The sequence below is a fragment of the Melospiza melodia genome, chromosome Z (genome assembly GCF_035770615.1).
Source record: "Melospiza melodia melodia isolate bMelMel2 chromosome Z, bMelMel2.pri, whole genome shotgun sequence".
In the NCBI taxonomy this organism is placed as follows: domain Eukaryota; kingdom Metazoa; phylum Chordata; class Aves; order Passeriformes; family Passerellidae; genus Melospiza; species Melospiza melodia.
In genome coordinates this window covers 61,353,017-61,425,105 of record NC_086226.1, presented here as the reverse complement: position 1 = coordinate 61,425,105, position 72,089 = coordinate 61,353,017, and the positions used below count along the sequence as shown (strand labels likewise).

Below are 72,089 nucleotides of genomic sequence, written 5' to 3'. Positions count from 1 at the left end.
CAGTTTACCTAGGGTTTCCACAATCCCAAATTGCATCCCAGAGTAAAAAAACCTGCACATGGTACCTATGTCTGGGAGGCAGTGTTAGGCAGAGTGCTATACGTCTGCAGCACTTACACAGTCTGAAATGTGAAAGCAGGCATTTGCAAACCCACTGGTTTTTTTATTCTTCATAAGAGGAAAAGAAAAAATACATGATCATTTCAAACAGTTTAATATTTTTAGACAATCAAGTTGTTCTTTCAAGGTTCACTTGGAATTCTACTCCTATACATTATAGCAGCTTTTTCCTGACACTTCTGTTAAAATCCAAAGACAGCTCCTATCCAAGAATAATTTCAGAGTTACAGACATTTTCTCTACACAGTAGAGCAATGAATCAAAGTATTTAAATTCAGACTGCTGTAATATTTCACAGTCCTGCCAGAGACAGAAGCACAGTAGCCAAACTGTAAACAGCTCTGTCTCCATGCAGTCCTGTTAAACATCATTCAAGCACTTACATCTCTCTAACACTGGAACCCATAGAACAAACCACAGATGTAAACCTAAGTTGTGCATAAGCATTTTCAGGACTGAAATTTGATGATTTAACTTTAGAAGTGCATGTATTTTAGGTGAGCTCTTGAGCATCATGGGGAAGCAATTCTTTGAATGTATTTTTCTTTCAAAGGAAAATAAAGGTCACTTTATTTTTCCTTTTTACTCCCCTTTCTTAAGTTACCGAGCAAAGAAGGTATAGCAACACCAGACTATTTGGAAATCTAGGCCAGGAAAATCTATTGGACAGCTTAGTTGCTTTTTGAATTCTACTTCTTCCTATTATTATTATTATTATTATTATTATTATTATTATTATTATTATTATTACTATTTACTCTGGGCAAGTAGCCAAATGGGGATCTTAACAAGTTAATTTTCAACAGATAGCTCATGGAATATTTTTATCCTGGAAATGAAAACTCTTATTATTGATCAATTTTACTTCACTGTAACATAATTTACTAAAAAAATATGACAGAAATCTTTGCCTGAAAATTTTAATTATAGTCTTTTTTCTGAGAAGATGTTTTTTATATCACCTACCTGAAGTTTTGCTGCTGCACATAGGAAGGACCACCCCAGTGTGCCTTACCCATGGATAGAAACAAATCTCTGTGTAACAGAATATGGCTTGATTGAACTCTATTTACCTGCAGCTAAGTAGTATATATCTTCCTACAAGTCATCTTCAATCTCTGGGTTAATATCTGCATGGAAAAAACCCAGCATTATTCTTCCTCTCATCTGTGCCTTCAAAGACTGTAGCCTCTTACTACTTTCAGCACTGTTCATCTCTGCAGCAAGTAACTTCCCTATTCCAGTCTCAGGTTTTGTCTGAATCACACATTTACTTACCTCCAGATGTTTGCAGTGTCATGAGCACCATGTCAAATTTGAGTTCTGCACTACAGACCAGCCAGAAATTATTTAGGTTTTGCCCACTCTTCAATGTTTAATCAGTTGCATTATCAGTCACACCCACATCATTATGACTCAAAAGTGTCTCCCACTCAGAACCAAAACTCCTTTAGAAGGAACCCAGGAAAACAAACATGATCCAAACAAATCTGAACAAGTATCTCTCTGCATGTATTAGGGAAATCCATGAAGAAAAGGTATGTCACACTTCCATGTGAAAGCTGACCAAAATATCTTCTTGCAAAACCTCCAGCATGGAGCCACAGCATATGTTAGGAATCCTTTTCATCTCAACAAAATAGGCTGATTTTGCAGGTAATGTTTTCAGCTGACATTTTTCCCACTCGAGATGTAAAAAAAGCTACATTATTTTGCTACAGTAGCTGTCAACATCAGAACATTTTCTCATTTTTGCTTTGAATTCTCCTGAAATTTTGACTGTTTTTAACTAGATAAAGTACAGGTCCTTTTAAAACTATATGCTGGTGTTTATCATTCTCTAAATAGACCTTATAATGGAATTTTGCAGTACTATAGTGAGAATGACATAAGAGCTTGACAGGTCAGTATAATTAGTTTATGTGGATCAGCTTAAATTGGATTTCCACATTGCCATTGTTAGTCCAGTAACACTCATGGGAGAAGATACTTTGTACTAGACTCAATTCAGGCTAACCAGCATCCTGAGCACTGTGGCTGCATTCAAACATCTTAAAGAAAGGCGTTAACATTAAATTAAGAGTGAAGGCTCTGTAGCTACTTCCAAAGTGGCATGATTAGAGGACCACCTTTCTTTTGTGGTTTTTCTCAAATCCCTTTAAGCCCCATGAATGGAACACAGTACAAAAGCACCCCAGGCAGATATCTACCCATGCCAGTTTCATCGTGGTCCCATGTGTTGGAATCCATAAGGTTAGAGGATTTTTAAGAAATGGTTAAAAGAAGTATGTAGGCCTTAGATTGGAGTTTTGTTAGCATTGCAGAAAAGTTTCCCAGGCAAGCAGAAAAGTTTCCCAAGCAGTAGACGTGACAAATAACAATAGGCCTCTGTAGAATTTGCTTTAGGATGGCAACAAGGTTATTTAATGTATATCTTTAGAGGTTAGCATGAATAGAACTTTGTTCTTTGTCTCTTATGAACTAGTCTTTGTTTTAGCTACGATTACCTATGTTTTATAAGATTGGATAGAATGCTTGTCAATATGTGTTTTCTGTGTCTGATTGGCTGAATTCTAGTCTGAGATGATTTTATGTATTTCTGTACCAGCCCTGCTGGGGGAGACATTTTTTTGGTGTGGATCAGTGAGCTGTCATGTCTCCATTTTGTATTTTGAGACTGATGTGCTGGAAATAAAAGCAAAAATCTCTTCACTGGTCTGGTTACAATGTTATCTATATTTGGATATTTTGCCGCGGCCTAGTCTTTTTTAAGACATGGGTTCCTGACATAATTGGACTTATACCTGTCCCGTCCACCGCACCATGCTCACATGGCCCTGCTGTTTGGAGGGCTTTAGGGCTATGAATTAGTGCATCTGCTCTGTTTATCCCCCTTGAGGAGCTGACATGATGGAAGAGCACAGCCCTGGTGCGCTCTGGAGGTATGTCTCTGCCAAGGGACCACCCCTCATGTCAAGAAGCATGGAACAGATTAAGTGACCACATTTTCACCCTCAAATACTCTTTGTAGGAGCTGGGATCATAGAATCACAAAATTATATGGATTGGAAGGGTCCTTAAAGATCATATAGTTTCACACCCCTGCCAGGGCCAGGGCCAGCTTCCATCCAGTGGCAAAACGGTTTGACCAAAGCACAGACTAACCTGTCATGAAAAGCAGATTGCTAGCATCAGGTCTATGTGGAAACAGGTGGAAAGGAGTGCATTTTTTGGAGAGCATAAAAGGAAATGATTAAACAACACAGCTCTTGAATGTAAGAGGAGATGCAGGAAAGAAATGTTCATTGGCATAATGAAGGAGAACACTTTTGTCCTCAAGAGCTCTACAAATGAAGGAAACAGCGTGGACCTAGATTCATCATGAGCAGGACAACAGACATAATAATTTTGTTGCTTAATAGCTTTAAAAGTTCAATTTAATCTTGTTTTCTCATGATTTCCTGCTCATGATCCTACTATCAGTCAGGTACACCTCTGACTCAGTAAAATAATTGCCATTGCAGAGATATTTAAGAAACATCATTCTTTCCCTTCAGTCTCAGACTGATTGTTAAAATTGCCTCTAAACAAAATGTAAATGTACCCTGCAGTCTTGGCCAGGAGATTTGGTCTGTTTAGTAAAATACAGATTCTTATCACTCTGTTTAAGAGTGGATAAGCTGCATTGTCTCTGCAAAAATCGCAGTTCCTGCTAGGAGCTAGGATTTGTTCCCCTCCCTGTGGACAGTGACGGACACTGCACCTATTATTTTTGCAGGGCAGAAATGTGCCTTTTGGTGAATAACAAACCCAAAAAGAATCCCATCTGTTCTTTTTTTTTGAATCCATCACTCTATTAATAGCGCTAAAGGAAACATTTTCCTGGTGGTTACGAAAAGAGGTTTTAAGCTTTACAGGGAACACAAAATAGCTCCATTTCATTTTCCAGTGAACAGAAAGCATTTCAAATTCTAAGTTCACTGGGATTGTCAGTCATGTCTTTTCTTTCTTGAGTCTGCATGCATTAACATGGACAGCAGTATCTTCCTGTTATTCCCCTCTTCCTTGTCTCCCTGTGTGCCAAGGGTTGACAGGAGCCAGAAAACAGGGCTCAAGAATGAAACCTGGTCCTTTGATGCCAGCAAGGCTCTGAAAATACAAAAGAAGACCCTGATACAAGTGTCTTAATCTGTGTAGCATGTGTATTGCCAAGGGAACAGTCAAGTCTCGTGGGAATAACTATGAACAAGAACAGAGTCTGGCCTAATTTATGTCAATCTGTGCATGAATGCTTTGCTCCAAGAATAACAAGAGCAAAACAGCAAATCTTTCAAGCAGTTACATCAATTCCTGCAATAATCTGAAGATCAGAATGCTGTGGTTACGACATAAGAGCCCAACAGCAAACTGCTAGACCCACCTCCCATTAAGAAACAGGCTGTCTTGACAACTACACATCTCTCTGGGGCAAGGCAAAGAGAGGCAGCACACAAGGTGTAGTTGACCTTCACCCGTCAACTACAACTACCCCCTTGGAAACATTGGGGCACACTAGTGTCACAGATAGAAGACTCATCCTGCAAATGCAGGATGAAGACATTGGTGCTCTCTGCTGCTGCAGTGTATGAATGTATGAGCTCAGTTCCAAGAAAATCCTTATCACCATGAAAATCCTCAGCCACATCTCTTGCTGCAGCCCACTGCAATTCAGCAGATTTTCCTTGTGCTAGGTGAAGGACATACACTGGTTTACAATAGCTCAAGCCTGACAAGATTTAAGTATGTTTTTTAAGGATGCATTTCAGCTGATATGTTCTTAGGCCTGGCTGACTGTTTCACTGCATAAATGTTTATGTGAGCAGAAGATTGGGAACTGGAATACTAGGGTGGAAGTTTCCCTTTGAGCACCAATATGAGCATACACCATTTTAAAGTGACAGAAAACCACTGTGGTGTTTTTTTGGTTTTTTTTTTAGCGAAAGCAACACATAGAAAAGAAGACATCCTCGTACTATATATAACCTTGAAAATCAGATCATGTCCCTGAGGTTCCTAAATGAAAACTAAGTTCTTCAGAAAACCACTTCCCTTTTTTTCCCATTCTCTTCCCTTTAGTAAGCATAACAACAAAACAAAGTAAGATCAAAGCTGAGTCATTGGCAGTTGGGCAATATTACAACAGAACACAAAACTAAGTAATACAAGTTCCAGCCTTGTTGCCTCTGTGACTGTGATCCTTGTTTGTGGCTTAAGAATCTGGATGCCAGATTTCTGAGGGTTTTAAAGATAAACAGTGAAGAGCAGCGAGGAAGTAAACATGCAATAAGGAAAAGCTGTTATGAGTGAAACCTTACTGGGTGAATTAGCATAACTAAGAAAATTTGTCTCTACCCCTCCTGAAAATACATTTATATAGATATACAATTATTCTCTGCTGCTGCCTGTCAAAAAATGTCAGGACTGAACGTCAAAAAATGACAGGAAATGCCTCTCAAAAAAGGCAGCTGGGATGTGGCTTCCTAAGGGAAAGAAATTTTAACGTAAATCTTTCTTTCTTCTTTGGGTGATTGCAGAGTATCTTTTTTCTTGTAAGATGCTAACATGACTTTGCTAGCTCATTCCCCCAAATCCTTAAGCAAAAATTTGAGTTTATGATTCCAAGATTCCTTACTCAACAGTGCCTGTGAGCAGTTGTTGCTGGCAATGAGGCCATGAAGTGCTTTTTGGATAGAGATGGATTAATGGACTGAGACTTCAAAGGTGAGTACAGATAAAACAGTTCCTACATTTAGCAAGTCTTTTAAATAAATTCTCACAGTTTTCCCTTTGGGTGCCATCCATCTTTTAGGTGCAGGAGAAAGTGATCACATGTACTTGTTGAGATTCTTATTCTTCAAGTCCCCCAGACCTCAGCTTTGCTCTTTGTTTGAGTACCCGTCTAGTTCAGCCTTTCCAGAAAGCTTTATCTGCCAATGAATCTCAGTGCAGACCTCTGCAGTTCCTGACCCATCAGAATCAAACTGCTCCCAATCCACTTACCACTATATTGTTACCTTTTGTTTCTTGATAGAAGTGTTTGATACAGTCAGAAAATACTAAAAAGTGGCAAAACGCTCTATCTTCTGGAATATAGAGAAAAAGGAGTTTATCTGTAAATGCATCTGCGAGCTATTCTTTCCTTTTCATTGCTAGCACACATTTTGTATAAAACCTACAGGTCTATGCTTTGTCACATGGATACAAGCACACTGGGCTTTTCAGGTTTTGTGGGGGTTATTTTTTGGACTGCACAGTGTGACTATTGTGTTTAATGCACAGCCTCTGGATTCTTCATAGCAAGTGGAAAATACCAGGTTTCCATCCACCTTAAAATATTTCCAAACCCTGAGAGAAGAGAGCTTGAGATCATCAGATAGTAACATCCTTGTATGAAGGCTTGACCATCCCAACTGCTGATGACAGAAATCTGCAAATCAGAGACAGCCTTAGACATCATTACATATATTTTCTTTCTCTATTTTTCTTTTTCTTTACTAAGTCCAGAGGGCTTTTTGAACCAGTCTGAAAACTGGCTCGACTGTGGGGAAGCTTCCTGTTATTTTCAAGAGATTTTTTTCCCCCATGATGAAACAGACGTGTCCGAAGATGCTCTTCCCATTTCCAGTATTTTTGTATCTGTTCAACTGAGTTATCCTGAGCTGCCCTTCTGTCCTTCTGTACACATATGGGGAAATAATTACATTTTCAGCACCTTCAGTTGTCAAAATTTGTTTAGGTTTTCTTTAATTCTGCTATGAGAAGCTGACTTTGTTTGAATTCCACCAGACTTATTTTGAGATCAACAACCACTTGTATATGGATTTCCTCTCCAGTGCTCATTTCTTTTTCTTGAACAAAACAATTCTAAGACTGGAATATAAAGCACATAAGAAGAGTCAAACGGGATCGCACCAAAGGCTGGTGTCTTGTCCTGATTCCCACCCATGTGCAAAGCCACATACTTCAGAATCTGTGCAAGGTCAGAACAGACCTGCAATTATACTGCTCTAGAATATTATCACAGTTGTAAAGTTTTGTTGCTCTGGGAACATCATAAGCCACAAGCATTTCTCTGTGAATTAACCACCCTCCAGGTGGAACAGGATGAATTGTTTTCCGTGTCCTGTCTGCTTCTGAATCCAGGTAAAATTAAGCCTGCAAAGTTTTTGGAGGAAGGAGGGCCACAGCTCACCCCTACATATTATTACTTGTCCTTTCCTTTGTTATGAACGTGTTACCCCTTGGTCTAATTTGGGTTTCCTTAATTCTTGTAGTGTGAGAAACATTAATTTCCTTTTTTACTTTCCCTGTTCCTCTCAGGATAGACCTCAGTTGTATTCCTGTCAGTAACCTCTCTGCTTAAACAATCCTGCTTTGCACCACAGCATCAAAATCCCAGTGTTAATGCATGTACAAATAACCACAGGGCCCTAATACCTGTTGGAGATTCTAAAAGCTGCAATAGCACAAATATTACAGATGGAAAAACTGACAAAAATAAAAAGGAAATCTGACTAAATAAAATGGAACGCTGTTCAAAAATAATATTACAAATAACTGAAGGAAGCAAAAAATATGGAGAGCATGCCTTTCTACAACTTTCCCTTCAATGCAAGGCAAAGATCACTCAGTTTCCATTTGCATTTCAAAGATCTATAATCAGAAAAAATGTGTGGGGATGGCTACAGATCAGAGAAGACATTGATGTTTTTCTGCTTTACCAAAACATCTGGTCATTGTGACAGAAAATCACCTATGTACAGCTAAGCTTCAGTAGAAAAGCTGACACTGTTCTAGGCTGAATGCATCAGCCTTAAGTGTCCCACTTTTCTCACATAGTGCACTATGTGGGATTTGAAGCACCTTGGAAACAGCAAAAAGTGAATCTCATTAATCATAAAATCCTCTTATGACTGGACTGACAGCTACTGTGAGAAATGTCAGCTTCACGCGACACAGACACAGAGAAGAAGCTTGTAATGGAAAATCTGCCTCATCTGTAGCTAGAACATCGTGAATTAGAGGCAGTAATTGGCCTTACAGGCAGAGAATAATGCCATCATTATTCTTAGTACTTGTCACTTTAAATCATGGTATTAGATGATGGCTCTTAGATGTTCACAGCTAAAAATTTCTGGCTTCAGTCCCTGTGAAGAAGTTATCCCCTGTCTATTTGAAGAGGAAACTGCAAACAGCCACCTCTATATAGGATCTCTATCTGGAGTGCAATTTCACTGTGAGAAACTGGCATGCTCTAACTTTGGCTGAGCATACTATGAAATCAACATGAAACCCTGTGCATTATGAGGTTTTGATCTTTTAAAGGATGATAACCTTAATTTTCCAGTTGGATTTTTACACACTGAGAATAGGCCCTATTACCTGGAAGAACAGAAAATCTGTTATCCAGTCGTACAGTTTTCTTTGTACAGGACCAAGACTTCAAATAATTCAAATTCTTAACCTGACAAAAGGAAAAGTGAAGAAGTGCTTAAATTAAACTTTGTTAGCATCTCCAGTATTTCTACTGTGTGAAACCTTCTACTCTGTGGCACCTGAGCTGCTCCAAACTCTGTAAACTGGAAAAGCTCGTATTATATTTTTTTATTTCATTAGAACATACACTAGTGATACAGGAACTGTTGAGTGAACTCACAAGGCCTGTTTACAGCAGCATTCATATTAAATGAGCATACATTTCTTCTTGCATAGGAATCTACTTTCTGATTTGGTGCAGCAAAGACTTCTGCATAGATACAAAACACCAGAAAATGTCTACTTTAGGCAGATGTATGCAGCAAATGGCAGGACCTCTAGAGTAAACATAACTCACTTCTGCAGAAAGTGGCTTAAACTCCTGATATTAACTAAGAATTTAGCTACAGAAATCAATCTAATGTTGGCCTCTCGTACAATACTGGACACCGAGCTGATATCATCCTCGATTTTAAGCTAACTTCTAAACTCTCTGGGCATGTGTCTCAAATTAGTGTATTTTTTCTTTGTTTTTCTCTGATGCCCCTCATTAAATTGGGTCTGGACAAACTAAACAAATACAATTGTTCATCCTGAAAAGAGTCCAGATCCACACAGATACAGCCAGGATGCATTTAAATTTGCCTGAAAAAAAATTATTCGCAATTAAAAATATAATTGGACCAGGATAGTGGAAAGTTAATTTAGAATAAATTTAGGTGGTCAGGACTAGGATATCACTTACCAAAAGTTTCCTGTGATGCTTGGATAAATCTTGTTTGTCCAGTGGGTGCAAACTTTTTATCTCTATTCTCCTTACCATCTTTTGTTTGGCCTGGCCCAAAGCACTTCAGTTCTGGGTTGCTGTTGTTTTTTTTTCTTTAACCATTTCCTGCCCTGTTAGTTTTCAAGTACTTTGGAAATAGATGTCATCTCTTATTAAGAGGACTGCGTCTGCCATCTTCCTTAGAATCTAAAGCCAGTGAACTGAATCATCATGGTTTTCCTGGAATTGCCAAGTACAGAGGATATAGATAATTCCTTGAACTACTTGCAGGAAACTTGCTATGTGAATTTTCAAACCAAGATGATGAGAAACATATTACTACTCTCTAGTCTCATCAGACTAGCCATAATAAATTAAGATAATATAGAAAACTATCTTCCACTACTATCTTCTGATAGCATCATTTTTTTCTGATAGGAAATAATACCTGTTTATTACCAAATGGGCTATTACCTGACAATCTTTGCTCATTTAGTTCAGATGAAGTTTTCCTATGTCCTGAACAAGGCCAAACAGCACCTATTTTCAAATTAAGTGATCTTCTTTCAGTAGTGAAGCAGCTGAAATCCATGCAAATCTGTACATAAAGAACTGAGAATATAACAGAAAAGTGGAAGAGAGGATTTAATAACAGTCAGCATCACAGTTACCAAATAATGACTTCCTTTAAAATCTAATTGTGTTCCATGAATAATAGGGAATCAAAAATGGGTTTGTGTAACTTCCTTGCTTTTGTACTTTAATGGTTTTCCTTATAGATAAATATAAGGACTCCCCATCTGATGAAATGTAATTAACTGCAAGGAAAATATGGTTTTTTTTCAAATTCCAGAGAGTTGCCACTTAAGAGAAAATGAAGAAGACTTCTGGCTAGCTTCATTCTTATAATGAATTTCATTAAAATCAAAGCAAGATAGAGCTGCGCTGCACTGTGCTAGAGACCTCATCTCCAAGGCGGGCTCTGGCCTAGCCAACAACAAATACAGTTAAGAGGTTTTTGCTGGAATAAAGAGAAAATGTCACTGGCCAGGCAGGCTTGTTAAAGCAACGTAAGAGGGGACAGTGGCAGGACAGGCAGCACTGTGGTGCTTTCAGTCTGCTCCGCTGTGTGACTTCTCTTAAGCACTTACAAAACAGCAACTTAAATGCACACACACACTATTCCCATAGCGATGATTGGTGTATACTCCAGAAAAGAGACAAAAAGGTATTAATGAAGTCATTTTTTTTATTGTGTTTCCTTTTATCTGAACAGTGTCTACTGTGGGTCAGACACTATCTAAATTAGGCCTGCAAACATATAATATTTCTTTCACTTTGGGAGAATTTGTGGTATGATAAGAAGGTGAGAGTTGGAGCACCCAGTTACTGTAGGCTCCTTTGGAAGCCAAGATTGTCAAACCTGAATTCCTGAGATAGCATTACTATCTATATAGTTAAAAGAAGAGTAATTTGTCACATTTCTGAAAGTCTTGCCTTTTGAGATTGCATAGCTGCAAAATGGAAAAATAAATCTATTTCCCAGATGACAAGGCATTCTCCAAATTCCTTACTGAATGCATTTCCAGCAATGAAAGTGTATTTTACAGCTGAAGTATAAACATTGTTTCAAATAGAGGAGACAAAGTTGGAAGGTTTGGGCCCTGAAAGTACAGTCTATAGTGTAAGGAACCAAGGAAATGCCAAAACCCAGTCGACCTCAGCATCTTAAAGAAACAGTCCACCTGGAAAAAAATTACTCTTCAGGATCTAGTGTGAGAGGTGAGGAAGCTGAAATACAGACTCACAGCATGAGTTAAATGTAGCCATGGACAGAGGCATAGTTCCAGTTCAACATCAGAGAATTTTCCTTCTATAAGCTTTTGCGTGTTTTTCTCACCTGAAAATGTTCCAACTAGGGGGACAGGTAACATAAGTAAAAGAGATGCCTTTTATAATGGCTGCCTTCACATTATGCTGCTTTGCTGGTGATTTTTTAAAAGGCTGAGGATATTCTGCTATAATGTCCTTGTCAGAAAAACTATGGGAAATCCAATCCTGGACAGAACAGGGGTTTGTGGAAAAAAGAGCTCTTTGCTAGCTCTTTGCTATTCTTGAAAGAACATGCCCATTACTGTCACTGAAAATAGTTTACCCTTCTTTTCATCTTCCTCTGTGGGCTCCCATCTCCTTGTAAAGCTAAATATAAGCTGCCTAGCTTTGCTCTTGCACTCCTCTCAAAGCCTGCTCATGCCCTACTATTTACCTCATGAAGTACCTTGGGAGCTGTGGCAGCTTCTCAGTACCCTTCAAAATTTCATTGTAGGAGTATTTCTAAGGGTTGTTAAGACTGAGACTAGTCAGATGAGGACATTCATCCCATCTGCAATTATTAACATCTACATAACTACCACACTGTTCTCAGATCTCCCTTTTGCTGCAGTTCTTCCCAAGTCAAGCTGCTGGGATAACACAGCAATACTTGCCACACTAATGAAGTTGTCCCCTTCTTTTATGTCATCTTCTGACTTGTCTGTCTATCCCTTGTGCTTAACACTCAAACTGGATGTCCTCTGGAGCATGATGCTTTATTTTGTCTGCCCATAGACAGCTACGCAGCCACAACATAGGCAAGGTTCTTAACCACAACATCCAGCAGCTTCTTAATAGCAGGTCTGAATTTCAGTCGTGGTTGGTGGTTGATCTGATTCTCTTCGATCTTGAGATCAAATGGGATGTGGAAACGTGTGAAAGGGGTCTTGAAAAAGCATATGTGTGTGTGCGCACACACACATACACACACACAAACAAACATATCTATATATTGATGACATGCTAAAGGCAGATAGCTAATAACCCTAAATATGCAGTGGATGTTTCCTGTCTTACTTTCCCATAACCCAGCACATATACCCCTGTGAGACTCTGGGTAAATATTTCTGATCCAACTCTCCCCTTCTGTGACAGTGTTCACAGGGGTCTTATGTTGAGGGAAGAGACTAGGATCTGACTCCATGTTTCAGAAGGCTTGATTTATTTTATTATATATATTACATTAAAACTATACTAAAAGAATAGAAGAAAAGGTTGCATCAGAAGGCTAGCTAAGAATAGAAAGGAATGATAACAAAGGTTTGTGGCTCAGGCTCTGTGTCCAGGCCAGCTGGGCTGCGATTGGCCATTAATTAGAAACAACCACATGAGACCAATCACAGATCCTCCTGTTGCATTCCACAGCAGCAGATAATAATTGTTTACATTTTGTTCCTGAGGCCTCTCAGCTTCTCAGGAGGAAAAATCCTAAGGAAAGGATTTTTCATGAAAATATGTCTGCAACACCCTTCCCTTATCCTTTTCTTGAGCTTGGCTAGTGCTCTGAACCACTATGCCCAGGGGCTGCCAGAGCACAAGTCTGCCTGCAGCTGGAGAGGGGTGAGCAGGCACAGCTGGCCAGGGGCAGCACACCCTGCTTTCTCCTCCCTTGCCCAACAGCAGAGATGCATCCTGCTGTTTGCAAGGAGAGACATGGCAGCAGGTAGGGAATTGTCCTTTCCTGTGCCCCACAAACAGGGTAGGGAGGATATTCTGCAGGCTATGGGCTTCCGTTGGTTTTGCAGTTCTGTTTGTGATCAGTGTGGAGACAGCCACAGGCAGGGATTGATGGTGAGGCAAAAGGACCATTTTGCTCTGGGTGCACTAGCTCTGAGAACCAAAGTAATAGCCACAAGGGGAGACACCATCCCTTAAGTCAGCTGCAACTTCTAAAGTAACTGGAGCATGGTCAGCAAGTCAGAGAGGGCTGTAGGAAATTTTTACAAATCTCCAGGACCTATGGAAAGTTCATATGACCAGGAATAAGGAGGCCAAATCTATGAGTTGCAAGTGTTTTGTGACATGAATGAGAGAGAGAAGACCTCGATGGTGGCCAAGCCTCCCCGCTGTTGGAAGTCAGGCAAGGCAGGCTTGACCCAGGCTTTCAGCCCCAGCCACACTGGATTTTTTATTGTTGTTGTAAGTGTCCTTTCTACTCTGGAGACAAGAGGGCAAGGAAGAATAAGATGTATATGACACTTGGATGATTTGAAAACCCTTGAGAAGAACTGAAGAACAAAAATTAAATTTTTCTAATTTGGACAAAACATTCAGCAATCTAACATTGTCTCTTAGCAGTCTGTGGAAGTCAATCAAGATCTTCACAGTTCTCATAAAAGTTGAAGCCACTTAATATGGGCTCAGAATTGTTTTGGTTTGTGGGTTGACTTGCAGTTATTTGCCTTTTTTCTGTTTCTGATTTTCTATGTGTATGGTGTGCTCAGCCTACTCTGCTGAGGCAGACATAGTCTTACATCTGTGGCAAAGATCTTTTCACTAGAAAATGTTCTAGTTAACCTTTCTCATGGTATGAGGCTAAACTCTGTAGGCTCCATTGTGTTCTGAAAAGCTACTTCAAATTATTGTGGCTATTTTCCAATTTCTGGCTTTTCTCCAGAAGCATGATTGAGTTTTGATTTTTAAGACTTCTGAATTCCTCTCAAAGGCATGCTCTGATATTAAAAAAAAAGTATAAAAACTGTAATAATTGCCAGTAAGGGAAGTGCTTGAATTAGCACAGAAAGTCAAACTGGTGTTTTTAACATATAAGTCATTCTGCAGTCAAGAGCAGACTTCCAGCTTTGTCTTTGTTAATTTTGATAGAGGTTATACCTGAGGGTGTAATTAATAGAGTAGAGTTCCACAAGTGCAATCAGAATTCCTGCTGTAGTTAGAGAACACTTGGGTTTTCATTAGCTGTAATACAAATGCAGAACAAAAAAGAGAGAGATTCTGTTATAGAAAATATTGATGACTATGCAAAGTCTGCATTTAAAAGATCAAAGACACAAATTTATGAATAATTTGGGGGATTTATTTTCGTGCAACTATTCCTTGAATTAGAGATAAATTATAAGCAGTCTGCATTTTTCCTGATTTGCCTTACTAAACAAGCAACAGTTATTTTCTGGACTCATAGATATTGCTTATTTAATAATGCATAGTTAAACAGACATTTCTTAACACTGTCAAGACAGTGCTGCAGTAATAGAAAGTTTATTAGTAATATATTGGTATTGTAAATACAGAGTATGTTTTCATTACCAGAGTAAATTCCTTCGGGTGTACAGCAGCATATGATGAGTTCAGCATTAGAAAAATTTGTAGGAAAAATATTTTGGGGTCTTTACCATCCTTCACAAAGCTGGTTATGATTCTACATTACGTTTGCCTAGTGTCTTGGTTTACAGAGCAACAGAGCTGGTGGAGTGGTTAGACCAATACCGGAGGCCCATGGTTTGGCCTTCTGCAGTTGCTAGGTAGTTGTTAGGGATGTAACACTGCCTAGATACAGTGCAGATGCCATTTCAAGTGGAATCTGTGCATTCATGAAAGAGGAAGTTAAGCAATGAAAGATCTGAAGGACAGAAAGATGGTATGTGAGCTCAAAATTTGGAGATGCAAAGCAAGCAGAACGCATTGGACTTCTGTGTGGTAATATTAGGGCGTATCACTGTGCCCTAAACATGGCAAGAATGATTACAGGCTAGCTGGAAACCTACCCAGTAGCCTATGCCACTAGTAGAAGCAAAATGGCAAAGCTAACAAAAAAAAAAAAACTGACAGACTTAGGACACGTGAAATAATTTAGTTGAATGGTAGGTCTCATTTAAGAAACCAAGCAGTGAAGCTATGGATAACAAAAACCTGAACTTCAGCTGGTGTAACAAATTGTTTCTTATTTCCAAGTCTTAAAGCAACATCTTTAAACACCAACAATGTTATATTGGATTAGAATTTTCTAGGATGTAACAAAAACCCTGTTCATAAAGAAAAACATAACATAATCAAGCAGTTCCAACTTAAAAGTTTAAAACAAAGGGAAAACCTGTAAAGTGCTACTTGATGTAAGCAGTAAAAAGTCGAAGAACTTGTGAGTTTAAGAAGAAAGAAATAGGAGCACTTTATTGCTGTAGTCCAGCATGCAATGACCTGTGTGTTGTTGCAGAGAATGTTTTTTGTGATGGAAGTAACTTCCCAAAGTGTATCATTAGACAAGTGAGGTTTTGGAGCTAGCCTGTAGAGCTGACACTGCTGGAGTGGTTAGACCATTATCAGAATATTTACTCCATGACTCACTACATTCATTATTGAGCACTATGTAGGAGAGGTCCATGGGCCAAGAAAATGCCAACACCTGGAAGATGTCCTCCTGTTCCACCTCCACCCAAGAGGGAGGAAGGTGACTGCTTTGGGGGCCTCTGCCTACGGAGGACCTGCAGGGACAGCTGGGACCAGTCATGGCCAGAGCCACCACATTCAGCTCCTCTTGCCTGCTGAGAGCTCTGCTCCTTCCTGTGCACAGGAAAGGTGAGGCACAGGTAACTGCTTTTACCTGATTTGAAGTGTTCTTTGCAGCGTTAGCTGCTGTTTCACAGAGGCAGTAAACACACAATCTGTTCTTCCAGTAATGGAGTAGTAATGACATTGTGCACTTCATCCATCCTATCCGTGACACTGCATTTGAAACATCTTATACAGGAGCAGCACCTCACCACAGATAAAACTCTGCTACTGCATAGAACTACATCAAGTGTAGGACACTGCTCAATGTTATCATTTACAAGGCACTTCCCATAAAATTTATAATTTCTGGACTTTTTTCCTTGGGTGGTTTTTTCAGGTTGGTTGGTTGGTTGGGGTTTTTTTGTTGGTTTTTTTTTGGTTTTTTGAGTTTTTTACATTTTGGATTTACATGGCCTCAGCTCAATCTGAGAGGCATGCAGAACAGTCAAGTGAGGTGTATATTTACAACCTTATCTTTTAACTCCAGTTTTGAAGGCAAAGGTTGTTCAAGTGATTTATCCAGGGTCACAGAGACAGTCTATGAAACTGATGCTTAATCTCCCGAAACATTGGGCTGATTCCTAGGTTGCCTCTGAATCTTCTTTTTTTCACTTGCTTCCTGTTCCACCTTCTTGCAAAGAAATGTTTCATGAAGCTATCACATAAACAAAACAGTCTAGTTGGGGCAGGATCTGTCACTGCTCTAACATCTTAACTTGCAGATTATTCATCTCAACTCAACTTTCAAAGCCAAAACAAATGACAGACATTAAACCTACACTGACCTTTTGGACCTTTGTGTTTAACAGAGCAACTAGCATGCAGACAGACTGTTGTGGCTCTCGTATGTATTATTGTTTCTGTTGCCTTGAAAAGATATGTGCGTGTTCTTTCACAAATATTTGGAAAGGTCATTTAGACAATGCACACCTCTGCATCTTCTGTTCATAAGCTGTCCTTAACTTCCTCAGACCACTTTCCTCTACAAATAATTGCATATTTAATAATATGGGAAGGTAATTTAAATATATCTCTAGGTATTTTTATATGCATGTCTGACAGATATACCAAAATCTAGTATTGTCTCTCCATCCTCATGTGTAAAATGACATCAACAATCTTCATGTACATTTTTGAAGGAATCCCATTCCCTTGGAATGAAAAATTCAAGCAAATACAAAGTGGCATTATGGTTAAACCCATCTATGGAGAAGGCTAAAGCGCAACATGCTTTAATTGCAGCAGGAAGTTTCAGACAACTCCAAGTGGAAGCTGCATGCCTATCTCCTCTGGTCTCTTTTGAAGAGCCCAGCCTAAAAGGTTCTATCTGAACCAATCTGCTGTAATGCAAAACCCTTCCAAGAATATTTTCTCTTTTCCCAGCTAGGCATTTATTTTCTTCTTTCCCTGTGCAAGTTTACTGATCGCTTCTCCCTTCACATGTGTTTGATTTGGAAATCAGACAACTTAATTCCTTGGCTTTTCCCATTGAGATTACTGGACAGATATTACTGAGACAAGAAACCTTAATTCTTCACAGCTGGTCCTCCCAGTGCTCCTGCTGTGGAGTCCCAGATAAAAAGTAGCAAATGAAGTTACATCTCATTTATAAATTGTACAGCCTTTCCACAATGCTGAATACTTCTTAAGAATGAAAGCATCCTGCAATATTCAGAGAATAAGAAACAAAATATTTCCCAAAATGAAGTTCCTCAAAATCAATAGTAATGAAAAAATTGTGAGTAATGAGACCTGGAGACAAAATTACTTCATACAAATAAATTCTGTTCAGGTGACTGCTCTTCTGTTTGACTTTGACCACAACTTAATGGCTTTTCTGTGTCTTGATTTTCTTTTCTCTCTCATGTTTAGCTGCTGAGCCCTGCAGTGGAGGGATGCACAGTATTTAAGCACAATGGGGTCAGGATCACTCTCTGACATTCTCACAGTTTTTGCAATAATAGTGTTATCTGCTTTTCTAGTGGCAGACTTGTGTAAACTGTGGCTTTATTAAACTTGAAGCTTTAGGGTTTTGCTGCCTGTTGCCATTGATAATCCTCAGAAGGACCTGCTGGCTTTTTTCTGTGTAGCTGACACTGTTTCATTTTTATTGCATGTGGAATTCATAATTGGATTTATCCGACTGTCAGCCTGTATCTGTAAAGAAAATGGAATCTGGACTCTAGCAGAAGATACATGTGTACATTATTGTTTCACTCCTCTAGAGGGAACTCTTACTTTAAATCTCTTCATGCATTTATCTGTAAATGCAGTGGGCTGACCAAGATGAGGGAAGACCTACAACCTCTTTTGCCAGAATGAAACTTGGGAGAAACCATCAGTGGTTGTCTTCAGGTACAATGATATTCAGTTTTGCCAGAGCTCCTTTCTTAGCATGGCCTGGCACTTCCATCTCCAAGAAACATGCAGGACAGTCTTAAGGAGGGCCCAGAGAGCTGGGTTTGGATCTTTTCCAGTCCTGACACTGCATGTGCTACATCAGTTCTTCAGGCTGACAGGAGAAACTTGAATTCTGGCTTCAGACAACAGAAAACTTTGTCCTGAGGGTTTAATGTAAGAGTTTGCCTGGGGGAGTGGGGAGAGGACTGAGGAGAAGTGCAGAGTACAGCAACTCTTCTGCAAACACTTCTAACCCACACTATCCATTTGTGAAGCTGCCCTGTTAGCTGCAAAGGCTGAGGCCCATTTTCAGACCTGAGTAGGTTTCAAGATCCATGGCTGGCAAATAAAAAGAAGAGGATTTCTCTGTGGGAGGAATGACTTCTGCATTCAGAGGAGTGTGGAGAGTAGTCTTGTGGATATCATGAGGTCTCTGTTTTGGGCTGAGCTGCTCACATTGGATGAGTGCAATCCTGTCATAGGATCTCAGAAGAGTGACTGGATAACAGGGCAGGCTTCCTCCCACTACCTGCTCCAATTCTGCGCCTTCCCCAAAGACCAGTGTCAATCTGCCAGCTTCTCTGATTACCCTTATATGGAAAAGTAATAAATCACCACTTCTGTTCACATTGCCTTGGTGCAGTGCCAGCCTTCCTACACTCCCCAGATGTCTTTATAGGGAATAAGCTGTGACAGAGTGCAGATGCAAACCCATCAGTGCAACATTGACTAGCTTACTTCTAGGAAAAGGGACAGCCATGGATAAGAAGAACTACGTTCTGACTCAGCATCCTCAACAGCTGGATATTATAAGAAACAAGATGGAGAAAAGTGAATAGCTAAGTCTGTTGGCACTTCATACATTGTCTGCATTTTGCAGAATTCTCCAGTCCACTAACTTAGCCCTCTGGTGTGAACTGTTTCCAAAATTCTCTAGGAAATAAAGTACAAGCCTGCTCATAACTTCAGTTATGGGCAGTTTGCAGCACCCCCTCCCCACTGGATAGATCAGTTGTGCTGGGCCCAGAAAGGAGAATAACAATAAAACCACAGCATTTTGTTCTTTTCAAATATTTAGGTAAGAAAAGTTTTGCTATAGGTAGGAATTTCTAATTTACCAGCATTGGTTCATTAGGGAATGGCATCAAAACAAGTTTGCCAGGCAAGAAAAATATGACAGATCAGAGAAAAATTGCCCATGTTCCCTGTTGTTAGCTAGCCGTGAGGACTGTGATTCATGCCAATACTGCCAAGAGGTCTAGATATGTGATAAATTCAATTGTAACAAAAAAAGTAATCTGGAACAGGAACTAATCTGATTCCATGAATGCTTCAGCTGAATAAAGTGAGTGATCAAGGAGTGGGTAGGGTAAGGATTATTCTAAGCCTTATATATAAACCATATAAACCATGCCTAACATCTCAAATTTTCTTCCTTCTGATTCCCAACTTCTGTCTCATTTGTTTCTTCTGTATGGGTCCCCTGAAGATCTTGTGCATGTACCAGAGGGTGCTCAGTTCTCTCTTAGTGCTGAAACCAGCATTCTTCTACTCTGCTTCATTGCTCTGAGATAATTCATGACAGATAAATAAATGCCAGAGGAGTATGCTGTTCTCAGGGAGCAAAAATGGATTAACAGAACAAAGGTGTACCAGAAATTTGACAGTCCAGGGGAAAAGTTGCTTTGTCTACTTCCCTTCTTGTGCTTTAAACTGGTTCTGTTCATACTGCCTTTACAAACAAGGATAAGACATGAACCCCAAACCAGTCCCTAGCTGGTGTCGATTCAGTATTTTCTACATGGAATAGTTTCATTCATAACATATATTGAGACCTTATCCTCAGGGCTTCTCAAGCAATTGTTTCATTATTTCTACTGTATTTGTTCTGGGACAGCCATTCCTTTCTATGTGCCAAGAAGGCCCTTTTTGCAGATCATCATGACAATGCCATACTGTCAGGTAAGTACGCTTGTGGGGGAGCAAGAGGCGTTTGAGCATGCAAGTCTGCTGAGGCAAAGCTGAAGGACTCTCTGGTATGTGCAGTACAATGCAGTGTAGTACACACAATTTAGAACAAACTGTGCTCTCAAAAGCTTATTTTGAGAGAGAAGTACAGAAGCTCCGTCAAATGTATGACATGTTCAGTGAGGGCTTGAGCCCAGAAGTGAAATGGGAGAGAGCAGAGCAGTCGAGTATATGCAAGCTGCTAAACCGGCACTAGCATACATTTGCTTCTCTATGTCAGAGGGCAGCTGGCTTGTCTTTTTGCAATTGCAATTTCTCTGGAAAGCCTTGCACAAGCAGGTGACACAGTGAAGTACATGTTTTGCAGCAGCATACAGAGCAGTCATACATGCCACTTCTGGTTTGGTGCAATTAACTAGTCCTGGCCGTGCTTGCATGGATGTGCTTTCCTGAAGTTTACAGCCTGCCTCTAGTCATGGTCCTTTAATGAGGACTTCTGATAGTAAACATGGCTGGCTGCTGTCCTTGCCTAATCGGGAGAGAAACAGAGGGGGGAAAGTCCTGTCATTTTTCTGTTTGGACAACCCCACAATGCAATTGCAGATTGGAAGAAATTCATGTTCTTCAGGACTTTTGTTCTTCTGACACAACATCTTATCCATCATCAGAGCACCTTCCTTCTCTAGCACAGGGGACAAAGAAACCAGAAAAACAGAATAATCTGCAAAACCTAAGGAAATAGAAATATGCTGGATTACAAATCCCAGGTTATCATGAGGCCTGCTTCTAGGCTGCTGTACAGGATATTATCCCTACACCTTTGCGGGGCCCAGCAGCTCTGCCTGCTGGAATTAGAGGGGAAGAGGCCATCTCTCCCATGATAGCACCTGTTGCTTGGCACTAGGAGAAGTCTAAATGTACAGCCTTTGGGACGTAATGACTGGTCTTCCAGAAAAACAGTGCCATTACCTCAGGAGCAATATTCCTTCAGCATGGAACAAATGAGAAAATTTTTCATGGGCTGAGAAACCATTAAGCCAAAACCCACCACGTGTGAAGACTAAACTGCCAATTAGCCTCTGTCAGTCTCATCACTGTCTTGAAATCTGAGCTCCTTGAAATCCTTGTTTACCCAGAAAGATCCTTGGGCTGTGTCTACACTGTAAGACAGAGTGGCTCTCACAGGGAATCTCAGTACACTGAATTGCACTGTAGGACCAAGAGAGAGAAAACCAGTTAAGATTCATTAAAAAGCCTTAGCTTAAAATCTAACTCGCTCAACATGTTAACAAATGAACATTCAAGGACTGTGTACCTTGGCCTTCAGTATAAACAGTTTAGCAATAGATGGTATCATTTAACATACTTTGTACCTGCATACAGTTGATGTATACCCTTAGATACAAAAAATTTACTTCACAGTTTATCCAGAACTCTTCAATTTTTCAAACTGAAATCTTCACTGTCATTACTGAAATTTTTTAATTTCTATTTGAGCAAAAAGTATTTAACTTGTTAGAACAGAAAAATCAAAGTTGTTTTGTATCTACCCTCTAGCAAATCTCAGGTTTTCAACAAAGAAAAGAAAAAAGTATCAAAGGGTTCACCTACTGCCCTCTTCTAAGCCCGATGAGCAGAGAAAATTTACACACTTACAATTGATTTTAACCAACTCCTTAGGGTAAACCTAAGGACCAAGACATTAAATAAACCTTGTTTATGTGTACTGGAATTGCTCTAATTTGAAAGGTGAATAATATGTAAATAGGACTATTGGCTAGAATATGTGAGAATGTCTAGACCAGGCTAGAATTTTACCAGCTGATAATCCTTCTCTGACAGTGATTAGATTAAGCACCTGCAGAAGAAAGCAAATGTAGCAAGGATTCTAGAAGATGATTTCCCAGCCCCCAGTCATATGATGCTCAGCTATTTCCAGTACTACAGGCAGTGTTGCTGTGCATGACGGGCCTAGACAGGCTTTTCTCCAGAAGTGATATCTGATCATTTCTGAGCCACATAATCTTGTGTCAAGGTTTCCCACCTTTAAACTGCATTTTTTGTGAAATACATCCCTTATTTTGTCTTCAGATTTTGGTTATATCACAGATACATTGCTGTCACCATCTGGACTGTAGCTGTGAGGAGGGAAAGTTTCCACAGCTATCCTCAGCACACCAGGCTACATTCCAGACTGCTCCTTGGTGAACCTGCTATGTTTGTTGGCCACATGGCATGGATATTTTGTATTATAGAGAGTAGGATCAGAAAAATATGTCCATTTTTCCTGAGAGTGTGCTGAAATGTTTTCCAGGCAGGAGCTGCTCACATAGCAGCAGCATGGCTGGGAATGACATTGTGAAAAGGCACATATAAGGAACTTGCAGATCCTTTTCTTTACCCCCTAGGAGTGCAGTCCTGTGACAGTCTTGAGATCCGAGGTCTCACTGCAGAGCTGTTGACCTGAAACAGTGGAGCAAGGACCAGGAAGAAATAGGAAGACCCCCTGTTTAACAGTGAGATAACCAAAGAACCTGCTCAAGTGTTAAGCCTAAATTTCATTCAGAAATTACCTCAGGCACTGTAGATGTGCTATTCTGCTCTCCTCAACACTGCAGGGTTCAGACTTTCAGACCCTGGTTGATGGCTTTAGGAAATTATGGAGTCAGCCGGAGTGAGAAAAATGGGAAAGACAGGTCTGTCAAACAAGAGTGTTCCCTGCTCTGTCCCCTTCTCTTCTCTTTCCTAGGACTTGCTCTTGAAAATAAGAGCATTGTACCTTCATACAGTGATCCCTGCTTTTGACACACTTGGATCTGAGGTGACTGCAAAATTCTTTTCTCCTCTTAATTACATTTGAAGAGTGAGACAAGAAAGAGGCTAATGAATTAATGTTTACGAGCACTGAGAAAGCTGCTTAGAATTTCTGAACTATCCATGGTCTGTGTAGGTGAGTTATTTAATCTACCCCACTATCTCTGTTCTGCATTCCTTAAATATACTCTATTGAGAATAAAACTTATTAATGATTGTTGGACATGAAAGATTCAGGAGGGTGTGAGCCCACAAGAACCTAGATAACAAAGTGAAGGGGAAAAAATGGAAATAATATACCAGTCCAAACCCATCTTAACTGGCAGTATCTTAGAAAAAAAGGTAGTTTTAAAGCTCTGTCAAAAGTTTTTCTCTCAGCCTGCCTGTGTCCATGGCCAAGAAAATCCTTTCAGAAATGTTACTCCTGAAGTCAAGTGCTCAAAACAGCCTAGCATCTTCCTTCAGCACCAAACCTTGTGTTACGTCCTGCACAAGGAGCTGTCACATGCAAATAGGCATCCTGGCCCTGCAGCAGGAGTTTGTCCAAAAGTTACCTTTCTCCATCGTTTAATTCCCTTCTCATGTTAGTCTCATGGTGGGCTGCTTTACAGTGGCCATCAGGCAGCAGCTGGAAAAAGGGAAAAGCTAAGCAGGAAAAGAAGTTTAGACAAGTCATTATGCAAATATATATAAATATGTATATGTACATTCTTAAGGATTACATGTATATGTTGATGTTTTAGATGGGGTAGTACTGCAGGCTGCTGATCTCAGAGACTTGAAGTCTTGTTTTCCCCTGGAAGCAAAGAAAGGTTTAATTTCCATGTGGGAAGAGATTGTCATAGGTGCTTTGACAGGTATTTGTACATTTTACTCTTTACTCCTCTCTGTTTTTCCCCATGTGCCTCATCCTGGGAAAGCTTCAGCGGAAAAGAAACAGATAGCCTGAAGATGAAAGTGGGTTGGACTGAGATCACAAAGGAGAGAGAGGTCAGGAAGGCACTGGAAAGAGCTAAGCATTTATTTGTATGCTAGGCACAGGGGACAAGATATATTTGGGAAGGTGGGTAACATGACAGGGACACAGTGAGTAACTCCTCTCCACCCACACATGCCATTTGCATACCATTTTTGCCTAGCCTATATTGCTTTCAAGTTGCTGTCTCTTCCAAAGCCATAGGTTGCCCAGTCTGCCTGCTGATGCTTGCTGCTCCATGCCTATCCACACCAGAAGGGGAAGGGAATATCTGCAGAGGCTGTGGTTCCCCCAGGGTTGGCAGGTACCACTGCCACTGTTAAAAAGAGCAACTGGCACTTTAGCTACTTTTATACCTCTCAGACAGCTCTAGATCTGTTCTTTGAGAATTTCCCCTCCTTCTAGCTCTCACCAGCTTATCTTCTCACCATGGGGCCTCTGAAAGAGACAAACAAGTCTCCCAGAAACTGATAATGTGTAAGGGCCATTTTCAACATATGGTCAGAGGGAGACATGAAGCCTACCCACAGCTTTGTAGAAATACCCCAGGCTCAGAGCCTCTTTTCTTCCTGTGGGAAATGTACAAAGGAGGTCTTCTAGGGAGCTGTAATCAAGGACTGATCTCTCCAGAAGTAAAGACTTCAAAACCTGTCCACCTGATTCTGCCACTTACCAAGAGAGCAGAAATTACTCAAAATATCTGAAGCAACCCACTAGCAGCTCTGTACAGCTTGAAGAGCTGTACAGAGCTGTCAGGAAATGGATGTACCTGTGTGTGTACATTACCATACATGCACTGTATAATAATTGAGCAGAGATGTGATGAGAAGTCCAGCAAAGAAGACTGACAATCCATTCTTCTCATGTCAGCAGGACCTTACACATCCATAGGGATGTTACAATGCCAGGCTACTGGCCCACCTCCAAGGCTGTCTATGCATATCCCTGGGAGCATTCTTGGTGATGCTGTAAAAGGACATTCTCACCCCCAGTTTTATTCTGAGGCATTTTTCAGTCGAAGATAAATGCCCTCTGATCCTAGAAACACTGCCTGTCAATTGAAATTCGTGAAAAATGAAAACAAGAAAAGGATCAGGTTCCTGAGTTTACTGTTATGTTGTTCATGCTTTTAAAGAAAATGAGGTTTTCCTCATGCTTCCTGAGGGGGAAGAGGAAGATCTGGGGTTAGCAGCAGTCCAATACAATATGTCTGGTAAGGGATTGGTAAGAAGTTGAGGAACTCTGACGTAGGTGTTCTGTGACTGAGTAAGAAGGACGCTGCCTCTGCTTGGCAAGGTTGGGAGGGTGAGTATGCATGGTATCCCTGTACTGCACAGCAGTGACTCGCTTATCTTCAGCATTCAGTCTTCAGGGTACTGACTTACTAGGAAAGCTTTCTTAGCCACCCCCCACCCCTCTTCCTCTCTCTTTCCCTCACTGTTTTTCAACAAATGTGAAAGGTGCTGATAAATACTGCAAGTGAATGATACAGTATTTACTTGTTTACGCTCCCCTTCATTCGTGAATTTGTCTCAGCATTGTTAAAGAGCAAGGATCATTCTTTTTCACACAACCATGCCTGAAGCCCTAATACTGATCAGGGTCATCTTCTCCTCTCCGTTAACTCTTGTTGCTTCAGCTGCTCAGAGTTTTACACTGGACTTTCATTTATTTATGGAAGATTTATTCTGAGATTTGTACTCTATGGTTAATTCAGCAGAGGTAGCAGGGACACAGCCATGTCTCTAGTCAGCGTCCATATACTAAAGAGCCTGGCTACTCTGCTTTCCTATGCTTCACACCTCTCTACCTGATGACAGTAATATTGGCAGGTTTTCTTCTACAGGAGGAGATGGCATGGAATTGAAGTTACAAAATCAATGAAAATGCTTAGGTAAAGACAACAGAAATATTGTTAACAGGAATTTCCTTGTGATGTGTTTCACTGTGTCAATCCTTAACAGAAATATGTGGTTACCCTTGGTCCTGGATCCAAGCTATTCCCTTCTAAGTTTTGCATCCACTAAATGTTTTCTGAGATAGCTACTGTGAGTTTGCAGTCATCTTTCCTTGAGGCAGAGAGCTGTACAATGTTTTCCCCAAAGCAGCCCCTGAAATCCCTGTGTTGAGTGCTATATCCGTGATTTAGGTGCTCCCACATGTCAAGATCACTTGCTTTTGACTGGCTGAAGATGTGAAGGTTGGGTACAGCCTTGGCTTCAGTGACACAGTGGAATTTAGGATCCTGCATGGTAGAAGCAAAGCAGCAATCAGGACTAAATTTCTGGAGAGCTTAACTTTGGCCTCTTCAAGAACCTGTTTGGAGGGATCACATCAGCTACAGATCTAGAGGAGAATGGGGCCAAGAGAACTGGGCGATGTTCAAGCAACACTTCCTCCAACCTCATGGTGAATGCCCATGAGCAAGAAATCAAGCAAAGGAGGCAGGAGACCTGCATGGATGAGGAGAGAGCTTCCAGCAAATTTCAAATGGAAGAAAGAAATTTATAGGATGTGGAGAAAGGGACAGGCCATGTGGAAGGACTGTAGGTACATCTTCAGAGTACACAAGGATGTGACAAGGAAGGCCAAGGCCTGCTTGGATTTGAATCAGGCAAGGAATATCAAGGACAACAGGAAGGGTTTCTTAAGTATATCAACTGCAAAAGGAAGGATAGAGAAAATGTGGGTGCTGCTGCTGGATCATATGGGTGTCCAGGTGTTGGAAGACACAGAGAAGGCCGAATTACTGAATGCCTTCTTTGCTTCAGTGTTTACTGCTGAGAACAACCCTCAGGAATCCCAGACCTCAGAGGTAAGAGGAAAAGGTTGGAGAATGGAAGACTTGTTTGTAGAGGGTTGGGTTAGAGATCAGCTAGGCAGATTAAACACCCATCTGCAGACCTGATGGGATGCACCCAAGTCTGCTGTGGGAGCTAGCAGATATTGCTAATTCAGTCTCCATTATCTTTGAAAAATCATGGACTGGGAAAGATGCCTAATAACTGGAGGAAAGCCAGTATTACTCCCATCTTCAAAAGGGCAAGAAGAAGGACCTGGGAAGCTACAAGTCAGTCAGCCTCACCTCTCTCCCTGGAAAGGTGATGGAACGATCATTCTGGAGGTCATCACCAAGCATGTAAAAGAAATGTAGTTCGTCCTTACTCAGGTTGTTTATCAACAACTTGGATGAAGGGATAGAATGAACCCTAAGCCAGTTTGCAGATGATGCAGAACTGGGGGGAGTGGCTGGCACACCTGAAGGCTTTGCTGCCACTCAGAGGGACCCTCATGGGCTGGGGAGCTGGGCACAGAGAAACCTAATGGGGTTCAACAGGGGCAAGTTTAGAGTCCTGCACTGGGGAGGAACAGCCCCAGGCACCAGCACAGGCTGGGGGTGACCTGCTGGAGGGCAGCTCTGTGCAGAAGGAGCTGGGGCTCCTGGTGGGCAACAAGCTGTCCATGAGCCAGCAGTGCCCTTGCAGCCAGGGGGGCCAGTGGGATCCTGGGGACATCAGGAAGAGTGTGGCCAGCAGGTCAGGGGAGGTGATTGTGCCCCTCTTCTCCACTCTAGTGAGGCACATCTGGAGGGCTGTGTCCAGTTCTGGGCTCCTCAGTGCAAGAAAGACAAGGAGCTACTGGAGAGGGCCCTGTGGAGAGCTGCCAAGATGATTTGGGGCCTGGAGCATCTCTCTTATCAGGAGAGACTGAAAGAGCTGGGCCTGTTATGTCTAGAGAAGACAGAGAGGGGATCTCAGCAGTACATGTAAATATCTCCAAGGTGGTTGCCCAGAGGATGGGGCTAGTCTTCTTTCAGTGGTGCCTTGGCAGGGGGCTTGGACTCAATAATCTCCAGAGGTCCTTTCCAACCCTAACTATTCTTTGATTCAGTGACATATATTAACCACGAGATTGGAGTAAGGGATCTTAACTCTCTCTGCTTTCATGTGATGGCCCCTCGCTGCTTGCTTTTATCTTTCAAAGTTAAAATGCATAGAAAGTCTCAACAGGACTTGCATCATATAAAAGAAAGTGTTCAGGAAAAGTATTGTTGGAGTTGTACTCAGCTCAAATGCATCACTCTCCAAGCTTGACCTGTAGGGAGCTGACAGCTAATCCTCTTCTCCTACAGCCAAATAGGTTTTAATATAGTTCTGTGGATTTATTAATCAAATTCCCATTCCATATCTTCAAGCATTTCTTCCACAAACAGTTAAGTTTATTTCCACTCACCATTAATTTATGTAATGTAAGAAAGTCTAGTCTGGTGAAATGGTAGGAAACTTGAATTCAATACAATGTTTATTCTGTGGACTGTCCTTCCTGCCATCCAATACAGAGTATGCTACTTAATTGAATGAGAAAAGAGTGTTATTCTTCAAGGATTTAATGTTCTTTGTCCCATCTCTAGAAAAATAAAATACAGAATTCAAATACATCTATGTAAAATATATATTTTGGGATTTTTTTCTGACTAGCAGTAGGCAAGCTTGTAAAACTGAATCCTCCCAGCAAAACTTTGTAGAGAGAATTGTGTTAGTGCTTAACAGCCCTGTGTGTACATCAGCAATGAATACTATAGAAAACAGGATGTGGAATAAAGATGATTATTTTTACAGGATACAGATCCAAATCCTCAAGATGTTATTGTGGCACAGAGGAAAGTCCAAACAGGAGATTTCTACTATTTCTTTAAATGGACATACACTGCAGTTGAGAGGACAATTGCACAGCTAGGTCCATGTATGCTCATCAACTATGGAGCACTTTTGTTATCTTGATACAGTACCTTTTTCTCCCCATCTGTGGGGGCTATTAGAACACATGGTGGGGTTAAATGAAACCCAATAGAATAGGCAAAAAAAAAAAGGTTGTAGGATCCTTAGAGAAGCAGCTGATGCAGGCTGGTCTCTATGTGGGTGGAGGCAGGGCAGCCTTGCAGAGCAGCACAGATTCACCCGAGTACTCTGCAGTCATGGGACAGGGAGTACAGGGGTGTTGGTAGGAGGAAGGATGCCGAGTTCTGCAAACTTTGCCAAAAGAGAAATGAAAGGAGAAATGGAAAACAGGATTCAGCAGCAAGCTAGGATAAGTTTGGAGAGAAGGTCATAGAGACTTAGTCATACCTACACAAAGATGTCCAAGCATCTGGTCTAAGCTTGGTAAGAAAATACAAGTTTTCCTCCCTGGTTATGTAAAAGATACTTGTCAGAACTCTTTGCCAACTTAGCTACACTTTGTCTGGAAGAAAATGCTCCCATGTAACTGCACTTATCCCTACCCCTAAGATGCCCAAGGAATCCTTGAAGGCAATAGGAGTATTACCTTGACAGGAAAAGGGGTGCCTTCATAGGGATCCTGTCAGAAAATTACTAAAAACAGAATGATGGTCAGGGACTAGTCAGTCAGAGGAGGCACCACTGAATAACTAAAATGTCTCACAGAGGGTTGTTATAACACTGACAAGAAGACCCAAATAAACCTAATATAGAAGTTCTGCCCTATTTCCCTCCCTGCTGCCTCCCATGCAAATTCAAAATTATGTTCTCAAATTCAGGGGTGAAAGAGGGACATGATACCCAATTTTGAACATTACTGAGTGCTTCAGCCTTTCATGAAAATATATCCAGCCACAAAAATGCAATTTTTTTTAGTTTTACACAAAGTATGCAAGTAAAATTATGGTCAAAAGAATGTTCCCCAGCATTTCCCTGATTTCTCCCCAGGGTCCTTAAATTCGCTGATGTTAAAAGAAAAACAAAGAGCTACTAAAAGGCACACCTAGCTCTATAAATAAAAAAAGGAGGGAAGAATGAAAGCATTTTTTGTATTTTGTACCAGCCATTGTGTAGGCATTTGCTTGCTCCATCACTGCTCTATGCTCAGGACATTAAAAGAAGACTGATACTAGAAGGAGTCTCTCTACTGCATTGAGTCTGACCTGAATTTCCTTTCTAAGGCCTGGGAAATAAAATCAGAGAGATTAAGATCTACTTTTTACCCTTGTACTGGAAAACTTCACTAGCAAAGGGCAAATTTTTTTCCAAGATAAACAAAAAATTTGGCTTAATTTTGTGTCTGGGTTATAAATACATTAGAAAGGGGGAAAATTAGTCATATGAGCATATAAATAATAGCTCAATTACATTCAAGAATATGTGGGTGGGTGTCCTGGGTGGAATAATTTGCTAAAGCAGAGTTCTTCTTCCTTGCTTTTCCTCTTCCTCTTAATTTATTCCTCTTTCTGAATATGTGCTTCTTCTTTTTAACCTTTATTTATATCTTGCTTTTTGTTCTTTAATCTTGGTGATCTTTCTATAATGGGTCTATACACATTTTTCTTTAGGATTGGTATTTTCAATGGATACCAACACTGTGTAAAGCGCTTAAGTGTATGCCTAGTCTCTGGTACACACTTCTATTCTCCTGATGTCGAGAAAATATATGTGTATAAATAAATGTGTATTTAAAATCAAAGGAATGCTTAACAGTTCTGCTGTACAAGTCTGGGTATGGCTGTTTTCACCATATTAAAGTGCAGTACTGTACAACCTGCTGCAACATCAAAGACCCCTCCTTCCTTCTTGCTTTTTCTTCGACATTCCTGCTCTTGCTTTTTGCTGCTTGTTTTGATTTTGGTCTGATTTCACTAAACTGATGCTGACACATAATAAAATTCTCCAACATTTAGATTTTTGTCAAGCCGCCTGGCTGATCAAGGCTGTCAAGCTGATCTGCCTATTGATTCAGATCCAGGAACCAACCACTCCAGCTACGCTGTTTCTTTTTGTGCAGCTTGGCAGCAGTGAGGAATCTAAGCATCAGTGTAACCATGCCTGGCTTCAGAGCAAGGCTCAGCAAGGATCTGGAAGGACCAAACCACCTGAGACATGTGCACCACCCGGAGCAGTGAGCTGGAGCTGTGTGAGAGCATTCCCACTGCCTATGCTTGCCTGCAAGGGAAACACTGGAGTTTGCTCAGGATTGTGTTGGTCTCATACCTCCATAGGTGATAAATGAGGTACTGTGTGTTGTGCATGCCTTTCTCTCAAGTTGTTTTTTCTGTTAGTTGATTTGTTTTAATTTTTATTGGGTGCTAATTACATCACTGCACTCATGTGGTTTGTTCTGGTCTCCCATAAATAACAAATATTTTTACTGCCAAGAGATGCTGGCAATATCTGTGAGAAGACATCCAGAGCCAATATTTAACTGAGTACCTGAGTGGATCATGATCTGACATTTATATGCACTCAGTCTGAAAACACTGCGTAACAGTATCTAAAACAAGAAAGTTGTAGCTGTGATTTCGTTTTAAATCTGGGATCTTGTGCTAGGTGTTAGGAAAACATTCAAAATTTTCCAAAATGTCAACAAAAAGATTTTTCCCAGCCTCAGTGGAGTTTTGATTGTGTCTCTCACTGAAGGCAGGGTTGGCCCTTTCACCAGAACCACAGGACTGGTAGCCCTCTCCTTACATACACAGTTATGCATGGAGAGGTTTCTAATCCAAAAGATTAGAAGTGACTCCAAAGGTAGTTTTGCACAGCAGCAATTACTCAAGCCCTGGGAGCAAGCCTCAAAAGCTCCTGAATTAAGCCTGTCAGAGGAAAAAAAACAAGGGCTGACCACAGCCTGAGGACCTAGCAAGCAAAACTTCAGAAATCTTTTTTTTTTCAAAGTTTCTTTTGAAAAAGTGTGAATATTCTTAGCATCTTTTCAACCTGTTCTGGCATAGGAATCTGTTCCTACTGCTTCTAATTTCCATATTTTGTGTCCTTTCACTGTTTAGAACATTCCAGGTTCACAGCTAATTGTGGGTAAAAAAATCCTTTGGTAGATGGAACAGTATGAGATATGCTCTCACTTCCTGGCTCTTTTGAGGACAGTGACCCATGGCCAGGCAGGCTGTCTTACTTCTCACTGAATGGTTCTACATGGTGGGGTGATGCACAGCAGCAAATCCTCTCCAGTGTCATTTGCAAAAAGTGGGACTGATGATATTGGGTCACTTCCCACAGGAAGGGCCTGCAATTAAGAACATCGTGTTTATCTGACATGAATGGCTGGGAGATTATGTCATTGAAAATGCACTGCACCACCACACTAACACCTGCTATATCCAAGGTGGTCCCCATTTGGCATCTGCATTTCTGATGTGGATGCATTGTTCTATCTGAGTTAACTTGAGCCGTTTTAGGAAAGCATTCTGAGTGTTGCTGAGCAGAGATAGCACCACACACGGATGTAAAAGCATTGTTAAGACAAGCTTTATATGGGATGTTCTGCCAAATGGTTCCCTTCCCTTCCTCTTCTCATTTCCTTGTTCTTCTTCAGCCGCTGCAGAATGGTAATCCCTTTATTCACTTATGTGTAAACCGGTGACTTTCCTGACCTGCCACAAAAGACATTTGACTAGATGACTTCTCTGGAAAGAGGCAGCAGTAGGAGATGGAAATATCTTCCCTGAGGATTTTAATACAGCTCTGTTTGCTCTGACAGTCAGAATATGGAGAACCTTGCACTGACAGCTGTAAATAAAAAGGAAAATACTACAGCTGGTTTCATTCTTCCCTCTAACATAAACTTTTTTTTCAATATCTGTTTTTGACCTTTAGAAACAACACATGCCCAATGTCTTGCTCATCCCAAGCAGCAAGCTTTGACATTTTGTTCTTAACACACAAAAGAACAGGCACACAACTATATCTAAATGGAGAAAGCATGCAGACACTTATGGAGAGCAAAGTCACTGCTGGTTCCAAAAATTTCGGAGAGTTAAATATGAAAATGAAAATCTAGGCATTAGAAACCTGAGTCATTATTTCCTCATCATGCAGATACTCTGGCTAAAATCCTTTTTCTTCACTCTTTCCTTCCAGCCAAGAATGTCTCCTTCTGTCTTGTCTGGTTGACTGCTGGACAGCCTATCCCTGCAGCCCATTCCAGAGACTGTTGGCAGGGTGAGCAGGGATCATCACCTTTTCTGATGTGGCTAGGCATTGCAGAGCAACATGCAAGTGTAAAGGGGCACAGGGGTGGCTCTAAAGATGGCTCTAAATACTCACAGGAGACACCTGGATTCTTGTCCCTCCACCACAAACTATTTCTCTGCTTTACCTAAGAACACAATTAGTATATTGAGGCTGCTGTGCTGTTAAAAGAATAGTTATACCATGGTGTTTTTAGATGTGAACCCAAGCCCTGTCTTGTACAACTGTAGGAGTCCCTCTAGTTCCCTAACCCGGACACTGACACAGGGGATGAGCAGTGTCCCTAGAACACCCAGTTTCAAAGCACTCCAGTCTGCAGATCCGGTTCTTTGCTCTTCCACTGGAAGGATTCCCTTCCCTTCCCTCTCCAGTTCTTCTTTCATCCCTCCCTCCATTCAGGCTCTCCAACCATCCATTTTCCACAGCATAGCTTCCCTCTGCTTTCTCAAGGAATGAAGCTCTGCTCTTGCCAAAGCGCAGTCATCTTTCACCAAGGAAGACTGTTGGAAGCAGAGTTCCCCAGGTCAACTGGGAGCTGCTCCAATTACCCCTAATGTGATCCCCCAGGTGCATGTCACTACAATTCTCCTTTATTCCAGCAACCCCTCTCCATTGCCTGGGTGGAGCCTTGCTGTATATGACAGAGCAAAGTGTTCTGGTGACAACCACTCTTGAGCTCAGCTGCACTCCTAACAGATGGTCGAAAGTGATTTTTCAGTTACTTCCTTAAGCAATAGTGGTGGCAAGAGTCTGGTGCTTTCCTCCTGCACCCACAGGGTCAGAACATCTCCATTTTGGTAAAATGTGAAGCAGAAGCATAGTTCTGACACCTGCCAGAAAAAAAAAAAGGAAAAAAAAAAAAAGAAACAAAAAAGAAAAGGAAACAAGCCCTTCAAAGTAAGGACAGTTCTTGAACTGTCCTTAAAAGGGCCTGAAACACAAAAACCACAAACTGCAGGTGAAAAGCTACTTCTTTTATGATGCGGGATTCTTTGTTCCACACAGTGATTCCTTGGGGTCTTAATACATGACTTTTGCATTTCCCAAAATTATGTGGGGGAGAGTGGTGCAGAAATCACACATTCCTTTTTTTTTCCAGTGTCTCATTCCATCTTTTCAGCCCAGAATTCAAGGATAGGCTCTGGCCTTCACATAAAAGGTATACAGCAGATGGTTTCATCAAAAGGAAAGTAGTGACTTCAGATTCAGTTTGAGAATTTTATTAAAACCATAGGTTTCTGTTCTATACAAAACTGAGGAGATTTCAAAAAAAAAAGTATTAACGACATTAGAAACAGTGCAATGTAAGTGGCTTGTTGATAAAAATCTCTGAAAGCTATATACAGGATTAATACTACACAACTGTATTAATGTAGAGACTGTCAGCAACTTTAGCAATATATACAAACTACCTTTACACTCATAAATATCTTATTTACAGCTAATAAATAACATTCAAAGCTAAATCATGTTTCCTTATGAAAAGAACCTTCACTACTTTGTATCCAAATTTTAAATGTGTTTGTATTTGATCCTGTATTAAGAGCTGTCCAGATATTTTGCTTCTGAAGAATTTGACTTTCAAGAGAAAATTGCAACAAAATGTGGAATCTATAGGGAATAAATCACTGTATTTATTTTTAGAGGTCTCAAATGCAGTGGCTCAATACTCAACCCCACCCTCAGTGACTCATCACATCTCTGCTGTAGTTTAATCAAATGTGAAATCAAATGTGAGCAAATTCAGAGCTATTAATATTCCAACATATTGCACTGTTTAAGACTTTTATCCCCAAATATGCTAGCAGCTACAGTTGGAAATAAGAAACAAATTGTGCATATAAACACATACATATTTTTTCTTTGCTTTTAAGATGGGATGATATTGAAGAAGTCACCATCTCCATGCTGTCTTGCACATGCAGGAAAAGACTACAACACCCAGCATCAACAGCTAACATTACACTTCTCCAAATGTCTATCTTAAAGCCCTTGTGCCTCCCCAGCATTTTGTTTACTCTTTAGAAAGTCAAAAGAGGGCTACTGCACATTTCGGCGTGCTAGAAAAACTACATATTACTTAAAAATGAGGAAGCAGACTGCCTCCAATATACCTATTTTTTTAAACTTGCAGCACGGCTAATTTGAGAGTTTTTCTGAGCACTCCTTCTTGTGGAGCACAACCAGGCTGCTTCTAATTGGCTCAGCTCCTGCTTCCTGCTGAATTCCATCTCATGGCAGAAAACTGTGCAGCTCCTAGCACTGTGCCACAGCCAAGAAACAAACTGAGGTGGATCACTGGCAGTCACAATTCCAGTACAGGGAAGTATGAGCATCCTTGTCAGCTGTCAAGGGGATTCACTTGCACTGAAAGCTGCACACAGCAGCCACGCAGCTGCATGACTGACACTTGGTGCCAAAGAGCAGAGAAACTGTGACAGCTTCGGCAAACGTGACGCAAGCAAGCAGGGAGAGGGGGGAGGGTGGGGGGAAATATCTGTTTCCTGCATTTTCTGGTAGCTCAGTTCCTCTGCAGTTCCATTTTCACTGCTGAAGGCTAGATAGTTTCATTTGCAATAACTGAAAGCATAGATAAAATATTAAATGTCTAGATAAGACACTGGCATTGCTGCCTTCTTCTAGAGCTGTTATTTATTCCAGGGTAAGTGGCATAGAAGTATACAGCTTAACAGATCATACCTATTGCTAAGCAGCACTGGCATCTACCCCCAATTAAATACATTCATAACCACAAGCTAAAAAATTCATCCCCATATTAAGTCAGTCCCTGACATCTTCTAGCATTACACACAGCAAAGGTGATTTTTTTCACATGTGAAACCTACTTATTTGCTAAACACACACTTGAAAAACAATGAACTCTCTCCACTGAACTGCCTGAAAATTCAATTTGCCAAGATACAAAAAAAATAGTTTCAAATGACTCATGAAAAGAACAAAAAAAACCCCAGTAATCAAAAAAAACCAAAAAAACCCCAAAAAAACCCAAAACCAAACAAAATAAAAACAGCAAGATAAAATAAAACCAAGTACAGGGCTTTGTTTCTTTTCAATAAATATTAAAAAATTGCTATATAGGATCTGATGTCAAGAAACCTTGTCACAAGGCATCATGATTAAGCAAAATTACCTATATCTTTTCAGCACTTCAAACTTTGGCAAGTAGTTTTGCAGGTTTCTTTTGTTTTTAACTATTTGGATAATGTATCTTCATGGTTAGTAACTTCATATGCTGAGACTTTTTTTACAAGAAGTCTCTAAAATAGCTAGGAATAGCAGGCAAAAATCCAGCAGCAGATAAATATTTCTATATATTTGGTTCTGAACATCCAGTCCACAGGGATGAACAGACTCTTCTCCTCCCCAGTGTGAAAAATCCTTGTTCTTGTCACTTAAGCAGATTCACGAGCAGAATTTTCTTTCGAGGCTCTCTTGGTACTGTGGAGAAAAAAATAAAATATAAAGGTGATGAGGAAGATACTTGTTCCCTCTTGTCTTATTTTTGGAAATTAAGGTTTTAAAACCCCCTACTTAACAGGAAGATAAATAACATGCTTAGGCTTCTCCTGGCTTCTGCTTGATTTTATGTCAGATACACACACAGAGCTCTCAAGGCCTGTGCAGGTCATTGCCCCAGCCTAATGCCCAGCACATGTGCATTTTTATGCAGAGCTAGATCTCAGTCCAGAAGCGTCCCCATGAGACCATTCACACACAGTAATTGAACTAAAATAAATATAACCACTTCTCTATCTCAAACTTTAGTGGGTAAAGTCCAAAGACTGTCTCCACATCTAATCTGGGTCAGGAAAATTATTGATAGAAATATTAAAGTGCACCAAAGGGCTATAAAACAGAGGCAGAATCTCTGACCCACAGAGATGAAGCTCTCAGGAATTCACCCACCTGATGGCTGCCATCAGAAAGCAGTGTGCTAAGAAGAGCACCTTCACACACATGCCTGCTCCATTCCTGAACCAGCCCCATGTTCTGCAGCTAAGGGCAAGGGCTGAGACAGAGACACCCTTTCTCTGTGTGCTAGTGCCTCGTCTGCAACCCTCCACAACAGTCCCTCACACCTGGCCGAGTGACTGTGGGGGGCAGTGACCAGAGCTTGCTTCTCAGACATGCCAACAGCCACGCAAGGAGGGCTACCAGAGGAGCAAGCCAAGAGCTTTCAAGCTGCCAAAGTGGCCATAAGCAAACCTCTCGTTACTCTGAGCTGTGATGCTTTTGAAGCCCTGAGAAGACTAGTGCAAAAGTCAATTAAAGAAAAAGTTTAATTACCACTCAAGTGGTAATAAAGCAGTCTAAAACCAATAGTGATTACTCGTACCCTCCTCTCTTCCTGCTGACGGGCTGCTCCGAGCATTTCACAAATATTGCTGCCTCTTCTCCCTTACTGAGATGTGAGGTGCCATCTCGAGAACAGAACACCACTCTGTGGAATAAATATTGGAAAAGTCACAAGACTGAGCCAAACATCCCTTTTTAATCTTAGAAAGAAGACTGGTTCTTGGAAACAGTCTTTATACTTTGTCACGTGGGGCACTGCTACTTTGCAGGCCTGTGAGAAAATTATTTTTAAAAGAGAATTCTGTAACAAAAGAAACGCTGTGCAAGAACTGGTAAATGAATTATACATGGGCATCAAAGCATAGCCATAACTTTCACTGATCCTTTGCAACAAAAAAACTTCTTGCGGCTAAGATAGCAGAAGTTCTATCCCAAAGTCTCTTGGATCTTTATTTACACCAGTCTTTACGTGAGATTTTGTCAGGTGAATGAACTTGGAAGAAAGCCATACTCCCTCACATGTGCAAACAAAGTCGGTTGCAATTTCCAGAAAACATGAGCACTCACTTTTCTATTTATCAGTACTTTCCCCACCCCTATATTTGTTCAGCTCTGATAACTGTTCTTTGATCAAGTGACTGACCTGTTTATTCAAAGGAGGAACTTATTATAATTTACTATACTATACATAGGACACACATACTCTGTTCTGGGCCCATGTTCTGCAAACAGATCTCATGTTTAGTGAATATGAGTATTTCAAAAGATTAATGTCGAAGCACTTCTGTTCAGGCTTTGACGTTTCAACATTCACGCATTAGCAATGTCCTGCAACAGTCACGTGTTTCAGTTTTCTATCACCATTCAGGTATTCAACCCCCAAGGAAATCCAACTTAACTAAGCAATAAATTCTTGTGCAAACACACTTTTGGAAGGATCTCTAAAAATCTCCATCTAAGCATGCTCTTTGTGACAAAAGCTATGCAAGAACCCAGCATGAAAAAGGAGAACAGAAATTACAAACAATCACTGATGCTGGTTCATGGAGATACTCTTCTGCATATTATAACTAACCTTAAGTAGGTACAACAGTGGGATACAAATTAATTACATGGGAGGAAGACTACAAGCTGCAGATCCCAGTGGAAGTAAATGGCTGAACCTGGCTGATAGAAATGGTGGTTTGATACCACTGGAGCCCGGATTATCATTAATACTGTACCCACTTGTAACTGCTTAACATGTTTGTCCCAGTCTGAGATACCAGAAATCAGGGAGCACTGTCAATTAGAATTAATACAGCTTATAACAAATCAAAACAAGTTACTTTTTCTGAGTTTCCCCTGACTTCATTCTGATTCTCTGGATGTCAAATGTAAAGGGAGTCCACCAATCAGACCAGCTAAAGAAGGTGTCTTTTTCCCACTGCAGCTTCACCATAAACAGGTCTCCAATATCCACTTCTGTGTAAATCAGGAAGGAGAAGGTCTTGTTTGAGGAGATTTCAGGCCTGTGGGGAGGAGAATAAGAAAAAGAAAAAAAAACAAACAAAAAAGCCACTTAAATTCTTGGACAGACAAAGAAAATTGAGGAGAAATAGAACCTGGAATTTTTGTACTACAGAGAAGGAAGCAAAAACACCTCTACCTTTTGTAGAGGCAAAAGGAAACATCCTTCTCTAGGCTGGTAAAATCCTGGGACAGTCTGCCAGGCAAGGGCTGTCCTCACCTGTGCTCTCAGAAAACCCAGACACCACCACCCATAACCAGCTTACATTCGTCAGAGCAGGAAACAACTCCATTCCCTGCCAGCCTGTGTCTAGGGACGTACACACAAATTTATGCTTATTTGCAGAGCTGTGAAAGCAAATCCCAAGTGTCTCTCAGCTTCTGCACTGAGACCTTCAGATGCATAAGTCCACTTTTAAGAAGATTTAACATGGTATAAAGATACCAGGAAAAAATTAAGAAAGCACTGGAAACACTCTTATTAAGCTGTGTCGCAGGTCAGATTTCATGTTTCCATATTTCAGATGTCTTATCAAGAAGAGCTCCTGTGGGATTTGGTTCATTAATTTCCAAAGCAAATGCAACTCCTTGATCAAGGACAAGAGCAGATTCTGGGACCCTGTAAGATTAGTGCAGCTGAAGCCAGAACAAGTTTTTCAGTTGAAACTTTAACAAATTAGGCAAAACAGTTCTTTGCAGTTGTTTTTGTAGCTACTCACAGTGTGAAAGCAATGTTCTCACTCTTGTCTAGAGTGCCATAGAGAGAGATCAGGAATGGCTGGTTTGTCTTGGTCATGTTAGTCTTTGCAAAGAAATGAATCTTGACCTGATAATGAAAGACTGAAAGAACACAACAGAAAATGCCATTAGGAAAACTCAATCTCTTAAGAGACAGCTGGTGACAAAACCACCCTGCCTCACCTCTGAAAATTCTAGGCTGGAATTTCCCAGCTTCACTAAAATTAGTCTATTTCCCTGCAGGTGTCCAGGGTACTATTTTTTTGCAAGAATGTAAATATTAGCAAGCAAGGCAATTGCCATTAAAGAACACCTTTGCAGCTCTTGCAGCTAAACTTTGCAGCAAAGCTGCCACTATAATACTCCCAGAGTGTGCAGTATCACCTTCAAACCTGCTATTGAACATATAAGACTTGCTATACTTGACTTGAAACAAGTGAGCTGTGCCCTTCTCTTACAGGAGGCTTGGTAAAAGGAAAAAAAACCCTAAAAAACAAAAAACAAAAACAACCCACTGACACTGCAGGTCAGGAATGAGCCTTTTTGATTGCTGGTCCATCACACAATGCACACTATAAGAATACCATGGTGTACAGGCAAAGCTAAGGAGGAAAATAGAGTAGTAAAATCCAACATTATTTTCCTAGCTGTAAGGAAAGTATTCTCATCCCAGTTTTCTTGGGCTTTGTCATTCTCAGACCTCCCACAGCAGCAATTAGAATCAAGAAGTGCTGTGATGCTTTAATGAAGGCTGGTGCTCCTCTAGCAAGTGCACTACCAAAGGCATAAATCTGATGCTTCCATATCTTTAATTAAGATGCTCAGCAGACTGAGTTCTGCCGATTATTTCCCCAGCAGAAAGAAGTAATCATTCAGACAAAAAACACTGAAAAAGTTCCAAGTTTTGGATTGTGCAGCAGGAGTTGTCTAACTTTTGCTACTTAGAAACTTGTTACAAAATACCTTTCTTTTTGCACTCTACCCTACACCTCGAGTAGGACAACACTTTTCTCTCGAGACTTGGATTCAATGGCAAACCACAGGCCAGCTTCACCCCTGCTCACCACAGGCACCAAAGCAGCAATATCCTCACCAACAGCACATGCCCATCATGACACACAGCTGAGCACTAGTACCAGTCTTGCTCACCAGTAAGCAAGGAGTACCTACCTTTATAGGGCATCTGAGCACGGGTTTTCAGATACATTTTAGTGTTTCTCTTTGTTCTCACTCTGTTGACCTTGTAACCCAAATTGTTGCAGCGGTTCTTGCGGCAGCTCAGGCAGAGGCCCTTCTCAAAGGCCTCCTTTGTGTTGCAGCGGTAGGCCATGCTTGGCTTTTCTTCATTGAGGAGAGAGTCGATGAAGAGGTGGATGGATCGTTCATGGGAGCATTTCACCAGCTGATCCACATCTTGAAAGAATGAAAATGTGTAATATGTATACACATGTGCATATAATGATATTAATCCCTAAGCAATGCTGTCAACAGGCATGATCCACTATCACAGAACTGAGCTTTACAGCATGACTTTTAAAAGCATTTGAAAGAACATAGTCCTGCACCTCTCAGAGCTCTTTCCTTGCAAGACACCTTGCCGGGCTATTCAGGTTTCCCTCAGAATGTTACACTGTTTGTTTCAGAGCAACCTCACCTCCGAGCCCTTTCTCAGCAATCAGACGCAGTGCTTCTCCCAAATTGCAGCCCGGCTGGAAACCTCCACCGTTGGGATAAATATCAATGTGTCCAACAGGCTTCTGGATCCCAATGCTGCGGTCTGGAGAGCCTCGGGTGTAGGTGTGTAGGACATCCACAAACTCAGCATCATCCGGGGAGAGGCGAGTGAGTTCATCAGCATACTCAAAGGTAGGACCGGCAGGATCCAGCCCTTTATGGGGCGAACCACAAAGAAAAACTGATATTATTATCTGCCAAAGATACTGACATTGATCACAAATGCCAAACTCAGCTGCCACATTGGTCTAAAATACTGAGTTTTTCTGCAGACATTACAGATGGATTGATCACCACTTAGATATCATGAATGTATACCAGAGAATCAAATGCACTACCTTGAAAATTGTCACTGTTTAAAAAAATAAAAGTGTATGCAGACACATGGAAGGAAGCCCAGCTAACTTCCTCAGAGCTTTAGCATTTCCAGTGGATGGGAGAAACAAGCTCTTACATATTTTCTCAATGTCTTTCTTTCTTGTCAAGAACTGCAGAAGTTGTATCTGAAGTATGGAAAAGTCTTGCTGGCAACTCCATGCCAGAGGAAAAGTGGGAAACATAAGTGAGGGCTTCACTGTCTACACACCTAAGGGGAAGGGGATTACTAGGGTAAACTGTCAAGCTGCAGCAACACTAACATCAAAAAGGCCCAGAGCTACTCTGCCAGTGAACAAGTACCATCTGCTGTTCACACAACCCCTGAGAGCTGGCTGAGGGGACACATCCTTTCTGCAGCCCTCAGCTGGGGACAGGCACCTGTGCTGCTCACCCACTGTTAGCTCCACGCGGTCTGAGCTGCTTCCCCCTCAGCTGTGAGAGCTTCAGGGGCCACATTACATTGTTCCCTGTGCTTTTCCCAGGGAACAGTTCATCCTCAGCACCAAGAGCAACCATGGAGGAATAACAGAGGGCTACTGACATGTCAGTGATTTGGCAGACTCAGTGAAAGCAGCAAAGCTGCAACTTAGAGAAAGGAAGGGCAGAGGGACTAGCACGTTGGCCTCCTGACTTTAATCTGCCACCCACCTCTCAGGACTTGACCTTTCCAGATGTGACTGCTGCCTAGCCCACCTCCCAGCATGCCTGTGGATCTGGGATCACAGCCAGGCTCAGGTGGAAGTGCCAGGAGCTAGGCTCCCTTCTGAATGGTGCTCCCAAGCTCTCTCAGCAGCAAAGACACCACAGATGAGCAATTTTCTTAGCTTCATTTGCTCATGAAGGCAATTCCTTTGTCAATGAGGTCAGTGCTAGTGGCTCAGCTCCCAGGTGCTGGGTTGTAAACCAGCCCCAGAGTGGCCACGCACTCTGCTTTGTCTAGCAGATTTCTCAGGCTCCAAAATTCACCTTAAGCAGACATAGCAACAGGGAAAATACATGTCTTCCCCAAATTCTCACAGTATTATTTCCAGACTAGAATATTTCTTGAGACTGTTATGATAAACTTTGTAATAATCCACATGGGATCTCTTCTGGTTATCTGTCCAGTCTCCCTTTGAGCCCATATAAACTTCTTTCATCTACAACACCCCATGGCAAAGAGTTCTGCAGGTACTAAACTTGCTGCAGCAGAATTTACTTCCCGTTCTGTCTCAAGGGCTCCCATTAGCTGCAAGGAATGACTGTCTGGATAAAGACAATCCACTGAATTTCTTATGCTGCAAGAGATACTGTGACCTTTGCCAAGCCATGGTTTGGTCAGTCCCCACCACAACCCCCCAGACTGCTTCTTTATCAGGGCCTACTCACTCATTTCTTGTAAAAAAGCAAATAAAGGCTTTTCACTGACCACCCTTGTTATTTTCTGAATATTTTTCCAGTTCTACCCCAGAAATATTGGGCCCTGCTGTTTCATTAAATAATGAATACATAACCAAAGTACTGCCAGCAAGTAACAATTATTCTGGTGATTTTTCAGTAGAACATAATATTTCAGTATGGAAGAGATGCAACTCTCCACTCTACAGTCACAGTTGTTCTTACCAGTAATTCTGTTCACCTTCTTTTTGGTCAGATTCCCAGCAATCCCAGCAGCATGGGCACCTAGACTGTACCCCAGCAAGTGGAGATTGTTGAGAGGATAATTAAATTGCTCCTGCAGAAGAGAACAATTTGTTTAAAGTTCAAAACCAAACACAAAAAAAAAAAAAAAAAAAAAAAAAAAAAAGAAGACACAAAATAAAATGTTTTGTTAACACTGGAATTTTTGTTGGAGCCATGAATAACAGAACAGACGCTAAACAGTTATCATAACTTTGTGCCATTGTAAATTTCTTGATCTAACCTATTTATGGCCAAAATCAAAACTGAGAGGAATGCAAAATAAAGGACAGAACACAGGGCTGTTTATTTCATAAAGGTTTTCAGCCACCCTCTCCCCACCAGTTTCTGAATCTCCTAAGGCAGGGCACATTTGCAGTTCCCAAGGACTGGCTTCTGTGTAATATATATAGGAACCTGTCTTTCATAGCTACCTTTCACAGAGTCCTCAGAAATACTCTAGGCACACAGGACCCCACAGACCACAAGGTAAAGTCTCAGGAACGCAGTACAAAAGGCCTCTGAGTAGGAGCCAGCCAGTAGACCAAAGCTGGGATTTTACCAGTCCAGCAAACTTCTCTCTGCAAGAGTTTAACTCCATCTACCCAACATGAGATGATTAACATAGCTGCATCATTGCTGTTTTGTCTCCTGTGACATTACATAGAATATGAGATGTGCCTCCATGTCTTACCTCCATCCAGTCAATAAACATAGCAACATCCTTTCCCACCAGCCTGGTGTAGGCAGCCGACACTGGGTAGTGCTGCTGAGCTCGGTCTAGCCAGTCCACCACAATGACATTTGAGTCAGGCTCCCTCTTGTACAGAGCATCCACCAGCTTTGGGACCCAACTTTCATACATCCCTGTCACCTGTTTGGTTTTGGTGATTTTAATTAAAATAGGAGAGATATATTAATATTTCTGTGAGACGCTTCTGCTCAGTTTATCTTAAGCGTGGATAAAAGGGAGATTCCTCCCACTTTGTCTTACCGTCCACCCATGGATCACCACAAAGGTTTTACTGGTATGATTGAAGTTGCACTGTGCCAGGCTGTTCACCTGCCCAGGAACCAGGTAGCAGACATCCTCATCGGGCTCTGCAGGCGTCCGTAAGGAAAACTTGCTCTCGATTCCCTCAAAATTGTTTTCGCCTTCTTCTATAAGAGCACAAAAAACATAGCAGTGTTTTAGGAGTACTAGGACAAAGTCAGAAGGCACAGGTGCGATGTTGGAGAGATATGTGGAACAGTCAGGAGATATCTGGGACAGGTGTTTTTCATTTCCTACAGCACTCAGTGGACACACAGCAGCTGTGTAAAGAGGAAATCAAAGGGTGAAAATTGCTCCCCTTCCAAGGTCCTGATAAAACAGTAAGAATCTGCTGAGCTGTCAGAGAGGTAGGAATACATTTTGAGAGCCAGTATTTTGCCCATTACATTAAGCAGGAAACCTCTTAAGTATCACAAGAGTACAGAGAAGTGCACACAACAGTCACAGACAGTCATCCAGGAGAGCAGAGAGTTACTACCATACTATTACATATTTTGGTGGTGTATCTTCCACATCACCTCACCAATAATCACTGCTTAACAAGGCCTTTTATAACTCTGTGTAGTTGCAGTGCATTAAAAGCTGTGAAGTCACCACTGTTTTACAAAATACTAGTTTTAAGTTTTGACCAACAAGCAGCAGGTGAGGAGATCAGACACCCATCAGAAAAACTGAACTAGCAAACCAGCAGTCTATTTTGGAGTACATCTTCAGGTCATCTGATAACCTACAGAAAAATAAGCTGCCAAAAAGTATCTTCCTCTGCCTGAAGCAGAGGGAAGGAGGGTGGGGAAGGAGGTGCCGATCTTGTACTGGAGGTAACAAAGTATGTCGTGGTCTGCAAATACCACTCCCACCAACTTCCAGCTTCAAAATTTAAGTACTCCTTTTCCTGCCAAGTGACTTTAGACTTCATATTCACCATTTCTTTTGGGAAGAAACTTAAATGTCTCCTCTTTTTGTCTGATTCAACTCCTAAATGCCTCTATACAGCATACCCTGTAATTAACTTTTCAAAACCCAGGCCCCAGTTTGGCAACTTGAGTAAGGCAAATATTGCTTGCCTGTTTTTCAAGTGCAGCTAAAGTTAGGACAGCTCTGTCCTGCTCAGCATTGTCTTTCCTGGCATCAATAACACCAACCTTCCACAAACTCCTAAACACATTAATGAATGGCTCCATGCCACCATAGGGAACACAAATGGACAAGATAAGGACCTTATGCTAGGCATGTAAAACAGATTTCCACTCCCTTTTCCCACTGCCGAAGAGGTTTTCTATGATAACTGGCAGATTTGCATTTCCTGCCTGAAGTCGTGCTGCATTGCTCAGATGATAAATAACTAACAATTCATTTTTTTCCAAAACAGTTTTTCTGGTCTTCTCACTCAAGCTACCATACGTAACAGAGCACTGACTAACTCACCTCAGGAAGCTCTAAAAAGCCTGGGAAGTTCTTGCTGTGCTTGGAGGATCACAAGAAATCAGGGTCTAACCTCCCTCATCACGTCTAAAACCAGCACAGAGCCTTGCAACAAATGCTTACATACAAGTCTGAGAAACTTGTCAGCCATAATCAATGGCTTAAAATTGCCCAAGTTCAGCAGGATTTCTCACCTGTCAAAGCACATGCAAGAAAGCAAGAACCATTCACTGAACAGAGGCAGTACTCAGCTTTAGGTTTCAACCTTGACTGTGCTAGGCTGGCTAGCTAATCCAGGATAATTACCCTGAGGGCGCCCTTCCTGCCTACTTCCTCCTAAAGAAAGGTGTTTTTCATAGACCTTACCCATCCTTCTACCAGTACAAGCATCCACATAATGGTAAATATAACATTTTACTTACAAATGAAAGCTAAATTTACCAAACTAACCAAATGTCTGCACTTTTTCTCTATTTCTGCATATTCAAAACTTAGTCACCAGCTGACAGTATAAAACACTTTTTTGGAAAAAATCTTTAGATCTGCATTATTTACTTTTTAGCCAGAGAAAGAAAAGTCCCAAAGGCAGGTTGGTTAAATATCAGCTATAACTTTTCACTTGGCTGTGAATCACTAAAACCTTGAAAGGAACAAGAACAGCTTTCAATTGTAAGGCATACAATGCCAGGACTTTCAATTATGTATATTCCCTCCTAGTACAGGAAGGTGAAAAAGAATTGTCCACCTGCTCACTAGTTAATAGTGCTTCCTTTCATACCTAGATATCATTTCCCTTCTGGATTAAACTTATCTGATAATCATCCAAAATCTAAATTACATTGATATCCTGTCTTGTAGTGTGTTTTCAATTACAAACACATGCTAGAATTTGCATGTAAGTTCAGACCACAGCTCTTTTGAAAAGAAGCTCATAGGAAATTTACAATTCAAAGTGTACCATACCTAAGGGTACACTTGGAAAAGTGCACAAAGCTTAGAAAGATTGCAGTACAGTGGCACCTGCCACTGAAGATGTGTTAAGTGCTTCACACGTATTTGCATGTTTCAATCTAATAATCTTTGATGGGGATTTGAGAACAGAAAATCACTGAGATACAGTCAGCACCAAGAAAGAAGCAGCTGCAAAGCAACAGCCCATGAGTTAGGGAAATGGCAGGCAGCCATTTTTCTCATTTAACTATGTTGTATGAGGATTAGAAAGTCAGAAGAAATTACTGTTATCATCTTATACCCACAAAAAGCGTCATGTTATCTTATGTCCACATATGGTCAGTTCCCAGCAGGAAGATGAGGGTAGTGTGTGTGTAGTGGAGTTTATTACAGACTTCTTCACGGTGGGCTCATCAAGAAGATTTTCTCAGAATTTGCCTGAGTTTGGCTTTGCAAATTATATACAGCTCTGAGCACACACTCACCATAGCTTAGTTAATAAAATGTTTTAACTCAAGTTAATTAAACCATGGAGACCCCCAGCTCTGAGCAGAAGACATCTTGTCCACACCTAATGTTGTGCTGCACACAAGCTGCAGTACCACCTCACATCCCAGCCCCTGCAGAATACAGGAACACTCAGTCTGTACACACAGATCAACACCTACATGTACCTTAAACTTGAAGCAGAGAAGTTCAGAAGATCACTTCAGAAAACAAGCATTTCCCACTTCTGCTTTCATACCTCATTGTATTTCTTGGTCTATTAAACAAATTATTCAGAACCAAACTTTGTCATTCATAGACTTTTGCCACAGACCTTTTCCTCAGAGATTTAAAGGGAGAAGTCTCCTTGAATCACGTCCTGAGCCAGTGAACCACTGGGCCTCATTCCTACAGTCTTACACAAAGAAGTGCAAAGACAGCCAATGTAAACACTCACCATAGTTTAGTTAATGAGATGTTTTAACTCAAGTTAATTAAACCATGGAAAACCCCAAAATAGGTAGTTTTCAGCATGTTTCTGAAAGGTGGACAGAAATTTATCTGAATTAAGATTGCATTTTTCATAATGCAGATACAGAAATTAGATATCAAGAAATATACATACAGATATTGAGATACTGAAGTAGGTTTTTATGACAAGAATGCAAGTCCCATTTCTAAATGAGGCTTTTGAATAAAACAGACTGGAAGTAAACACATGCAGACAAAAAAGAAATCCACACTTTTACTGAAAATTACTTTCCCAGCCATAGTTCAGCAAAGGTACAAAGGCATGTGTTGTGTATTGCCAAAGCTTCCAGGCACATAGATACAAACACAAGCACCTGTTGCAAAATAAAGTTTTCTGTCTATGCTGTGTGCTCACAGTTAGCTTGACCCACAAAGCGATTATTTAGGGAACTGAAGCAGAATTAAATTACCAATTCCAGATGGAAGCTGGCTTTTCAGGCTGCATCGCCAAAACTTCACTATTTTATCATGTTATTCAAAGTTTTCTGATGCTTTTCTTACACCCCTACTTGCACAATATGAATTTCCATTTTTAAAAAGAAATAAAAAGCTGTCCTGTGCAGCAAGTTATAAAACCTCACAGAACACACAGAAAGTGGGGGTGGGGGGGAAGCTTACTAACTGGAAGTCAGTAGTTTTGTTTTTCCTGTCCAAAGTTTGTGACACTTTGGACTTGCAACTTGTGAAATTCCGTTCAGTTAGGGACTCCTGTCAATTATCAATTTTGAAAGCGTCCCACTGACTTTAGGCATTCTGACAGACCAATCAAGAGGATTCAGTCTCAAGTTTCTTTCACAGGAAGCCCAGGACAACTTGCCTTGACTGTGAAACTGTTTACCACTGGTCAGCTGGGTGGAGAATGTGAGTCTTGAGGAAGTAACAACATCTGGAATATTAATCAAAAGTTAAACTGCCCACATCACACAGATTGCCAAAATATGATAACAATGCATTTGCCAGAATGAGTGCACCTAAGCTGTGGTTTTAAAAATGGAATCTTTGATAAACAACAATTTCCTAGCATTATGTGCTCAGAAATGGAAATAGCATTAGCTAGGTGCAAAGATCCTTAGAAAGTATTCTGCTAGACTGTGTCTTCTATGGCGCACAGAGACACGCATGCACACACATGCACAACAGCAAACATCTGCACATATCAAACATTCACCAGCTGTAGATAACTGGGCTAAATCTTCCATCAGCCAACAATCAGCATTAGGAACACCCATCAATCAGTCGTAATGAATTCCTAAGAGTTTTGAAGCAAACTCACAGCCAGCTGTAGCAAAAGGCCTACATCACAGAAATGGTTATCGTTTAATTTGATCTACACTATAAACTGAAAGCATACTACTGTGTGTTGCCATCCCAGGAAACCTACCTCACGATTCAAGTTATTGTTTAACCTTGCTGCAAAAATATCACAACTTCATGTTTATTTATGTATTCCTCAATGGCAGAGCCCTGAGAGTACGTTCTGCTTCACTTCGCAGGTGGGGCCAGAAAGAGCAATACCTTTGGAAAGCTACCGGGCACAAGTTCAGAAGCTAAGCAAGAACCTCCCAGCTCAAGTTTTGCAGCTGGTAAACTGCTGTTCTCCCACTGTACACAGGGATGCCCACTCCTCTCTGTGGTACTCCCTCACAAATCTTTACTCAGCTGCAGCTGGGACACTTGCAATTCAATCCGGCAGATATCTAGCCACCCCTGAGTCCCTCTGGAATTGCTGCAATTAGCTGAAGAAAAAATGCAACCATTGTCAGACTTTGCAGTAATACAGAGGTAAGGATGCATGAGAAACTCCTACCATGCAAGTACTTCTGCACAGAGGAGATTCCAACAAACCTTTAGGAGCGCTAGTGATCATGCTAATCTCCAGCACAACTTGAGGCCTGAGAGCCTCACCTCTGTGCCTTGTCAGAAATGCATTGTTTCTCAAAAGGCCATGCCACAGCTGCCCTGGTATGTCTATCCCAAACACAAACCATAGAAAGAGCCAGCAGCTCACATCACACAACAGGGTAAATATACTGACTCTGGATTTATGCTGGTAAATAAGGATCTGAATGTATTTCTAGCAATGCTTTTATCTTTTCCAGGACCAGCATCTTTTTCACCTAGAAAGTCCTTTTCTATGTTGTTTTTTAAATACTCTGGATTCTTGGAGGGCTGGATCACGTGTTTGCTGTGGTTTCAAAAAACTTTTTACTGCGTTGTGCATGGAAAAGTGTGGAACTAAAGGCTTGAATTGCTTTAGGATGAGCACACAACCTGCTTTCATAAAACCTATTCCTAAGAAGAAATAATGAAATTATTGGTAAGTCTGTGTCAAATCAGTTCCTGCAGGGATGAAAGCTTTCTCTGAGAAGACAGTTATTTTACTGTATAGAACTTGGATACTGTGATGAAAATTGGTTTTGATTGTTTCTGATGGCACAAGACTGGATTCAAAGCTAGAATACATTCCTTTCACTGTACCCTAGCACCCCATCCTCTTACTTTTGAATAGTTCCCTTCAGCTTCCCTGTACACAAAGAAGTAACAAAGGGACGCACAGCAGAAAAAACAGAAGTTTATATATTCCAGTTTAGGATCACAAAGCAGCTCTAGGAGCTACAGCCACCCTTTCTTCTAAGGCCAGAAACTTTTAAAGACAGATACTATGTGTGGGAGATCAGTGTAAAAAAGTAAGCCTGTGACAGGACACTGCTAACAATATTTTAAAGCTTTTTTTAAGTTTGAGTAGTAGTGGTCTCCTAAAGCTAGTCAATTTGTTCATAACAGCTTCAGTTACATTGTGATTAATTGAGAGAGCATTAGCAAAAATCTAGCACCATTTGCACATCTTCCACTTCCCACAGCTTGGGCAGGATGTCTATGCACGAGTGCAGGTACAACAGGCAGAGCGCGAACGAACGGGAGTAAATCACTCTGTTCACTTTTCTCCTAGTGGATCCTGCTCATTACAGGCTTAACTACATCTCGAACACATTACCACGATAGCGATGAAACTCAGCCTTGCCTTGTCTGGGATCAAGAACTGTACGTAGCAGGGATGCTGGGATAGATGAGCCCCACAGAAGAGGAAGCCGAGGGACCTTACCGTGGTGCTACTGCTGTGCAAATCCCCTGCTGGGGCAAGGAACTCTGGGAAGCCACCTTGTCTCTGGGAAAAAAACACATCCCAAACCTCAACAGGTCGCGCCACCAGCCCAGCAGGTTTGCCTGAGTTTCGGCCGGAGAACAGGCTCCAGGTCTCTCCTAACAGGATGGAGGTTCCCCCCCGGTGTCGCTCTCCAGCACCTTCCAAGCCCACTCCGCGACACCCGGGTCCCGCAGCATCCCAAGCTCCCCGGGATAGCTTCACAAAGGAAAGATTGCAAACTCCCCCTTCCCGCCACGCTTCCCCCAAGCCCCGTTTCCCAGGAGCAACAGGCGGGCCCGGCAGCCCCGTGTCCCGGACTCACCGCCGAGAGCAGCGCCCCAGCGCAGGCAGAGGCACACGGCGGCCAGCAACGCCTTCCTCCACATCTCGCCTCCTCCGCGGGCACGAAAGTTTCGGCGCGAAAAGAAAAAAAAAATTAAAAATTAAAAAGTAAGTAAGTTTTTTTTTTCTCTGAAAACTTACGATAACTACAACAGAAGCGCGGCGCCGAAGCGCAGCGAAGGACGGGGCAGCCCGCGGAGCGCCCAGCACCACCAACGCCGCGCCCGCCCGCCCTTATGTCCTGGGCAATATGCAAATATGCAAATAAATATGCAAAAATGCAAAGGACCGTGCGCCCATTGGGCGAGCGCCGAGGGACGGGGCGGGGCCGGACGGGGCGGGGCCGGGCCCCACAGGGCGCGGGATGGCGCGGGGGGCAGTGGGACGGCGTGGAACGGCGCGGGCCCGGCTCGGCACGGTGAGCTCCCTTGGCTCCGAGCCCTCCCTGGGCCTGGCTCCCACCGCCTGCCCAGAGCCCTCTGGCCAGCCCTGTCCCCGCAGCCAGGACGCGGCCCCCGTTTCCCCCCCGAGGTCCTTCCTGCCTGTGGCGACCTAGCTCTGCTATGCCTCTGGAGGGGTCTTCCTTCCCATTCCTGCTTTTGCACCAGTAACCGGCAGCTAACTGCATTTTCGGTGCAGTGCTTGCAAGGGGCCTTCTGCTGTTGCCTTGAAAAATCTTTGCCAAGACCTTGTTTTGCCAGCACTCGAGGGGATACAAGTTTGGAGAAAAAAATTAATTCGCTGGAGATTGTATCTGTGCTCCTGAGAAATAAAAAATTGCTTCCTTGAGCTCTTCACCTCTCTCTGCGCTCCTCTCAGAAATGTGGTTTGCACTGAGATCTGTGTTGGCAGCCACTGGGTGAAAGATCAGTTATGTAAGGACATTAATTTAATAACAATACCAGTTTTCATTTCATTGTGCAGTTTGTTGCCAAAGGCGCAGCTTCATAAAGAAGCTTATTACACAGGGAATGAGGACTCCCTGGGTTTTGCAATGTGAAGCAAATGGGATTCACTTTAAGGGTAACAGATCTTTCTCATACCAGACACTTTAGGAGACTAAAACATGTCTGGTTATATTAGTGAGATTGTTCAATAAGAGATTGCTGAAGTGTAGAAGTAGTACTGGGTCACCTTTCCAACTTTAGGTTCCACTAAAAGACCAGTAAGGTCCATAAGTGAGAGTACATTTTCCCTCAAGACACTAGAGTTTCCTCCATCAGCAATCCCTATTTATAGCCAGAAGGCATCAGAAGAATTTAGCGAAGGTACAAACTGTTCATGCTGAGACTCTTTGAGACAACTGAGTGGCAGGAAGAGGAGGGGGCTAACACAGTGGCGAGGCAGGGAGAGAGGCTGGGAGTCCAAACAGGGGATTGGAGATGAAGAGGCAGGAGAGACCGGCCTTCCTCCCCAGAGGATGGTGGTGATGTGAGAAGGGAAAAATGTGATTTGTGCTGCAGCTTGCTATGTACTGAGCATATCCTCTGACAGTGTTTGAGACCCTCTTGTCAAAACAATAGCAAGAACTTTTTCATGTCTTTCTTTTCCCCAAGTGTGGACTAAACAATGCATTTCTCTTGATCTAATTTGGTTGAAACTCTATAGCACAATTTCCTCCAGAAATTACCCTGACTCTATCTCAGGTCAGACATCCTTCCTAGAAAATTTCATTCCCTGATGGCAGCATAAGGCAAACTAAAAGAACAAACACTTTGAGGCAGGCTGCTGTTAGGAAGACTGTCAGGTCATCCTAATCACAGGTGATGCTACCTACCCATCAGAGCAAAACCGTGTATGAAATCTTCTGATTTGTACAACTACATTCATGCCTACTGCAGGGAAAAAAAAAAAAAAAAAAAAAAAAAAGAAAAGAAAAGAAAAAAAAAAGCTTACAATATTACATAATACATTAATTTTGTGGGAAAATAAGTAGTGTCATTTTAACCGCTTATAGGATCAGGTAGAAAGGAGCAGTGGCAATGCTTGACGCAGCAGCCCTGGACAGATTGCTGAGATTGCTGGCTCTGTCTGTAAATCCATGGACTGTAATCAGACTCAGACTAACGGTTAACTCCCCATGTAGTTTGTGAAACCCATCAATAGCAAGGGCAGGCAACAGATTTACACAGAATGAAATCTAACTTGTTACACTGAAAAGGCTTGTTTGCATAATTTTTTCTTCATGGCCATGCCTCACTTTAAGACATAGGTACATATTTAAGAAAGGGCTATGCAAAGTGTCCAACAAATAAAAAAAAAATAATAAAAAAAAAGGAAATATTAAAAACAAAATGCCAGAAAAGCCCTTTCAAGTGATGAAAGATGGGGAAGAGGACAATTCTAGTTTCTTGGATCTTGAACAAAATTGCCGATGTGTGTAAATGCAGATGTAAAATAATCTGAAATAGATGGGACACAGCACATTTTCCAACATTTAATAACCTTTTTCCCTTGCAGATAATCGTGATTAGATGGAAAAGAAGCTTCATGGCATCAACTCAAGGTGCTTCAGTGCAATCATTAACTGGACTTGAGTTCCTCTTCCTCTGTGAAATACATAATCCCAGATGGGAAAGCAAGACTCCGTCTGTAACACAGAGCCTGATTTATAGTGTTCATGGACTCCAAAGTGGGTAGAAGGTACTATAGTGAGAGCTGAAATACATTGCTTCTAATAAGGACTGGGGAAAGCCTGGACAGTGAAGAGAGAAGTTGCATAATCAGATTGGTGCTTGCACCCACAGACCATGTAGAAGGTTAAGGCAGAGACAAGCCCAGAAGTGTCTCCAACACAACGCGGGCAGCATTGCGGTGCAGCTGTGCTAAACCCCCAGCAAACCCACTGGCCTCACACAGCAAGGAAAGAACAACCAGAAAATTTCATTTCCACAACAATGCTCCAAAGACAGCTTGAAGCACAAGGAGAAGGGAAGGGGGCTGACACAATGTGACACTTTGAATGTTTTTGTACTGCTTTAACATAAAAGATTTTATAACTGAGGGTGAGAAGTCTTCCAACAAAAGTATCTGCTTAGAAACAAGCAGAAAACATTCTGGTCTCCTTCTGACTAGGAAATATGAGTAAGAAGACTTCTCTTTTTTTTTCTTTCCGTAAATATTTGAATTTTTTCTTTCCCCACCCAGAAGAAAAATAGTGAAAATAAAGCCAAAACCTCAGCACAAACTTCCAGATTATTTCTGTACTAATAAATTCAAAGAAACAAACAAAAATTGATCCTTTTATCCTACTTCTATTTTGTTCAAAGAAATCAGTGAAATGTGTTTTTTCAAATGTATTTTTTCTGAAAATCAGCTATTTTCTCTCCAGTTTGAGAATAAAAAAAATCCTCTTCCCTTCTTGTTTCAATAACCACTAACTGGGCTACAGTTACTCTACATGCAGCAAGTCCTCCTATCCTAAGCCTCTTTGCTTCAAGTGAGGAGCAACACTACATCAGGACACCCAGGTGCCTGAGGGTGACTGTTGAGCCTGTCCCACCTGCGCTCATCAGCAGGCCCTTTGTGTGGCTCACTAGCGGCCGCTTTTCCCCACTGGCAGTGAGCGAGGACCACTGGTACCTTTCAGAAGGGGAGGGACAGCCCAGTGACAGGCAGGAGTGCAGGCAGGTGAGAGCTACAGCTGCACCAAAGCCTGTGTGTGGTGGTTATCCTGAATCTCCCTAAATGGGCAGATGGGAAAGGTGGCAGCAGGAACAACCTGGGTGTCTGCTTAGGAACATAATATGTGTGCCTTCACTAGCACCTGTCAGTACATTTAAGAGCCCAGCTGAAGGCATGGAAATACAGGGAGGTATGCAGCAGCTGCGGCTCTGACTGCAGTAGACAGGACACCTGTTCCTCCTGATAACTTTTCTGTTCTGCAGAGAGGTTCTTCCAGTCCTTGGTGTCATAGGAAACAAGAGGAGGCTTGTGTAAAACAGTCTTTAGCTGTTATGTCTTGCCATATTTTTCCATTCTATTGCTGTGATATCACTTGCTGTTCTGTTCCCGGATTGTCTTATCTTACAGACAAGGTCCTCTTACTGATTAGCACAAGGATTCATTCCTCTTCATCCCACTCCAGTGCACTATGAAAGCTACTAATTCCTTTTTAAAAAATAGAGAGATGGAAGCATGCCTTGCTCTGGTAGTGAGTTGTGGATCTGGTTGTGATGCAACCTCGTGCTGTGATTTTGTCAACTGCTCTTTAATTAATTATCACACTAATTGCAGTGCCTGCCAAAGTCAGCTAGCTGTCTTGCCAGACACATCTTTCAAAATGCAATGCCAAGGGAGAGACATTCCAGCACCCTGTTTGGGGTGGTGTGTAGGGGAGTGTAGTCCAAGTCCCCCATTCATTGGCCATGGGGCTGGTGTTCTGACCAGCTGTGGTCTCTCCTCGCTGTTCCTCACGTGGCTCCCAAGTCCTGCCTGCAGTAGGTTAAAGATGACGTGGTCTGAAACTTTTGTGAGGTTACGAAAATGTGCAAGGGCATGGGGGAGAAGGAGAGAGAGAAGAGATTTTGCCTGGCTAAAAATGCTCAGTACTAGCAGTGCTCAGGTGTCTGTAAGGGCAAGTTCCTGCATTTTGCTAGCAGTGTGCCTAGTGGAGAGACTTCAGTATCCCCTCTTCTCTCATGTTCTTCTCCTGCAATTTGCTATGTCTATAACCCTGGGAAGAGAGCCTTCTCACTCAGGTCCCAGCCTGGCAGTCTGTGCTCCTGCTTGCCAAGGGGACAGTGAGTAGGATTAGAGAGCAATGCACAGAAACACCACCGCAGGAAAATGAATCCATCATTTCCATCGCAAGGAATGTATAAGGGAAGAGAATCCACTTCTCTGGCCTCTGGGCTATCCAACGCGGGAGAGAATAATTGCAGGCTCTCTGCTCTTCCTTTATTTTACTCTACAAGGGTGACAGATGGTGTGTGGTGCAGCCAAGGCTGGATTCCAACTTGTATCTCCTTTAGTAGCTTGCAACTTACTGAGAACAGATTCATCCTTGGGCTGACATTTCCATCTCATCCCAAAGGGGATTTGTTTTAATTTTCATTTAAAGTTTCAGCTGACTTAGCATTGCTTCTCTGGAATTTTGCAAGTGGTAAGTAAAAACACCCCCTTGGCCCAACACTCCTGCTGTGGACATCCAAGCCCAGTGCTCATGGAGTGAGGGGTGCTCCCCAAAGGACAGTTCAGCCTGCCTGCAGTCAAAGCACACTTGTGCAGTGCCTCCAGGAACTACAGAGAAATCCTGCAATGATTTTGTGTCTTTGCCTTTATAAGTATCAATTTTGCTTCTCATGGAGGTTTAAAAGATTCCAAGCAAAGCCTGAACTCAGTTAGCAATTTGCTTTCAAACTATGACCAGAAAACAGGCTGAGTTTACATATATACAGTAAAATGTCCCTGTCTGACCTATTCTATTTGCCATAAGTAAGCAAACGAGAAATAGTATTTATTTCCACCTACTTCTTTCATTGCATTACTTCACTATCTTGACAAGTAGGCTAACATTTTCAGGAACACATATAGCTGTGGTCACTGCCCCAGAGATACTCCTGCCAGAACTAAGACATGGCAACAAAAAGGAGACACAAAGAAGAGGAGAAGGAGAGAGGAAGGACAAGGGCCACAGCAATAAGATCTCACTATTCATCCATCAACTCCAAACACAATGCAAACTATGGGAGAAATGCAAAAAGGTTTGCAAAATGGCAAACCTGAGTCCCTGGTCATGGAAGTCTTCAGATCCCACAGACAGGATTCTCCAGACTGGAAAACCACATTTTTCCAAGGGACTTTTTTTTAGAGACAGTTTGTGAGGGAAGTGGGAAGTACATCAACTTGGCCTTCAGGGCTCCAAATGATGCCATGATTGTCATCTACAACCACAAACCTGGCAAAGCTTTTTTCAGTTTTTAAAGTTGCAAAGTGCTCAGTTTGTCACATTTACTGCACAAGTCACGTGCCTGTCATTGAAGACATTGCTACATAACACACCACAGAAAAGGCACGTTTCCAGCTCCTGCTGGAGTCCAGGGGCACCAGCTCTGTGTACCAAGGGCAGCCTTGGAAGCAGGAAGTACAGCCAGTCCACTTCAGGGTCCTCTCCACCAGCCAGAGCAGACACAGAGCAGATGGAAACTTGGCTGATTTCATGGTCTCTGACACCACCTTCCTCCTGACTCACTGCAGCTGTGCCTCAGCACTCCCGTGGGATGCTAGCAGGCAGCAGAGGGGATCCGGATGAGAGTAAGCCACCCTCTGCAGCCCCTAAGGCCATGTGTAAGCGTTTTACAGGAGAGTGAGAAGCTGAGGCACCAAAGATTGAAAAGGCTTGTGCCAAGGCTGTGTACAAAGTGACATGTGTAAAGAAACCCAAAGCACAGGCTGCCCTCAGCAGGACAAGCCCTCCACTTATGTCCTTCCTAAGGGATATAAAACCAGGAAAAGAAAACAATGGAAAAGAAGGAAAAGTATTTTCTGCCTCCATCTCCTCCGGAAGTCACAGATATCAGACTCCACCACTACCTTCATCTCCTCCACACTCCCATCACCCAGAGAGTCTTGGGTAATTTTTGTTTTCACGTATAGCGGTGAAAAAGTAGTCATGTGTGTTTATACACAAGTCTGCAGTTGTGCAGATGGTGGGACATCAAACAAAAATGGTTATTCTTATACACCTTCCTGTTTTCCTGCTATGGCAGCCACCTGACAAAATGTCCCTGTGTTTAAAGTTATAAAGAGGCCATTCAAGGGATCACTAAAAGGCCTAGAAATCTCCAAGGATCAGACTCCAGGCATGAATTAGGTAATGGTCACATTAGCAGAGCTGTTTTTCCAAGGCAGCTGATAACATTGTAACCACCAAACTGTGACATAAATTTGCCCCAGGAAACAAGCAAAATAGCTCTGTGGGTTGTTTCAAATTACTTATCCTGCGGGAATTTTAAGAATTCCTGTTAAATAATAAGGGACATGTGAACTTGATTTTTGATCTGTCTGATGCCATGAGAACTCTGGGAGTGCAGCTCTTTTAATTTATTGGTTCCTTTGTTATTGTTATTATTTCTTCCTCAGATTTTACAGCGTTAGGATTTAAAGTTGTTCACATCCTTAAGTATTATTTTATATTGGTGTAAGAACTGAGGTTTCCAGTCCATTGCTCGCAGGAACATGAAATGCATTTTACAACCTAAGGCAAACAAAAAGAATTTTTTTTACCTAAAACTCATGGGTAAATAAAATCACATGAAGTGCCCACTGAATACAGTGAGGGGACTCAGACAACTGAGGTGGGTTTTCACAACAAAGCAGGGAAAACTCGCTTTGGCTCAGTAGGAAGGTTCCAGGAATGTGTCTGCTTTGCTGTTGGAAGTGGACCCTCGCACGAGCCACTCACCAGTCCTCCCAGACCAAAGCTGAGCTTTGGCAGGGCACACGCAACAGAGGCTGGGCGCTGCCTCAGCCAACGCAGCCATGGTGCACCAAGGCCTGTGTGCAGGAGATAGGCTTTTCCTCTCCAGTGAAAAAAATTATTAACTCTCCACTGCTGATTTATATATTCCTCCAAGCACTTCCCTGAGGCTTTCCTGAAGCCACTTTGATGCAAACCTGACAAAATTTTCTTTTGAACAAAATTTCCCATATAGTGCCAAACAGCCTCAGCCTTCTTGGTGCTCAGTCTTACTGCTCAGCTCCTGTTGGATGCCTTAACTTGCCTCCAGTCCAGGACCAAACAAGCACTTTCCCATCCAGGAGCTGTAACACAGATTCTTATGCAAAATGCACTTTCTATCTCTTCCACATGCTCACATTGCTCCTAAAAGAGGTGGCTTTTTCCAAGAAAATCTGCATTTACCAGTCACTCTGGAGATGCTTGGCTGCTTTATGCTTGAAGGCCGAAATGAGGACTCTCTTCAGTAGCAGTCTTGACCTAGATGTGACCCTGAGTTCAGCTCTTGGAAATGTCACTAAACCTACACTAAGTGCTGCTGCAGAAAACCTGATGAGAGGCTGGGAATGGGATGACACCGCTCCTTCCCACTGGAGAGGCTGGCTGTGCATGGACCCAGCCCATGCATGCCTTGTGGTGATCCACCCCGAAGAGAAGCAGAGGTGCATGCAACTGTAGGCACATCCTGTGGTTTTCTAGAAGTCCTATGGTTGAAGTACGGGGTTGAACTGACAGGCCTGAGGAGAAACTGCAGAAACTACAAACAGCAGAAACAATGAATACTACCGAGTCTAGCTTAAAAACTGCTAGGCTTTCTTTGTTTTGTTTCAAAAGGACAAATGCTAGGGTATTTTTTATTTGCCTTCCGGTCTTTAAGGTTTAACATTCTCAGCATCAAACCCTCCTTTGTGGCCATGAAGGCTAAATATTTACTCATCTGTAATGCAAGCTCTGAGTCGTAAGCAATTGCGGGACTGAAAGGAGAGTCTTACATAAACTACTTGCTTCTATAAAATATGCCCTCATTCCTGAAAGATTCGACTCCTTTTAGGACTAGTGAACAGTTCATAAGCTGCCACTGATTTTCTCTTGTTTGCTAATCTCCCTCTTTTATCATTTATTTATGTTGATGAACAAATTAGTGGAAAGCCACTCTCTGACTCCTTCAGTAGTTCATATCTGAGTATTGTGGTTTGTCATCTCAGCCAAGCAGGGTTGGATTTTGTAAAATTGTTGCATTTATGCCTGTATTTCTTTTCCTTAACTGTCTTGAGAGAAAAGAAAAAAAAGAAAAAAGAAGGAAAAAAGAAAGCAAAAAAAAGCCTGAAAGGAGCTTCCATTAGTGAACATGATAAAACTAGTTCCTGTATAAAGTTTATAAAGTTTTCCTTTCACAAGGGAGATCTTTAAAAATTCTTTCCTTGTGTTTTAGGGGCATTACAGGACTTTGATTAGAGGGAAAAATTACCCTGTGAGTTTCTTTGCAAGCAATTGAAGAGGACAGTCCTCCACTGTTTGGTTCTGGGCTGTCACCTTTATTCCTTCCCAAGATAAAGAAGAGACAGACAACAGAGCAAACAAAGCTAATGGATTAAGGCAAATTTGGGGCTGATTAGGCATGGTAAAGGAAGGACTCAGTGCTCCATGGATAATTCCCAATGAAACAGCTGCAGGCTTCTCTTTTGAGGCAGAAGTAGAGCTCAGCAAAGTATTTTCAGCCTAAATAGTTCTTGGCTTTGAAAAGTTAGGCTATGACTCAATCACAGTATTTTGCACTTTTGGGCTGAATTAACTAAATTGCTCAAGATTAAAAAGTCATTCCATCCAACCTTTTCGTTTTGACAATTTTAAAGCAAAACAGACCTTTTAAAAATTTTCTGATTTATAATCTGCTTTTAAAATTGTTTTTAAAGAGTAAAAATGGAAATGATCACCCAACCCTTGAAATTAAATTTGAATAGAGAATTGTTTTTACTTAATTGGTTTTTATTCTATTTTGTTTTATTTTATTTTATAATTTTATTTTTCACTGGTGGTTTTAAGAAGTATTTGTATTTGGTATTAGGCAGGAATATAAATTTTTTCCCTTTCCAATTGTCATTTTTCTGAAGGAAAAAAAAATGGTAGCATTTTAAAATATTTTATCAAAATTGAAATATATATCCCCAAAAAGTAATTTCCAGTTTTGTAATATCAGCATAAATTTCAAAGTTTTGGAAACCAAATCTGAAAATGCCAATACATGAAAAATATAAATGATAACTTATAATTTGGCATCTGTGTAATTGTTGCATTTACTCTCTATGAAAAAAGTATTTTCTTCTGGAATAAAACACTAAATACCATTTAAGTCAGCTCTAATTAGCTGCTAGTAACTTTGCAATATGTGGCAAAGAAGGTTTCCTTACAGTGAAACAAGACCTTTTGCTATATGATTTTTTTCCTGGCCAGATTGCCCTCCTTCTACAATTACAGCTTTACATGTGTGTCTTTACTAAGTCTGGTATCTTCTTGAAGAGGAATTACTGATTATCCCAATAGAGTTTGCGAGGGAGCAGGCTCACTCCTCCCAGCCCAGCCTGTGGATAGTTTTGGTACTGTTGAAGCACAGGGCTGGAAGCATGGATGGACTTGAGCAGGGAACAGTATTAGTTTCCTACTGGGGGCCTGCTGAAATATGTCAGTGCGTGTATCTGTGCCTGGTGACTCTTTCTGCTGCTCTTGCTGATGCTCAGTGAGAAATGCCTTTCCCCAGTTTTTTTTTTTTTTTATCATGGCTGGATGCAGGCATAGAGAACAAGAGACTTAGAGCAATGATATATTTCCTCACTACCTGCATCCACAGCGTGCATTGTGGAAGCTAAGTTTCCAGAACCTCTGCAGGCTAGGTTGCCCCAGGAGCAGGAAAAAGGAAGCAGTCTGGAGGAAGAGACTCTTGCATCCTGGAACTGCAAGTGAAGTTTATAAGGACAATTACCTCGGAGATTACAGCCTCCAGGATCACATGCAGTGTGTAAAAAGCTGATGAATCCCGTGTGTCTAGAGGCATGTATTCCCTTGTGTCAGCCAGCTAACTAGTGTTAGTCAATAGAGGGATGTATCTGCCAGACTTCCCCATTGCACCTATTCTGGAGGCAAAATTTTGGACTGTACAGAGGGTGGTATAGCCTGGTCCATCCATAAGTCCTGCTGTTTACAGCACTCCTGTAACATCCAACCCAAAATTCAAAGTCTCGAGGTGCATATGCCACCCCTTGTGAAATGTGCCATGAAAAAGAGATTCTGAAGTTCCAGTAACTATAATCCCTCAAAAGATTCATGAGATGATTGCCACTTTCTATGGCAAATAATCCTTACAACATCTGTGTACCACAAAAGCAATTCACTAGCTTTGTATGTAATGGCTGCACAAGCTGGAAAGATGTCTCATCTTTTAAAACACTCCAGATATGTGGTCAAACCAGGGGACATGAAAAAAGATTTGTTTCTTGCTAAATTTAAAAATCCTGCTGAGAATAAAAGTATATACATTGTAAATTCAGTTTTTGAGTTCTTCCTCATGTGACAGCCTTTTTTCATATGTTCTCATAGAGGTCTGCATTGCAGGAATACACCCTTTTTTTAAACTTTTCTTGTGCTGATCACTTTTTTCCTGCCTCACTCTCACTTAAGAACATCCTTCTCTTTCAACGCAGTAAAGCCAAACTTGTGCTTAAGGGTCTTTGCACTTGGGTAAACCATCTCAGTACATAACTGCATAACAACCCAAGAGGAGAATCAGGCCTTTTCCCCTCTAGCCTTGAACTTGCTTAAACCCCAGCCTGATGTTTTGTTCCAAGACCTTACACCATCCTTTCTCTATCTACACCCACATTCATTGGAAAATCAGCCTCTTCCCCAAGGATAGAGAAGGGCTATCTTAGACCCTTGGGAGTCCAGTCATCAGCTTTTAAAAAGTTAGAGGCCTTTCCTGCATGACACAATACCCCGGAGAGAGTACACAGTTGGAATTGCATGAACTGTGCTTGCACTGCAGCCAGCCTTGCCAAGTGATTGCTAAATGTAACTCAACATCCACTGCAGATGATTAATCTACATCCTGCAAACACCGTCTCTCCGTGGTGAACCTGGGAACTGGTGCGGCTTTGGAGACAAGTATCTGAGGCAGGGCTGATGAAGACACACAGACTGAAAACACTCCATTGTAAAACTGCTCCTTGAATTCAGCTGCAGCATGTCCTCACTGCCTTCTGACACTTCTCATTAATTTCTTGCGTCAGGGCATTTTGATTGTCTCCAGTGTTTGTAACTGTTTCCACATAGGCTTATGGGGACAACTCACTTGGTTATCAGATACCTTCCCTGTGAAAGAAACCTCATCATGTGTTTCAAGGAGGGCCTTCACAGTGCTTCATGCCCTTACGCAGAATGACCTGATCCAGCACAGACTTACTACAGCAAAGCATTTCTGTGTATCCTGACTGGAAACACATCAACCTTGTAAGACTTTGGTTGACTAAAGACCACCCAGTGAAGTCTGCTGAGACTTAAGAAGAAAAACTGTCCGAGTATCCTGTCTTGCATGTTTTTATCCCTCTTCCCCCACAGAGGGCCAGTACTCACCACTTTAAGCCCGTCCAAGCCCCAAAATGTCATGGCAAGCAGCCAGCACTGCAGCCCTTCCCACTCACATGGTCAGCCCTGAAAATCCCGAGAGAGTCAACTGGAACAACGCTCTGGGAGAAAGATGACTCTGCTGCTATCCCTCCACCTGCTCAATCCCCTACCACCAACTTTTGGCAGTTGCCTTCTAAATTTTTCCCTTGCTTCTTGTCCCCCAGGAATAAAACTCAACCCCCAGAAAGTCAAACACAAGCTCTAATTCAGTGAGAGGCAAGTTCCAGTTGTTTTTCTTAGATTACGGACAGGATTTGATTAATTGGAAAACAAAGCAATTTTAGGGCCTCATCCAAATCAGAGAGTTCTCCCACTGTACTCTTCTGTGTGAAATTGGATATCAAGACATAGATCTCATACTGAGAGATGAGAGGTTTCACAGTTTCTTAGGGGAGCCCTTGACACATATTTATTTCTAAGCTGGGCACCTAAATCCATCAGCTATTATGGATGAACTCCACATCATAAGACAGTATCAAAAGCAAACAGGCCATTAAGGAAGGAGCTATCTGCAGGAAAAGCATGGAAGCTCCTGTATATTCCTGTCTGGGTGTTCCAACATGAGTGTTAAAAGGACATACAGCTCTGGAAGATCTGTTACTGACTTTTCATACCCTCAACAAGGAGCTCAAGAGCATTTCTGTTATACCAGGTGAGAGCAGTGGTAATACAGAGAAATTAAAAAATAGTGTGCAGCCCCAATACATACATCATTAGTTACAAAAGATAAAGGAGGAACCTTCTTGGCAGCTACTGACAAGACAGCAAGTTAAAGGCAAAGGGGTGCGGGCATTCCCATAAGTCTGTGTCATAAGAAGTGAAATGTGAAATGTGAAAGAAGAAACAAAAATCTTCAGACAGAAGACCATCATTGTGCTACATAAGTATCTAGACTGTTGTGAAAATTCAGGAAAGAACAGCATGAATTGGTTGATTTTGCAATAGGACATAAACTCCTACCATTCATCCCTAGTGTACAGTTAGGAAAAAGACATTATTACACAAATTACGAAACATATTGCTAGTCCTGATCTATTTTAAATTTTCTTAATTATTACTTAAATTAAGTGCAAGCTAAGAAGTTCAGAAATATTTCTTAATATGTTTTTGCCTCAGGAAGGTCATCTGCTGCAGGAGAATGTATTCCAATGGGGTTGATCGGTACCTAACACACACAGTATTAGAACAATTTACCATTTTACATCCTGTAGTTCTCTTTCAGCCATCAGGTTCTCACTATAACCAAATCAAGCCTAGATAACCTACTATACTGTGGATAGAACAAAGGTTAAATTTTAAAGCTACTTGAAGAAAGAAATCCCTATCCTAAAGCAAGCAATCCCAAATCCTACCTTCAGTTCATGTATCATGTTCAAAATTGAACATGATATTAAATATTAATTAAAATTCTCTGGAGTTACTCTGTCTCATGTCTTTTCTCAGAGGCATCCCCTGTAGGCCTTGGTTATGGGCATTTCAGGCCTGCAGGAAGAACAGATGTGGCTTTTCAGTGAATACTGGGTATTATTTTTGTGGTGATCTGTTGAGGAATTTGTGGCCCTCAGGAACCAAAATACAGTTGTACAGTCCTAAAGAGGTGCTGAAAGACTATATGACATGACCCTGGAAGGAGAAAGGATAGCATAGGGCAAATCTTAATTTCAAACTTAATCTGAAAGACCTCGCTAAAACTGCTGACATGACACACATGCTGAGACATAATGTTCCTTATAGACAAAAGATCTTGTACCACTTTCTCCCACTCTGGGGCCACAAACAACACCAAAAGAGGTGAAATACTTCGCTATGCCTCAGTTTCCTCCCTTGGGTTTTTCATCTGCCAAACTCTGTGGGAGTCACATTGAGATCCACAGCACTACACAGCTGAGGTTCTTGGCCAATTGGTATCTCTAGGAGAAGAGTAATCACAGGCATATTCAATGTGCATCATTGCACTGCTCTGAAAACACACAGTTCCTTGCCAAACACAGCCATGGCAACCTCTTACCAATAGTTAACATGGACTTAGAAGGACTTCCTCCTGAACTGGAGGAGAAAACCCTTGAAAACCAGTTCAAAGAAACTCCATTGCTCATGTCATGATTTGATAAGAGGTTGGGTCTCTGGTTTTGTGGTCAAGAAAACTAGACCTCATGGACATTGAGAAGCTCTTCCACTATGTGTCTATGTGTCTAGCATGTGAAAATAGTAGAAAGAGGACTCTGGTCTCAGATAGCACCTCCAAGTTCCAGCATGGCATAACCGCAGCATCTGACACAACTCAGGACAATGCCAGTGCGTGGTAACAGGCTATAAATGGAAGAAAAGATTTCTGGAATTCATTGACTAGAGGTACAAAAAAACCCCAAGGCCCTTCCCTGTTGGTATATCCTGACCAGTGTCTTCTTTCTTCTAATGAAGAAATACCCATTGGCTGCAAATGCAATAGTCACACATTCTTTCAGAGACACACAAAATGTTAGAACAATTTGTCATTTCATATCCTTTTCTGCTGCTGGGTGGTTTTTTTTTTTTACCTTTCAGGACTCAAGAGAGGTCCTGAGGAGCTGTGTATCCTAGACACATCAAGCAGCAGAACAGGGTCCCAGCCAAGTCTGAGGAGGAAATCTCATGTGTTTTGTGCTGCTGCTGCCTCAGAAGGACTCTCTTAAGCAAAGGAATAGGCTTGTCCACAGCAGACTGACCAGTGAGATTTGCAGCCTAGACCATTATGGCCCCAGGTGGAGGAGCTGGATTCCCTAACTGCAGACAAAAAAAATGGGCATGACATAGAATATGGAAATGATGAGCCATGGGGGCTAATTTCCTCATAAGTCCTCCAATGTCAGAGGGAAATATGCAAGAAAAAAAAAATAATATATATCAAATGTCTAGCTACCAAAGCTGTACCCTGCAGTCAATAGTCTGTGAATACTGGGGACTCATAGGTGCCACACCAGATCTACCTATTTTGGGAGCAGAGTTTGGACACCCTAAGAACATCTAAAATGTTGCTGGGTACATGTGTTTAGGAATCTGAATCAGCCTCAAATTTTCTTTGAGAGTCTGCAACCAAAAATGGAAAAGTGACTACGTAAGAAGACAGTCTGAATCCACTCAGGAGAACATCCCACAGCTTGTCATACATCACTTTCTGAGAAGAATAGACTCCAGTGCTTTGCCACAATTTAAAAATAATCATGAAAATGTAATGTAATGTAAGTAGGCTCCCTAGAAATTATATACAATGGATTAAAAAATCTTTTTAATTCACAGTGAATATCACCTGATGCTAATTATATTCGTCACTCAGGAATCTTCATTCTGGAACAAAGGAATATTTGATAGGGTATTAAATAATGGTCATCTGATATGGAAAGGTATTCTGCATGCCTTGCTCTTGCTGCACAGCTGATGTTCGGAGGCCAAAATCATCACCTCTAGTCAGCAATTTGAGGCAAGAGGTAGAACATATAACCTTTCAGGTATGGGTGAAGAGAAAAAGGTCCTAAAGTCACTGTCTGTGTCCTCAGGAGCTCCTGATGGGGTGTTTCCCACATGGCTTAGGTTCCAATGCCAGATAAGCCACACTCCTCCTCCATCAAGACCAAGAGTGGAATTCTTACTGGGATAGATCAAGGATCTCCCAGTGTCACAGGAGAGACGACATAAGGCCTGGTCCATTAGAGATATTTGAACTCCTGAAAGAGCATTCATGCACCCCAACAAGCCATTCCTAATCAGAAAATAGGGACAGCATGTAGTAGGAGAAGATCACTGTAGAGCCAGGAATGGCCTGTTTGCCTTTGCCTTTGATATGCAATCAATATTCCATATTTGCCCAACATTCCATATTTGTGTCAGATTCCATGCATAGTTCAGAAAATAGTGGTCTACCTGCTGTGCAAACAAAGGCAGAGTCATCCTGGGTACTGGAGCTAGAGCACTGGCATATGGTGCTGTGCAGTGCTCCAGAGCCAAGCTGCTCAACATTTCTGTCACTGTCCTCTGGCAGCAGGTGAACCACGCAGCCTCCCCTCAGCGTGCTCAGAGCATAACACATGAGCAGGTGCAATCTGCCATGTGATGACACAGAAATGGTTGGATAAAGGTTGTTCCTAGACCTCCACTTCCCTGAGCCAGCACGAACAGCAAGATGGTTAGCCCCTTGCTTGAGACTCGTGTCCAGGGTGATCTTGGGCATGTCACATGTCCTATCTATTGCAGCAGTCTTCTCATGAACAGAACAAGGATATGTCTTCTGCTCATAAATCTAATCTGGTGGTGCTGAGCATGCTGAGTCCTCAAGGAGATTCCTTGCCCACAAAGAGATAAGAGATGGTGAAGTTTACCCTGGAGTCATGTATGTGTCTGTGTAATTTTTTTCTGGATGCAAGACAACATTGAAAGCAGTTTGCATTTAGACTTCCAATTGCCTTTGTGCTGCTTGCCTTTCTCCTCATACACCACCCCTCTCCCAGGAGGCTGTAGGGAGTCATCTCCTGTGATGACACCACAGCCATTCCCAGCCTGCCAAGCTGTCTTTCCTGGAGTGCTAATTCTCAGCAAACCTGCATTTGCAGTGCCAGGAACTTTCAACATCCACTAGGGAAAATCTCTCCAGACTTATTATGACAAAGAGATGATGTCCCATGTGATATATTTTCAAGACAGGAAATGGTTATCCATTGGGAGAAAGATGGCAAGGCCACATCTTTGTCAATCTGTGCCACGGAGTGACACAACATGATTGCAATCAGGGTTACAATCCAGCACAAGATGGAGCTGTAATTGCCAGTGGCATGGCTCCATTGAGCAGACTGCATCAGCACACCACTGTAGAAGTGCCAAGATCATGGACTGATGTTCTATCATTCCATAGGTAATCTTACCATGCCACCTTATTGACAAATTTAACATGGTATGGCATAAAGCTATCTAGTTCTCCTGCTCCTGTAAATAACTTTCCAACTAGGTGCTACTTCTAAAGGCTTGGCCAAATGTTTTGCTTAACTTCTGGGCATTTAAGAGAGTAAGCAATGCCACCTACTGGCATCAAAAAGGAAAACTTAACTACTCCAGTGGGTTGGTGCAATGGGAAGATCATAAGGAGAAGGCTGTCAGCGTTCTTCAGACAGTCTTTTGCTGCTGAAAGTGAGGCAGAGAACAACAGGAGCTTTTCTCCTCACCAGTGTTACTCGGTTAAGCTCAGTAGGAAACATTTGAGTTGAGTCACTTTCTTTCACCATTTGAGAATGAATAACAAGCAAAGTAGCAACTAGACCTAGTGTTGATGTGGAGCCTGCATGCCAAGGCAGTTCCTGAACTTCCCCAGAAGGTGAACATGCAACGATTAGGTGAAATTACACACTTGCCTAGCAATATTTGTGGATGAGTGCAAACTGGGTGTCTGAGGAAGGCAAGAATCTCATACAGTTTCAGGGACTGAAGGATCAGGACTTCATTTCAGAAGGGGAAGTCATAAATAGAAATTTTAGGCTATGTCTCAAACGCTTAATGGCTTAGTGGATGGGCAGGTGAGTAATTCCACTCTCATAATAGCATAGGTGCAAAGAGATTTGCAAATAATAGGCTTAGAACACATGCAGAGAAATAACAAAGCCTGTAACTAAACTACAGGATATCCTTGAGGCAACCACCACTGTTTGTGTGGGTTCCCCCATCCTGTGTCCAGCTGTAAGGTGTACTGAGGTAAGCACTTACACAAGAGTTAATGCGTCAGCGGAGAACACTTCCAAGGTGTTGACCATTTCCCAGTCCTGCTCACTTTGTCATCCAAGGAGCAGAGCATGCAAAACCCCAAAAGACTACTGGCAGGAGCCAAGCCAGAGAAGGTCAGCTGGGTCCTCTGGCAAGGCAAAGGAGAGCGCCCCAACTGAAGAAGCCCTGGGAGGACAGACTCCCTTCTTTTCCCTTAGCTCTGATCATTTTGTCAACTCCTGTTCTTGCAAGCACAAGTGGTGCCACAGACCCAATGGCACCACTGGCACCAGAGCCAGTCCTATGCCTGTGACTGCACCCAAGAAGAACTTTTCCCCTGGTTTGCCAAAGTTTCCTTTCCCCTTCTTCCTTTATGCCCATGGCATGGATATTCAAGTTGTAGCAGGCATATACACAAAGCCAGTATGTGAGCACAGGACAAGAATGGGTTCTGCATTCCTACCTCTGACTCACTGGCTGAGTGAAAGCGCACAAATATTTGCCCAGTTTCTGATGAAAAAAAATTAGTGTCAGGTCTAGAAAAGGGTGTTCTTCTTTGCCTATCTCCTATCTTCCAGGAGATGTTGCTCTCTGTCTCCTTAGTACATTATCATAAAACAGGGCTTTTGGTGAGTGTATTAAAACAAAGGATACTGGTTCTGCACAACCATCCCCTCTGACTATGCTCCATGCTCAAACAGAGACAGACAGCACCATGCAGTTTGCAAAGATCTGAACAACTGGAGTCACACTGGGAAAGGGGCTGCAGTGACTGCAGGGCTGTGACCAGACTGCTGCAGAGGTGACACACAGAGCACAGCAGTGCCTGGACTCGGTGATACTAGAACTCAGTGATTGTAGAGGCCATTTCCAATACTACTGATCTTGTGATTCTATGACTGCTTCAAAAATGACGTACCTGCTTTTGTCCCTCTCAGCCACAGGCTAGTCAGCACTGGCCACAGTATGCCAGAATTCCTTACTCCCCAGAAGTCCTTCTGGGTGGCCACCATTCTTCAAATGCCTTCAGGTCCCCCTGCCTTCTGTTACTTTCATCAGAGGGGTGACATTGTCAGAGCTACCTAGAACATCTGGACTAAAGCAGCAGCCAACAATGATGTACTACCACCAAGAGGCAAATGGTTTCCTTACGGTGAGCACTGGGAGTTCACAGCCTGAACAGCACTGCTTATGAAACCTATGATCATAAACCTGTAATCCATCCTCTGTGTTGGCTCCCCTGCCCCATACTCTCCTTGTCCAATTCTTTGGCCTGGCTAATTGTACAGCTAGAACAATCAGTAAAAGTGCTGCTAGGTCTATGGAAAATCCTTCTTGCTGCATTTTAGACATACAGAAGATCAAGGCTTACAGCATCTTGCTAATGGTTGCTGGCATTCAACATGCAACAGGAGAAAGCCCTGAGCTGTTGCAAGTAGCAAACTCAGAAGCACATAGAGCAAAATAAAGTATTGAGCTGTGACAATGAGGTGGTGCCATGGAAGCAAAGCAGAGCAGCATGTGGTGCATGAGACCCTACTAGCTGCTGTCAGTCCCTGCAGCCGGTGTATCTTTAGCTGCTGCTCTGTCCTGAAAAATTAATGATAGAATTAAAACACCAATACTTCATAGGTACAGGTTTTCTTCTCGGGTACCCTGGCTGGATCCTGCCCTATGCTTTTTCATAATTTTTCTGCCTGTCCTTAATAGGAGAAATCATAACATGAGCACTGAAGTAAAACTGGCCCCAAGGAAAAACAGAGAAACACTGAGATCCCAGTGACTAAAAGACAGAGTAACACATATGACGTTACATCATTTTACACAGCGCAGTGTCTACCACAGCTATAATTTAATAAACTGAACTCGCAGTCGAGTGCATACAGATGGTTTGTTGTTGCTGAATTCCCTTTTCAGCTCTTTTTAATATTTTGTGATACTAGATCCTACACAAGTTAATAATAAATTAGAAGAAACTACAATTAATTGCTGTTTAAATGGCTGAGATTGAAGACATCTCTATAGAAGCATTCACCTTCTTCCCTGCCACCTGTTCCTGAAATAATTAGCTGCAATGAGAAAAAAATTAACAAGCAAACAAAAAAATACAAAATCTGAAAGAATACAAGTCACAGCTTTGCTAAGACTGCTTTATTTTCATGCCAGCTTCAGTTCAAATTCATTTAAGCACAGGCTAAAATTACAAGCAAAAGGAGTTGAAGTCATTCAGAATCAGCAGCCAGAATCATTGTAATAAAATAATTTATCCATGACATGAAGTGGATATAAGCAGTGGTTTAGAAGAGATGGATTAATTTTCCTTCTCTGCCATATTATTTCCTGCATGGGCTAACATTCCTGGATATAATAGGATGTATATCTAACAGCCTAGTTGTTTCAATGCTACATCAAGTCATTCGTGGTGCAAGATGAACTGTGCCTAAATGTACTGCTTCATTTCCAGTCCAGTAACACCTTCCCAGGAGATGGACTGGGCATCTGACTACAGTAATGTCATAAGTCACCTAAACCTAAACTAAGACCATATCATACAGAGAGTGCAGGTGAACAAGTGTTTGCATACTGCCAGGACAAGAAATAAAGTAGTACAGAAAACCCAGACTAAGACCCTCGTGAGCAATGGAGACAGCATGCCATCACAGAAAGCACAAAAATCTCTCCCTGGATGCAGGGGGAAGAGGAGCAGAAAGATCCCCCTTTTCCTTGCCCACAAGACAAGTGAGCTGTGGCTCACCGGAGCTGCAGCAGAGCCCTCCACTCAGCATCGCCATCCAGGCTGTGGGTGATGCACCTGACACACACCAGTCTCCAGTAAAGGCACTGACTCTCAACTGTATTCAGGCACAGGCTCCACACATTCAAACATCTGTCTCTTTCATGATAGCATGTCATGGGATAACCCAAAATGTTGTCAGATTCCATATCTATCTGTGCCCAAAATTTTTAGTCTCTCTAAGACCCTGTAGCCAGGAAATGGAACAAGCAGAATGGTTGGAACTGAGTGGGGGGAGGGGGC

General features: G+C 41.8%; 1 protein-coding gene and 1 long non-coding RNA gene across 3 annotated transcripts; one reads left to right on the top strand and one right to left on the bottom strand.

Annotated features, from left to right (window-relative positions):
* Positions 1-34,133: 34,133 nt before the first annotated feature.
* LPL (lipoprotein lipase) lies at positions 34,134-51,399 on the bottom strand. 2 transcript variants are annotated; one of them, XM_063181227.1, is made up of 10 exons: positions 51,176-51,399; positions 44,259-44,422; positions 43,959-44,138; positions 43,208-43,319; positions 41,148-41,381; positions 40,664-40,906; positions 39,475-39,595; positions 38,575-38,757; positions 37,287-37,391; positions 34,134-36,388 (listed from the first exon to the last, which is right to left on the bottom strand). In XM_063181227.1, exons 1-10 carry the CDS (start codon positions 51,237-51,239, stop codon positions 36,343-36,345), a joined length of 1,452 nt encoding a protein of 483 aa, XP_063037297.1. In that variant the 5' UTR covers positions 51,240-51,399; the 3' UTR covers positions 34,134-36,342. The 2 variants fall into 2 exon arrangements, with proteins under 2 accessions (XP_063037297.1, XP_063037296.1); XM_063181226.1 differs by having other exon boundaries at positions 44,259-44,425; positions 51,176-51,398.
* LOC134432457 (uncharacterized) lies at positions 49,431-51,165 on the top strand. Its single transcript, XR_010031339.1, has 3 exons — positions 49,431-49,490; positions 49,808-50,025; positions 50,659-51,165. It is a non-coding gene; the product is annotated as an uncharacterized LOC134432457 (long non-coding RNA).
* Positions 51,400-72,089: the final 20,690 nt, after the last annotated feature.

Bases quoted from the DNA above. Each gene is read 5' to 3' on its own strand.
- LPL (XM_063181226.1), bottom strand. From the start codon at position 51,239: ATGTGGAGGAAGGCGTTGCTGGCCGCCGTGTGCCTCTGCCTGCGCTGG. The intron at 40,907-41,147 runs GTGAGGTTGCTC...CATTCTTTCAAG, and splicing joins TGCTGAGAAAGGGCTCGGAG to ATGTGGATCAGCTGGTGAAA. The intron at 36,389-37,286 runs GTACGAGTAATC...TTTTCTCCACAG, and splicing joins GTCAGCAGGAAGAGAGGAGG to TACCAAGAGAGCCTCGAAAG.